The following is a 72,089-nucleotide window of genomic DNA, read 5'->3' as shown; positions in this document are numbered from 1 at the left end:
AACATGGACTGTTTTGCCAGATACAGAGTCGCCACCTAAATATTTTATTTTGGGGAAAATTTAGGAAACCCTGACTCGTTTGCCTAAGGCCACGTGTCCGTCATCACCAAAGTTACCTCGGCTCGGGAACTTGGGTACGATTGGGGAAGGTCACTTCGTGAGCACCCCCGCTCGCCCGATCAAAGATCGGCCTCTACTAACCATGATATCTATTTTTGAAAACCTTGTGTGTTCTTATTCCGGTTATTAGCCTAGATTACTATGTGATGCGCACAGTATACAAGTATAGACTGGGTCGCCTGAATTGGAACAAAACATTTCATGTTTGTTTTTGAAAGATGGTTTGCTACTCGCAAGTAGGCTTGAAATGCAGATTTTGCCACCCTCAGGTGGGCTTAAGAAAAGATGGTTTTGCCACTATCTAGTGGGCTTAAAACTCACAGTCAATGATTTGTTCCAATTTAAACAACCCAACCTTCACCCACAGGCATTCAGGCAGTTATATCACATAAGCACATAGCCTCATGGTAAGCATGCTATTCATGGCAGTCACTCACACGCATGCAAGGATGCTAAAGCATAAAACTTACCGAGTACTCCAAGCCAAAAAAGAAGCTAATTAGAAATCTATGCATGATCCTAATTATACAGAAGTGCCTAATGCAACACATGCAAAAATGCAACTATAGCAGGCTCGGCTATTCTAAACATGGCATATGAAATGCTACAACTAACATGTATTCAATTTGGAATTGAAATACGAATGCAGTTAGTATGATGCGCCGAGCCCGGTGCGTGCAAGACAGATGAATGAATGCAAACATGCTATCATACTGTATGCTAATTGAAACATGCCCTAATCTAACCATCATAAGCAGGTAAATAAAAGGGAAGAAAGACGTGGGGTTGGAAGACATACATCACACTCACCCACACTTATTACAGTTGTGCCCTCGCGCAGAGGGTCCGAATGAATAGTACAGTCCAAATAATACAGTCCAAATTATACAGATTCCTAATTAATTTACAAATTAACTAAGAAAAATAATAAACTGGCATGCAAGCCAGGGACTGCCTTGACTCTTCTTCAGATGATGGATGATGCATGTCTGGGCTGCCTTGCGCGGAAATCCACTGGGATGCCCCAATTAGCCTCTGTTTCACAGTTATTCTTGGAAAACGTGCCAAGCTCAGGAAGGTTGCTGATTCTTGATTTGCTGCAATCAGAGAGCAGGAGAGGGGCATAGCAATGTATTCTCACAGATGTATGCATGCCTCGATCCTCGTGCCACCAATCACGCATCTCGATGCATGATGGCCGAGGGGTCGAATTGTGCAACTCAATATAGAATGAATGCACATATAAACACAACAAGACCTAACTCCATCATGGATAATCCGGAGTGTCGGTGACTTGGAATTGAGACACATTCCGTCACTCGGAGTACGAAACGTACCTCGTTTCCCGTGCCCGGGCTAACTCCTACCCCAAACGCGATGCAATATGCATGATATGCATGAATGCAACTAATATAAAACCTAGCATACATAATGCTATGAAATGGCATACACGATGCGCGAGGTAACATGGCATATACAATACGCTAACATGCAACCTAGCATACACAATACTATAAAATGAAATGGCATACACAATGCACAATGCTATGAAATGAAATGGCATACACAATGCACAATGGACTTACACCAACATGAGTGGACCTCAGCCACACTCACATAAGAGGCCATGAGATGAAAATGAGACACTCGAAATGCGTGCACACATGCACGCAAACCGAGGACCGACCATAAGGCACCGAATGCCACTCTAACAAGACATGGCAAAACATGGAATATGGCATACAAGCATACAAGTTTCAGCAGCAAAACATGACCCAAAACAGCCCCGAATCATGAACACATGGCACCCGATGCAAGAAAATGGTCCCGAAATGCAAGATTAAGCACATGAAATGACTTGTAGCTACCTCAAGCATGCATTATTTGATCATGACATGTGAAGACAGATTCAAGGCAGCCCCAAAAAAAGCATGTTTACAATTCTAAGCGAGGCCAAACAGCAAACACAAATAGGGAAAAACTAGCATGCAAAAATGGCCCTAAATGTGAGATAAAGAAGTGAGTCACAGCTGCAGACCTCAAACAGGTGAGGGCCCTACAACAATGTTGAAGAGGGGCCCAAAATATGATATTTTACAGTTTACAACAAACCCCAAAAACTAGCACAGGTATGGCTAAGATCTCATGCAGGAAATGGGCCAAAAGAGGGTCAAAGAAGCAAATGGTGGTTGCTGGCCTCAAACACAAAGGGACCCTTCAACAATATTGAAGAGAGGCCCAAAATTTGATACTTTACAGTTGATGGCCGGACCCAAAACAATATGCAAGAATGCTCAAAATGCTATGAAAGATAAGGCCAAAAATAGGGATATAACACAAAGTATATAAAAGATGCTCCAAACAGTGAAAGACCCTTAATGAAACATGAATATGGGGTCAAAATAAGGCCATTTGTAGTTCGGACCAGAACCCAAAAACAGAAGCATAGGAGGCTAATCAAATCATGCAAAAATATGGCCAAAATAGAGATATAAAGGCAAGTAGCAAATGAAAGCCTCAAACAGCAATGAGTCCTTCAACAATGTTTAAGAAGGGCTCAAAATAAGCAACTTTACAGTTTATGACATGCCTCAAAACAGTCTACACGTAGGCCAAAAATACTACACAAGGAATAGGCATACAAGAGGGATAATGAAGCAAGTGCAACAAGGAGGCCTCAAACAATGTGAGGCCCTTAAACAAACATGAATAATGGCTCAAAATAAGCCTAGTTCCAGTTAGAGTCGGAGCCCAAAACAGCAAGCAAGTATGACTTATATATGAATCAAGATATGGACCAAAGAGAGGGAAATAGAGCTTACCCTTGTAAACTAAACTTTGGCACCCTTTTGGCTTGAGTAGCAACACTCCTAGGCCTTGAAGAACAACCTCCAGCTGCTGGAATGGAGGATGGAAGGGTGGGGGTTGGTGGTGGTATGAAAACGGGTATAGGACTTGGAAGGTTTTGAGCTTGGAATAGAGAGGGAGAGAGATATAATGCCAAGGGCTTGAGGCAAAATTTTCCAACCCTAATATCAGAGCTGGAGCTTCTGTTATATAGGCAAAAAGAGGGGGAAAATGGGGGAAAAAAATGGAGGGAAAACCAACCAAGTTTCCCTCCAAAAAGCAGCCCCCCGGATACAGAATCTGGGGGGAAAACAGATGCATATTTGCACTGTAGATGATGTAAGGATTCTGGCCGGCTGCTTATCCAGGTTGCAGGTGGCCGGCCGGCTACTTCCCATGGCCGGCCGGCCAAGGGTCAAAAGGGTCAAGTGTGATTAGTGGCCGGCCACCACAGAAAGAGATCCTCTGATGTGTGCACAACACGCCCCTGTGGTTAAACGCTGGAAAAAGTGAACCAGGAGAGAGAACAACCCACTTTTCAAAGGGGTTCAAAAGGGTCAACAACAATTACTGGCCAGCCACCAAATATTGGTGGCCTCCCAGATGTGTACATCACAAATATGGGGTTTTGGGTGCAAGAAAATGGCCCAAGGGTGTTTAACATTGGCTTTGAAGTGAAGAAAATCGGGCGACGGAGGGCGATGAAGGGATAAAGTTGGCTGACAGAACAATTACTGGCCTCCCACCCTTCTACGGCCTTCTTACCAATGAAACAGAGGTCCTTGCCAAAAATGAACCAAAACCGATGCAGAACGAAGGTTCGGGGGCTAAAACGCGCAGTTCGGGGCCCCGAAAATGGGCTGTTAGGCACCGGGAGTAATGTTCGACCACGAAGTCGGTTTCCCGGGCCACAGTGTCCCTTAAAAGGGAGAAAATAAGAAGTATGCCAAAAACCGGAGCAAACGGAGATGGTTAAGCGGTCCCGAACCGAGGCACACGGCCAACGGCTCCGAAAAACCGGAAACCGGACTCCAAACGGGCAAAATGGCCTACGACCACGAAACGTAGCCTACGGCCACTGAGAGATGATCTACGAGACCTCTCCCTCCCTTCGCGAAGAGAAAACGAAGAAAACAGAGCCTGGTTCGCAAACCGAGGTAAAGCACAAAAGAGTCCGGAAGTCCGGAGGCAAGGCTCGTAGCTAAGACTCTGAAACTTCCAAACGAGCACAATATGCAACATCACCAAGCGCTCAATCGGTGATGTCTGAGTCTTAAGGTCGGTCAAAATGGGGTGTCTACAGTTATATGTACTAATTAGTATACTAACTAGTGTATTAATTGATATGTGACGTAATTTAAAAAGTTTTTGGTATTTGTAATGTGATTAATAAATGAAGTCAATGATAATGTCATAATTAGTGTTGGTACACTAATTGGTGCATGTAGCACCCCCGAAAAAATAAACAATGGTGCTACATATATTAATTAATGTACTAATTAGTGTATAAATATTATTTATGACATTATTATTAACTCTATTTATTATATAAATTGTAAATATTAAAAATCTTTTAAATTATACTACATCATTGATATATTAATTAAGAAAAATGATTCGTAGCTCGAATTTCATCCGGGTTGAATGGCCTGGCAGTGTTTTTTTTTTTTTTTTTTTCTTTCTTTCTTTCCTTTTCATTCTTTCGAACACAGACAGAGAGGGAAGAGAAGATGAGAGAGAGAGAAAAGAGAGGAGAGAAGAGAAGCGGCGATCGACGGTGATGGTCGGTGATGGTGGCGGTGATCGACGGCCTAATCTCCTCTTTCAAACTTTTTTTTTTTTTTTTCTAAGTAGATCTGGATCTAAAAAAAAAAATTATTGATGATGATAATGTTGATTCGGATCTGCAGACCCAGGGAATTTTTTTTTTATTAATGTTTTTGATGTTGATGATGTTGATCCGGATCTCCTGACCCAAGGAATTTTTTATTTTTTGTTGTTGATGAAGATGATGATGATGTTGTTGCAATTTGTTGATGTTAATGAAGATGATGAACAAGATCTGCAGACCTAGCGCAGCAGACCCTTCTTCTTCTTCGTCTTTAGAAAAACAACGAAAAAAAAAAAAAAAATCATTTTGGTGTCGGGCCATTCAAACCACGCATTTTTTGAGCTACCAATCGGAGTTGTAATTAATACTAATTGATACATATATTATTATTCAAAAAAAAAAATTCATATATTATTATTCAAAAAAATAAAACTTCAATTACAGGTTGCAGATGTTGAGAAAGCGACGAAAACTCGTCAAAGATTCAAGAGAGAAAAAAGGGACACAGACTCACACCAGCCAATACTCATCACTCTCCAATCTCACCCAAGAAAGAGAGAGAGAGCTTAAACCTTGTTTGGATTGGAATGGCATGGGGGCTTTTTCCATATTAAGCCTCTTTTGCATCTTATTTCTCAAACTAGGCCTAGTTTAGACGGATTTTTCAAACTAGGCTAAAGCGCTATTACAAATCGCGGTTTCACTGTTTGGAGCCCAAAATTTGATGAATAGTGAAAGCGCTATTGTAAAACGTGCTTTTAATTAAGAAATTGTTGTTTCAAATCGCGCTTTTAATATAAAAAATTTTTGTGAAGAAAACGCTATTTGAAATTCTGCTTTCACTGTGCATATAATTTTTTTTTTTTTTAGAAAACATTATTGCAAATAGCGTTTCTACTGTTGAAACACAAACCAAAACCAACCCACACTCTGACACACCCACACCCACACACACGCACAACACTGAAGCATTGAAATAATATAATTTTTATATATAATAATAATTTATAATAATCAATTATATAATTTTTATAATTTTCGTAAATATAAATCATTTTTAGGTAATAGATGGTTTGATTTATAATACGTATGTAAGGGTAAAAATTTTTATAATCAAAAATAATTTTTGCAATTTTTATAATAAAAAATAATTTATAAATTATCAAAAATAACTTATAAATTATCAAAAAAAATTTATAATACGTATGTATTATAAAATTTTTTATAATAATTTATAATACGTATGTATTTACTTTAAATAAATTATATATAATACGTATGTATTATATATATAATTTTTATATATTTACTTTAAATAAATTATTTTTGATACGTATGATGTATATATATAATTTATTTAAAATAATTTATTTAAAGAAAATAATTTATATAAAAATTATTTATTTAAAGTATCAAAAATAATTTATTTAAAGTATTTATGTATCAAAAATAATTTATTTAAAGTAAATATATAAAAATTATATATATCATACATACGTATTATATATAATTTATTTAAAGTAAATACATACATATTATAAATTATTATAAAAAATTTTATAATACATACGTATTATAAATTATTTTTGATAATTTATAAATTATTTTTTATTATAAAAATTGCAAAAATTATTTTTGAATATAAAAATTTTTACTCTTACATACGTATTATAAATCAAACCATCTATAACCTAAAAATGATTTATATTTATGAAAATTATAAAAATTATATAATTGATTATTATAAATTATTATTATATATATAAATTATATTATTTCAATGCTTCGGTGTTGTGGGTGTGTGTGTGTCAGAGTGTGGGTTGGTTTTGGTTTGTGTTTCAACAGTAGAAACGCTATTTGCAATAATGTTTTCTAAAAAAAAAAAAATTATATGCATAGTGAGAGCGCGATTTCAAATAGCATTTTTGTCACAAAAAAATTTTTATGTTATAAACGCGATTTGAAACAGCGATTTCTTAATTAAAAGTGCGTTTTACAATAGCGCTTTTACTATTCATCAAATTTTGGGTTCCAACCAGTGAAAGCGTAATTTATAATAGCGCTTTAGCCTAATTTAAAAAATTTGTCCAAACTACGCCTAATTTAAGAAATAAGATGGAAAAGAGATGGAAAAAGCCCCCAATGGCATGGCCTTCTCTCTCTTCCCTTCTTCCCCAAAACCCCAACAATCTTACTCATCCTTCTCTCCACTCTCCTCTTCTGGGAGCTTCTATATACACACACCTAATCCCCTCTTTGCACATCCTTCTCAAAACACACACCAAAAAAATTAATTCCTAATTAATTTCCTCACTACACACACGGTGAGTTCCAAATGTACCCTCATACACACACACACACACACACACACACACACACACAAACACACACCCGACCCCAAATACACACACCAATTGAATCTGAAGCACATCTTCAACCTTGAAGCATTCCATCACCGCTGAAGCACCTATTAAAGCATTGAAGCACATCTGCAAACACATTGAAGCATTCCATCTCCTTACCGTGTGCAACCCAGGTGTGCAAATATATTGAAGCATTTCATCCACGAAGCTGCATCCCATTGAAGCATTCCATCAGATTTTCAATCCTCATTAGGTGAGTTTACTTTTGAATCATCATCCTATTCAATCCTCATTTTCATCTGTAATGTAGAGTTTTTCAGTTAGAATGTAGAGTTTGTGATTTGGAACCGTGGTTCGGAACTGGTTATCCGAAACATAACAATGTATTCGGACGTAGGAATCCGAAAAAATTCAATACTTTCATCAGTAGATTTCCGAAAGTTTTACATTCATTCGATAGTCAACTTCCGAAAAAATTGAATTTGGACAACAGTTAACCTCCGAAATTATGTTTTTATTTCGGACAACAACTTCCGAACAGAATAGGTATTTTCGGTTGTGAACTTCCGAACAAGTTTTTTTTTTTTTTTTTAAAAAAAAAACTTAATTATAACACTTATTATAATTTAAAACACTTATTATTTACACACACACTCATTACACACACACTCATTAATTTTACACACACTCTCTCATTATAATTTAAAACACTTATTATTTACACACACACTCTCATTAATTTTACACACACACTCATTACATACACACTTATAATTTAAAACACTCTCATTAATTTTACACACACTCTCTTTATTTACACACACACTTAGTATTTTTTGCAGATAATATGGATTCTGAATATCAACAACGTGTCCCACCTACTGCTTCAAATAGACGACGTCGTGAATTGGATGTAGACCATGAACGGGGACGAGGGCGTGGGCGAGGACGTGGTCGAGGTCGTGGTCGAGGTCGTGATCTAGTTTCGGTAGAATATGATATTTCCAGTGCCAATCAAAGTGGGGGCCGAAGCCAAAGACGAGTTGAAGGTTATGATATGCCTGACATTGCTATGGAGGATACCTCTTTACCTGATTCTCCTCTTGTCCAGGAAGAGTACCTTACTCATGCTTTTCCAAGTGGACCGACTAATCCGTCAATACTGCAGAGTTTCAATAGTCATGTGGCTGCAGCTATTTGGCACGGGGAGGTAAACATTCCTCAGTAAAATTGAAATTCATTTGTATATGAGTTTTTTTTTTTTTTTTTTTGTGTGTGTGTTGTATGGTAGTTTGTAATGAGATATCATTTGTGTTGTAGGAACGAGGGCCCCTAAAGTGTCATAATCACTCTTCCAAGATCCTTGCATGGCCATGGTGATTAGTCAAGAACAACACCAAATTCAAAGCCATTATTGAGCAGTCTAGACTGTCACAGTTAGCTCGTTGCACTTATCGGTTCATCAACAAGCTTCTAATCTCCAGTTTTGTTGAGAGATGGCAACCTGAGACGAACACATTTCACATGACAGTTGGTGAGATGACCTTGACCCTGGATGATGTTGGAACTATTCTTGGCCTTCCCATTGTAGGCAAATCAATCAGCATACTAGATGTGACAGATCATCATGGAGTTACATTACTTGTTTATGGCTTGGGCATTACTGAACGTGCAGCACATGAAGAGTTTTCTTCTGCTGGTGGCAATTCAGTCAGGCTTGAATTGTCACGCCCTCAAAATTAAACCCATTATATGTATATCATTGACACGCATTATTTAAAGAAAACAATTTATTCATTCATTCATCAGAGTATTACTAAATAAAAACATTACATGTAACATCAAATTAAATGCCCTATGGGCTTACATCTTTCCAAGCCATCACTTGGACACAAAATATGAGTTCTAACTCAAATACAAATAAAGCTCTAGGCTTGATTATTCATCAAATAAAAGCAAACAACTAAAGCTAGTCTTCAAAATCCAAATCCTTCCAAGCTAAGTCCTGGGAGGTAGCTTATCACCTGGACCTGAAAATGATGTTCCCATAAGGGTGAGCCACAGCCCAGTAGAAATATACTAAACCAAATATAAGCATTGAATAAAGCATTAGTATTTAATAGATGGTGAACCAAGATAATCAATTACATTACTATCCAGTCTCATGACACTAATGTCTAAAACACGTTTTACTTTCCAACATTATCAATCTGGCTCAGAACCTGGCCAAACTTACAACAGTGAACTATATATATATATTCACATACTTCCAATGTCAACAAACAATTGAGACTCAGGCTCAAATCAAAACACTTCATACTTCCAGTTTGATACACATTTTAGTGCTGTATCAATTTAACACTTCAATAAAGATAAGCACACGTAAAAGTGATGCTAATGGAGTCCATCCCCTATCTCCTCCCAAACAAAAATCCGGTTTAGAGGTCCATCCCCTATCTTCCCCTAAACCGTGGAGTACATCCCCTATCTCCTCCCACACAAAACAATGTATGCATACACATAACATTCACAACACACAATCAATACACATAATGTCTGTATTAATTCAGCAGCCAATATTGATGACTTAATCAATGATTAGTTTCAGTTATCCCTAATCCACATGCAGTGTCTACAACAAGCATGACTATCCTCCACCGATAGCCCACAACAGTCATTTCTAGATTTGGAAATAAATATACCATCAATTCAATAGGCGAGTGATTTACATTATCCAACTACACCATTTAACCAATAACTTTCCCAATTTCATGAATTTAACCAAATTCCCCAATTCCCTTAAATTAATTATACAAATTAATTAATTAACACAACTAGGGTTTCTCCCAAAATTATCAAAGTAACCCCAACATATCATTATACCAAAACTTAGAACAAAACTTATAAATTGGAGTAGGAAATCCCTACCTCGAAGAAAATAACCCGAATGGAGAAGACGGAGATGAAGACCAAAGACCCACGTGCTCCAAATCCCAAGTTTCTCAGATTAAAACAAAGCTCTCGCGAAGCTCTACCTTTCTTCCAAAGGAACTAGGGTAGAAGACCACCGGAAATAGATCAAATCTTGGAGAGAAGGTAAGAGTAGAGAGAGAAACTCTCAAGGGGCGGTTTTTAAAAGTTAAGAGATGAAAAGTAGGTCAAAAAGTGATCAGAAAAGTGAAATCACGGACTGATGTAGTCGACTCTACGCTCGAGCGTAGAAAGCCCCGCTCGAGCGTAAGACACAGAATCATGCTCGAGCGTGAAGAAAACCGCTCGAGCGTCGTTTGCACCCTTTCAGAAGTTTTGCAGGCGCTGACACCCGCTCGAGCGTCAAACTCCCCGCTCGAGCGGAGGAGCAAAAACAAGGGATCACGCTCGAGCGTAAAAACTACCGCTCGAGCGGAAGAACCGCAGAGCAAAATACTGGGAGATGGAAAATCACGCTCGAGCGTCAAAATTCCTGCTCGAGCGTAGAAGCAACAACGAAGGGACCGCTCGAGCGTTAAAACTTCCGCTCGAGCGTAAAGGCCAAAATCTGGGCATCACCTATTGGCATCTAAAATCAACCAACCTGTAACAGACCCGCCCAACACAACCTATACTTCAAATACAAAGAGATTAAAGGACAACAACAACCAATAAGTAATGACAGGATCCTCAGAACCTAAGTCCGGATACAATAATTTAAAGAGAAAAGACCAGGGTCGCTATAACCTCCCCTCCTTAAAAGAATTTCGCCCCCGAAATTTAGCACAAGGTTTCGAAAACAAGTTTTTCTCAAATTCCAACAATATGATAACTCACTAATAAACAACTTGACCCCACACCGGCCATTCCATCTCTTAACAAAGAGGCATGCCACAATATGCAAAACAACCATATATTTCAACCTGCATTAACACTATGCAATTTTCTTTCAATTTCAAGGATTTTCAATATATTCAACATATACAATGTTCCATTAAACTTCCATTTCGAGACAAGTTCCAAAATATTTCCATTAACCAAAACATTCACAATGTTTTACAGCTTAAGACATATATATAAAGCTCTAAAGTTCGACAATATTACAAAATCTACATACAAGATTACAAATCGATAAGCATGTCCGGATATTTTTCGCGGACTTCCAACTCACGTTCCCAAGTGGCTTCCTCCACACCATGATGTTTCCACAAAACTTTCACCAAAGGAATGGTCTTGCCTCGCAAGACTTGATCCCGTCTATCCAAGACCCGAACCGGTCTCTCCTCATACGAAACATCCTCATCAACCACTAAATCGGTCCAATCTAGCACATGTGATGGATCCGGCTCATACTTCCGAAGCATACTCACATGAAACACGTCATGTACTCCGGACAACTGTGGTGGCAAAGCTAAACGATAAGCAGCCTCGCCAATCCTCTCAAGGATCTCAAACGGACCAATGAACCGAGGGGACAACTTCCCACTCTTCCCAAACCTCATCGAACCCCGTCTAGGTGATATCTTCAGAAAGACATGATCACCCACCTCAAACACCAAAGGTCTCCTCCTACGGTCGGCATACGATTTCTGACGACTCTGTGCTGTAACAAGCCTCTTACGGATAAGCTCAACTTTCTCCGTCGTTTCCCTCACCAACTCTGGACCCAACAGAGGTGCATCACCCACCTCGGCCCAACACACAGGAGATCTACACGGTCGGCCATACAAGGCCTCAAAAGGTGCCATACCGATACTAGACTGGAAGCTGTTGTTGTAGGCAAATTCCACTAATGGCAAGTGCCTCTCCCACGACCCACTAAAGTCAAGAACACAACTCCGAAGCATATCTTCGAGGATCTGAATAGTACGCTCGGACTGCCCGTCAGTCTGAGGATGATAAGCTGTGCTAAAGGTCAACTTAGTGCCTAAGGCACTCTGCAAGCTCTGCCACAACCTGGCAGTAAAACGAGGATCTCTATCTGAAACGATCGTCACTGGAACCCCGTGTAACCTCACTATGTTCCGAATATATAAATCGGCCAGATGATCAACTGAATCTCTAACACGCATAGGAATAAAATGCGCCGACTTAGTCAACCGGTCCACAACTACCCAAATAGCATCACTACCCCGTTGAGTCCTCGGAAGACCCACAACGAAGTCCATAGTGACATGTTCCCACTTCCACTCGGCAATAGGCAAGGGTTGCAACAAACCCGCTGGCCTCTGATGTTCGGCCTTCACTTGCTGACAAGTAAGGCACTTAGATACGAAAACTGCCACATCTCTCTTCATACCCCGCCACCAGAATTGGCGACCCAAATCCCGATACATCTTAGTGCCTCCCGGATGCACCGCAAGGCGTGAATGATGGAACTCTCGGAGTACCTCCTCTCGACAAGACTCCGGCACAAACAGACGGTCTCGGTATCTCACACTCAGGTCGGGATACACCGTCAAACCTTTCTCAACCTTCCCACCAGAAATCTTCTCACGGAGGGATTCTACCTCAAGGTCGCCCCTCTGAGCCTCTAACACTCGAGTCACAAGTGTAGGCTGTGCAACAACAGAAAACAAGGCCGCAGCCTCAACAGATTCGCCCAGAAGGAAATTAAACTCTCCAAGTGCACCCAACATCTCCCATTCCCGGATGGCTATACTAGCTATGTCACCAACAGGTTTCCTGCTAAGGGCGTCGGCCACCACATTGGCCTTTCCCGGATGATAATGCAATTCAAAGTCATAATCCTCAATAAATTCCATCCACCTCCTCTGCCTCAAGTTCAAGTCTTTCTGTGTGAACAGATATTTCAGACTCTTATGATCCGAGAATACCTCGAACCTCTCACCGTAAAGATAATGTCTCCAAATCTTCAAGGCAAATATCACAGCTGCTAACTCTAAATCATGCGTAGGGTAATTCTTCTCGTGAACTTTCAACTGACGTGAGCCATAGGCAACCACTTTCCCCTCTTGCATCAACACACAACCAAGACCCTCTCGTGAGGCGTCACAATAGACTGCATAACCCAACCCTCTCTCCGGAATAATCAAGACTGGAGCAGTGGTCAGTCTAACTTTCAACTCCTGGAACGACTTTTCACAAGTCTCACTCCAAGCAAATTTGACTCCCTTCCGAGTCAATCTAGTCAAAGGCGAAGCTAATCTGGAGAAATCTCTTACAAACCGGCGATAATACCCAGCTAATCCCAGAAAACTGCGGATCTCAAACACACTCTTAGGCTGTACCCAATCTTGCACTGCCTTTGTCTTGGATGTATCAACAGACACCCCTTCCCTAGAAACTACATGGCCTAAGAACTTCACCTCCTCTAGCCAGAACTCACACTTCCCAAACTTAGCATAAAGCTGATGGGTTCTAAGTAAATCAAGCACCACCCTCAAGTGTTCCTCGTGCTCTTCCTCTGAAGGTGAATAGATAAGGATGTCGTCCACGAAAACGACTACAAAACGATCTAAAAATTCCCGGAATATCCGGTTCATCAAATCCATAAATACTGCCGGTGCATTGGTGAGCCCAAATGGCATCACCAAAAACTCATAGTGGCCATACCGCGTACGGAATGCCGTCTTCGGAATATCCTCGTCCCTGACTCTCAACTGATGATAACCCGATCTCAAGTCTATCTTCGAGAAACAACGGGAACCCTTTAATTGATCGAACAGATCATCTATACGAGGCATAGGGTACTTATTCTTAACTGTAGCTCGATTCAATTTCCGATAATCTATACAAAGTCTCAAAGCACCACCTTTCTTTTTAACAAAGAGAGCCGGTGCCCCCCACGGTGAAACACTAGGACGTATAAAGCCCTTATCTAGCAACTCCTGGAGCTGAATCTTCAACTCAACTAACTCGGCTGGGGCAAAACGATAAGGTGACATAGAAATCGGCGCCGTGCCGGGCATTAGGTCAATAGAGAATTCAATCTCTCGATGCGGTGGCAAACCAACAAGATCCTCGGGAAAGACGTCCGAGTACTCACAAACCACCCTTGGCAACACAACCTGGGTCTCATCATCCTCACTAATCGAAAGGTTGGCAAGTAGACCACTAAGCTCACTCCGTCCTCGCGGAACATACCCTGATGGCAACACATTACCAACCCGGTCCCCCAGAAAATGAAAATACTCTCCGCTCACGGTACAACAAGTGACCCTCTGGCGGTAGCAATCAATAACTGCCCGGTATGACGATAGCCAGTCCATACCCAAAATAACATCGAAACCTCTCATAGGCATAACTACAAAGGAAAATGGGATTCTATGGTAATCAACTTCTATATCACAACCCCTAACACCGTGTTTCAAAATCAATTCACCCCCAAGAGGCGACACTACACAAATAGGAGATGCTAACTGTGCTAACTCCAACTCCAAAACAGATGCAAATGCAGCAGACACAAAGGAATGAGATGCACCCGTATCAATCAAAACATTAGCAACCGAGTTGCAAAACAAGAAAGTACCTCTCACAACAGATGGAGCCGGTACAAGATCCTGCGCGGTAACAGCATACACGCGCCCAGATGACCTCTGATCAACCTGCTCACCCCTAGGAGCATAAGATTGCTGCACCGACTGAGACGATGAAGCCCCCTGATTGGCCCTCGAGGCCTGACCCGACTGAGCTGGCTGCTGACCCTGAATCGGCCTCAAACCAGATGCACCAGGTGTGCCACCCAACTGTGGGCAATACCTCTTCATATGCCCTGGCTGACCACACTGATAACATAAGAGTGGCTGGCCTCTACCCTGACTCTGGCTCTGAGATCGAGCCGAAGATGATGCTGCTCTCTGCACTCCTCCCCTCTGAGGACAAACTGGAGACTTGTGGCCCAGCTGGCCACACTTAAAGCAGGTAATGCCTCCTTGACTGCCTTTCCCCGAACTAACACTCGGCACAGGAAAAGTCGATCTAGAAAAGCTACTCTGAGACTGTTGGGGATTAAAACCCTTCTGTCTCCTACCATCACTCTGACCATCCTGACTCCTCTTGGAGCCTTTCTGTCCTTCCTCCTCCTCCTGCATCATGATTTCCATGTGGGCTGCAGCATCAACCAAACGCCCATAATCCCGAATCATAGTTCCCCCAACTCTCAGCTTGAGGCCACGCCTCAACTTCCTCTCAAACTCAATACAACGGCGTTCCTCAGACGCCACCAATTCAGGTGCAAACCTGGATAAGCTAGTAAATGCAGCCTCAAACTCGGCCACTGAAGAACTCGACTGCTTAAGCTGGCAGAACTGGTCTCTCAGCTTCTCCCTAACTGCTGGAGATAAGAACTTCTCCTGGAAAGCATTCACAAAAGCCTCCCATGTACCTCCTATACGCCCCTTAGTGAACTTCCACCACTGACCCGCGTCCCCCTTCAACTGAAATGATGCCAAGGTCACCTTCAACCCCTCGTCTTCGATGCCAAGCATCTCAAACGTCTTCGTTGTCTGTTCGAGCCATTCATCTGCCTTAAGCGGCTCTTTAGGATCACCCACAAATTCATCCGGATTAGACCGGAAGAACTCCCTCTTCAGAAAGGAGGGTCCTGCATCTGCAACGACATCCCGAGCTTGATTCTCAGCTCTGAGAATGCCTACTGACTCCCTGAATGCCCCTGCTATCTCTCGGGCTAGAGCGCCCATAGCCTGCTGGCCTACTGGCTCGGCCACATTGGCCTGGCCAACTCCCTCCTGAACTGCTGGAATCTCCTCTGGCACAGGCACCTCCTGCCTACCCGGCCTACCACGCCTACCGCGTCCTCGTCCTCGTCCTGACATACTAATAAAGGAAACAAAGACGTTAGCACATTATCAAATGTGCCGAAACTAAACACTCGCGTCCTAATGCATGGGACAGCAATAATTCATTCCACGTAAGCACATAATCACATAAGCACCTACGAATTTCATTCCTGGATAATGATAGTCCCAATGCGTTGCTATAGTTCCGGTTGGAAGCAGCAGTGATCAGGTGCCTTTCCAACAAGACTACTAGAAACTCAAGGGTCAAATCACCATCCTAGAAACTACATTCCATACCCACATAGTCACATAAACATGTTATCACGTAAGCATATAATATTACACTAAGTCTCTATCAAACGAGACGAACCCATTGTGATACTAATCACTTCCCACGTACCCAAAGTATTCAAACCCGGTACGCTCTGATACCAAGTTGTCACGCCCTCAAAATTAAACCCATTATATGTATATCATTGACACGCATTATTTAAAGAAAACAATTTATTCATTCATTCATCAGAGTATTACTAAATAAAAACATTACATGTAACATCAAATTAAATGCCCTATGGGCTTACATCTTTCCAAGCCATCACTTGGACACAAAATATGAGTTCTAACTCAAATACAAATAAAGCTCTAGGCTTGATTATTCATCAAATAAAAGCAAACAACTAAAGCTAGTCTTCAAAATCCAAATCCTTCCAAGCTAAGTCCTGGGAGGTAGCTTATCACCTGGACCTGAAAATGATGTTCCCATAAGGGTGAGCCACAGCCCAGTAGAAATATACTAAACCAAATATAAGCATTGAATAAAGCATTAGTATTTAATAGATGGTGAACCAAGATAATCAATTACATTACTATCCAGTCTCGTGACACTAATGTCTAAAACACGTTTTACTTTCCAACATTATCAATCTGGCTCAGAACCTGGCCAAACTTACAACAGTGAACTATATATATATATTCACATACTTCCAATGTCAACAAACAATTGAGACTCAGGCTCAAATCAAAACACTTCATACTTCCAGTTTGATACACATTTTAGTGCTGTATCAATTTAACACTTCAATAAAGATAAGCACACATAAAAGTGATGCTAATGGAGTCCATCCCCTATCTCCTCCCAAACAAAAATCCGGTTTAGAGGTCCATCCCCTATCTTCCCCTAAACCGTGGAGTACATCCCCTATCTCCTCCCACACAAAACAATGTATGCATACACATAACATTCACAACACACAATCAATACACATAATGTCTGTATTAATTCAGCAGCCAATATTGATGACTTAATCAATGATTAGTTTCAGTTATCCCTAATCCACATGCAGTGTCTACAACAAGCATGACTATCCTCCACCGATAGCCCACAACAGTCATTTCTAGATTTGGAAATAAATATACCATCAATTCAATAGGCGAGTGATTTACATTATCCAACTACACCATTTAACCAATAACTTTCCCAATTTCATGAATTTAACCAAATTCCCCAATTCCCTTAAATTAATTATACAAATTAATTAATTAACACAACTAGGGTTTCTCCCAAAATTATCAAAGTAACCCCAACATATCATTATACCAAAACTTAGAACAAAACTTATAAATTGGAGTAGGAAATCCCTACCTCGAAGAAAATAACCCGAATGGAGAAGACGGAGATGAAGACCAAAGACCCACGTGCTCCAAATCCCAAGTTTCTCAGATTAAAACAAAGCTCTCGCGAAGCTCTACCTTTCTTCCAAAGGAACTAGGGTAGAAGACCACCGGAAATAGATCAAATCTTGGAGAGAAGGTAAGAGTAGAGAGAGAAACTCTCAAGGGGCGGTTTTTAAAAGTTAAGAGATGAAAAGTAGGTCAAAAAGTGATCAGAAAAGTGAAATCACGGACTGATGTAGTCGACTCTACGCTCGAGCGTAGAAAGCCCCGCTCGAGCGTAAGACACAGAATCATGCTCGAGCGTGAAGAAAACCGCTCGAGCGTCGTTTGCACCCTTTCAGAAGTTTTGCAGGCGCTGACACCCGCTCGAGCGTCAAACTCCCCGCTCGAGCGGAGGAGCAAAAACAAGGGATCACGCTCGAGCGTAAAAACTACCGCTCGAGCGGAAGAACCGCAGAGCAAAATACTGGGAGATGGAAAATCACGCTCGAGCGTCAAAATTCCTGCTCGAGCGTAGAAGCAACAACGAAGGGACCGCTCGAGCGTTAAAACTTCCGCTCGAGCGTAAAGGCCAAAATCTGGGCATCACCTATTGGCATCTAAAATCAACCAACCTGTAACAGACCCGCCCAACACAACCTATACTTCAAATACAAAGAGATTAAAGGACAACAACAACCAATAAGTAATGACAGGATCCTCAGAACCTAAGTCCGGATACAATAATTTAAAGAGAAAAGACCAGGGTCGCTATATGAATGGTTGTGAAGTCAGTTTGGTGGTGTCACAGATTCAGACCCCGAGGAGGCTATACAGTGCGCTGCAAGAGCTTATTTGTTGTTTCTGTTGGGATGTACACTCTTCAGTGACAAAAGTGGCGGCAAGGTTCCCGTTGTTTACCTCGGCTTGTTGATGGATTTGGGATCCATACATACTTATGCCTGGGGTGCTGCTGCATTAGCATTTTTATATAGACAGTTGGGGTTTGCTAGCCGGTCTGGGGTTAAGCAGATGGGTGGTTATATGACTCTTTTGGAGGCGTGGATTTATGAGCACTTCCAAGCATTCTGACCTCATTAGAACATGGGCTACAATGAAGACATGCCACACGTGCACCATTGGGCATCTAGGAGAGAGGCGGGTTCCTCCATTGACCATTTCAAATCTTTTCGAGCCGAGCTTGACAGTTTAGTAGCTACTGATGTAAGTTTACTCATCCTGCGATAATTTTAACACTTCCATTTATCTTACCCTTTATGTACTTTAATGCAAAAACACTTTACGTTTACAGGTTATTTGGGATCTATACCACAACTGCAGAGACCGGCATCCATGTAACCCGGTTATGTTCTACCATGGATGCTTAAAGTGCTTAGACATTGTCGAACGCTATCATCCAGATAGAGTTTTGAGGCAGTTTGGCAGGGCTCAAACCATCCCAGATGCACCGCTAGCTCCCAGTCGTGGTGCGCGAGGCAACATATCTGCACGATATACAGTCATGTACAGATACTTGGATAGGATCTGGAAGGCTTGGGATAACCACGTGTTATCTGAGCAACGGAGGAGCACACCAGTTCGTCAGCCTTGGCAATGTGTACCGGGTTACATGGATTGGTATAAGAATATCACGCACCTATATGTCGAGCACACTGATGAACCGCGTGTCTATGGCCATCAGGATTTCAGCGAACATGCGGATGTAATCTATTATCCTCTCTTATGCATATGTAACTTACTTTTTTTTTTCTAATATGTTCCCTAAAATGTGATATTCTTTTCAAATGCAGCGTATCGCACATGCACTGCAGATTTCACATCCTATTATTGACGCTGGTTATCAAGAGGGGATTCGACATCCTTATCGACTTTACCAGGCTATCGAGACTATGACGCATGTCCTTGAAGGTCAGCACATTGACGAAGCTGGACCTAGTTCTGCTGGAGGTCGCTTTCCATCTTCGACATTGACATACAGTCGTAGGCATACAGCTGATTCGTGACATGTTATTTTGTTACATGTTATTTTGTTAGTTGATGAATTTTTTTTGGTGTTTTTTGTAAGATGACATTGTTGTAATGGTAACAGTGGTTAATATTTTCTTATTAGAATGGAATGGCAACAATGGTATTGTAATGACATTGTAATGACATTTTATTATTAGAATGGAATGGTAACAATGGTTGTTGATTTTCTAAATGATATTTTCTTATTACAATGGAATGGTAACAATGGTCGATAACATTCAATCCACATTGCAAAACATAACACATCAACATGAAAAACACATCCATTAATTTCTTCCATAATTCTAACATTGTCAAATGCATACATGTGTCATGCGACATCAACAACATCAAAAGTCTCTCGAGTAGCTACATTATCATGAATAATGTCCTTGAAATGTTGAATGCGACACACATATGCATCATCCCAGTCGACAGCGCAAGGGTGACGGTATTTTCTCCAATTAGTGTGGCAGTAGGAGGAACTAGATGGCCTGGTTGCAACAAAACCTGCACCAAATATCAATTGACTTAGTGGTCATACCTCATAACTTCTTGTACATGCACAAACCCAATTGATAAGTTTCTGTTATACCTGGACGAAATGATTTCCGTTGACAAACCCAATGGCAATCTCACGTCTACCAAGTTGAGGTACTGGCACTATTCTAAGAGGTAAAAAGGTGAGACATTATTGTAAAGACAAGTGGTATAACACAAGATTGTAGCATGATGCAACAAGATGCCCTATGTCTAGCATAGTCATCCAATGTGAGTATCCAGGACTGTCTTCAAAGTATGACAATATGCTTGTCAATTCTTCAAACCTTTCATAGGACCCATAAAGTGTAATGTATTCCTGTTTGTGTGTGTGCAGCTCACCCAATAGGTCACGCCTAACCTGAGCCCAATCATCTTCTGTATGACCAATTGAAGCAGCTATAGCCCTAAAACCATAATTCCCATCTGCAGCTACATCCTTGACAAACTTAATGTATGGTTTCAACCCAGCAGGGAAAGCATCAACATATGCACCAGGTTTCACTGTTCTAGTAATGTATGCCTTCCCTTTCGGATTCACCTTCTCCTTTCCCTTAATAGGTCGCTTCTTCTTGGTTTGCAGAGTAGAAGCTAATGTAGTGATTTGAGTGTCCCTAGGTGAGAAGGAATCATGTCCAGATTGCACTAACTCAAATGCACACGGGTTACGACGAGTAGAAACATTGATCTTCTTATGATCCCGAGGACGTGTTTTGGGCTTCACCTCCGGCTCAACAAGAAAAGTGCTTCCCGGATATACAATCTCTTTCAACTTCTTCAAAAACTCCAACCGCATGGTTCTATCACTTTCATTAAACTTGTTCACAAACAACTCTACTTCTGCATGACAAGTCACCTCCGTTTCCTCTTCTTTCTGGCATATGGAGATATGAAGTTGCCTCCACTATGAGTGTATGGTAGCAAGTGGTATAGGACGATCTTGTCTGATGTAGTCAGCAATCTCATGGGCGCAAGGTAAACCATGAGTGTGGCGAAGGACGCATCCACAAGCTTCAACATCAATACCAATAGAATTGGCTCTCTTACTCTCGACAAGCAAATACTCCAATGCAGAGATAGACACATTACCCCGTAGCTCCCTGAATTGAGAATGTTTAAATTGATGTTGCACAACAGTTAGACTTTTCTCAAATGAAGCCTTGATATCAGTGTGTTGCAACTCAAGCAGACTGTGTATTTTCTCAAATGATGCCTGAAATGAGACTTGACATGAACCCAATTGTCTTTTAAGTTTTGCATGTGCACTCTCAGCCCTGTTCAATTCAATGTAAGTCAAGTTAAAATCAAGTACATGACACTTATTAATAACATATTGAAGAAAAGTAATCTTACCGGTTCGTTGTGACATTGCCACAATGCATACACGTGTCTGTCCATGCCGCCACAAATTTGTCCCTGTAAGGAACCAACCAAGTATCCATGACATATTTGACTGCATCAGGATAACTACCGAATTCCTTAAGTAATGATTTAAGACGCTCCTCGTATTGAATTTCAGAAGATGAATACACTACAGAATTCCACTCATGGTTGAACTTCTCCCATTTTTGCTGTGTCTCAAACATTTTCTTGCATTTGGTCAACACATTCTTACTGATATGCCAACGACATAATAAATGTCTGGCACTCGGAAATATCTTCTGTATGGCATTCATCAAGGCTAGCTCTCTATCAGTAACAATAACTGTTGGCACAACAAACCCATCAATGACATCACGCAATGTAGCTAACACCCACGCATAGTTATCGACCCTCTTATACTGTAAGTATGCGAAAGCTACAGAGAATGTCATTTCAGTTGATGTCACTCCCACAATTTCAAGAAGAGGAAGTCGATATCTGTTGGTTTTATATGTGCAATCCATAATTAATATACGTGGGAAAGATCGAAATAAGTCCAAACTGGTAGGATGTGCCCAAAACAAGTCTGTCACAGTCATCATGGACTCTTCAGACCGATGGCGCTCAATGTAATTATACTTGGCCAATTCACCCAATAAGTGTTGCATCTGTGATCTTCCAGCTCGCTGTACCACCCTGTTTCGATGGCGTACATTGTAAATGGTTTTAAGTGTACTAACATTGAGGGCATCTCGCTGTTTCAAGGTTACTAGGATTTCTTTTGGCCGAACCATGCTCTTTAACATATCCATTAACAATGCTTTCTCATCCTTTGATAGCCTCTCCTCATATGAATGTCCCTCGAGGTGCTTCGCAGGTGGATGATTATGCAATCCGCATACTACGGTTAATGTCCATTCATCATGTGTGGTAAACCTGTGAGCCCTCATATCAAAAGGACAACCACACTTCTTCGTACCAGTTATTCTTGATGTATTGTTGCCATCACGTTTTAACTTGTTTGTTGCTCTATATTGGCCACTCCTCTCACAAGCAAGATACATCCTGGGCCTTTTTTTCCCTCCACCATAGTCTGATGTTTTGATTACAATGATCAAACCATTTCTCTTTCCAACTTCACGTACCCAGTTGAGCAATTCATCCTTACTTTTGAATACCTACAAAGTTAAATAAATATTATCAAACATTTACATTTGGTGAGCAATTCGAAACATAATCGTTATAATTTCGTAGACTGAACTTGTTCAGTTGTGAATTGAGTGGTATAATCTAACACAAAATCTGCGCAAACCTGACTTCCTTGAGTTGACACATATTCTTGCATGTTTTGTATAATATTACAAATTTTTAATGGCATTATAAAGATTAATTTGCAATTTGAAACTGTAAATTTGGTATGTAGTTTGCAAATTTGGAATATAAAATGGAAAAAAAAAAATTACTTCATTCGGAAGTAGTTGTCCGAATTTTTTTTTCAAATTTCGGAAGTTGAATGTTGTAAAAGTTAACTTTGTTCGGACAACAACTTTCGAATTTAAATACATTGTTCGGACAACAACTTCTGAAATTTATTACTTTATTCGGACATCAACTTCCGAAAATAAATAATTATTTCGGTAGTAGATTTCCGAACCAAATAACACAATTCGGCTCTGGTTATCCGAACGACGCTGGGAAAATAAATAAATTAAACTCACATTTCCTTCGCTCTGCTTCACATGAACACTTATTTGCTGATTTTCAGAAGGCAAATCCTCCATAACAATGATGTTTTCCCTACGAATGACGAAGGTTGATGAATGAGTGCATTAAGAAGCTGCAGTGCATGTGCAATACGGAAATGCCAAAGCCCTTTGGTTTCACTTCTAGCTCAATGAACTTAGAAGAAGCTATGAATGACACTACATCCAGAAGCTACACATACGATGCAACAGATGTGAACTCTGAGGTGTGCATTGAACAGATGTGAACTCTGAGGTGTGCATTGAGATGTTTTCAATTAACAATGGTGTCTAAAATAGTAATTTTATTTAGAGATAAAATTGTAATAAAATTAAATATCATTAAGTGTTTGTATTGAGGGAATTAGGTGTGTCTATATAAGCTCCCCTCCTCTTCTTCCTCTTCCTCACCCCCTCCCCAAACTACCCCTCCACAAACCCATTAATCCCCCACAGGTCCCTCCTCAACACCACCACCACCACCACCACCACCACTACTTCCCTCTCCTGCTCCTCCATCCTTCAAACCCCACCTCACAATCGCTGCTCTTTCTCTCTCCTCCACTGCACTGGCGACTCTAACAGCCTCATCAACTACTTCTCTCTCCATTTCTGCCTCTTCCACCAAAACCCATTTGCCTCTGTGCCCTTTCTCTTCCTCACTATCCTCTTCCAGTTCTATGTCCTCGTCAAGACCGCTCAGGATCAATTCTCTGTTGTGGTCACCAAGCTCGTTGCCCACCTCAATTTGTCACCCAGTATTGGGGCTGTGACTCTTCTTGCACTCGGCAATGGTGCCCCCGATGTGTTCGCATCGGTCGCTGCGGTCCGCGGAGGCCATCCGAGGACTGGGTTTGGCGCGATTTTGTCGGCCGGGACGTTTGTTTCGGCATTGGTTGTTGGGTTTGTGGCGATTTATGCAGCACCCTTTTCGATCGACCCTGTGCCTTTTGTGCGGGACGTGTTGTTTTACTTGACTGCAGCTTTGTTCTTGTTCTATGTGTATCTTAGTGCTGAGATTTTTCTATGGCAGGCTATTGGGTTTGTTGGGTTTTAGCTTTTCTTTGTTGGGTTTGTGTTTTGGATGGATTTGGGGAGGGATGGTGGGAAAAGAAAAGGTGGGGTTGGTGTGGGTGGTGGTTTTGTTGGGGATGTTGACGTTCAGAAAGATTTGATTGCGCTGTATTATGAAAATGAAGAATTGTTGGGGAAAGTAGAGGGAGGGAAGCCGGGATTTCATTTTTGACAAGTTGGTAGGCAGGTATGTTTTGGGTTACAAGTTTACAATTCTGATATCTTGCATTGTTTATGATCTATCTGTGTATTATCTCATGGTATTAATAGTGTGAAAGTTGTGATTGCCTGGTTAGTATTGCAATTGGTTGAACTAAGTACAGCTATCATGTATCAATAATAATGTGTGATTGAAACTTAGATCTAGTTCTGCAGTCTGAGTAGGGATCTAATACTTGAAATGTTGATTACTGGACCAGTAGGGACTATTAGAGATAGTAAAAATTTGCTTGACATGAAATGACTAAGAATGTAATGGATGCCTTCTTTCCCAATGTAATATCTTGTTACAAGCTACAGTTCCGATGATATGTTTGGATTCTCTATGGCACTACTACTCACCTCTGCACCTTAACTATTTGTTGGAGCATCATCATGCTTAGTTTTTTCGACTAATGCAGTTGCATAAGTCACTGAATATTCATTTATACTCAATTGAATGTGCACACTATGAGAATGAATAGGAAACCATTATAGAAATATATATACTACTATCATTCCTCTTTTGCGCATCCTAGACATGACACCATACATGCTTGCCTAATACTTCAGTTTTGGGATCACCATGTGTTTGCTATCATGGGACACTTGTTCGGTCTCATTGAGCTGTCTCAAGACGATAGAACTTAGTACATGCCTCAATCTCACTCTATGAAAGAGATGCAACGAGTCACCTTCCTAGCATTCTGTGTGAGCTAAGTAAGAGTCTAGGTGATATCTTCTGTCTCTTCACCAAGGCCAAGAGGTGAGGCCTACACATGCTGAACAACTTAGCATGCACTACGACACTTTGGGGTCTATTGGCTGGAGATGAAGGTTCACTGCAACGTGTTACTTTGCGTGGGTCTAGCTACCTTAGGTAGGTCAATTAAGAGAGAGACTTCTCCACACCCAGGCTTCTCCTAAAATCTTCTAGATGCTTGGTTTATCTGCCTCAAAGATATGGTTTCTTGCAAAAAGTAAGCACATGGAGTCTAATTTATTTCCTTAGTAAACTCCTAAATTCATGTGTGACGTATTGTGCAAACAAACACTCTACCCTTGGGTACAGGTATAAGATATTTGTCTGTCATGTCTAGTTGAGCATGTGCCAGTAGTAACCATGTCTAGTAATTGAGTTTACTGTTTGATGGTACATAAAACTCTCACTCTATGCATAAAATGCTGTGTGTTACTTTTAGGAAACCATTTAACCCCAGAAAATTGAAGAAGAATATTATGAAATATGAATGTCTAGTTGTATATTCGTGCTTTTAGACACAAGAATTTGAAGAATCTGGCTTAGACTCATGTTCGCACTTGAAACCCATACACTAGTCCATGAAACATAGCTTATTACATGATGTTATTCAATATAAAACTCTCACTTTATGCATAAAATGCTCTATGTTACTTTTGAGAAACCATTTTACCCCAGAAAACTGAATATTATGAAATATGAATGTCTAGCCATGTCTTTGTACTTTTAGACGTAGGAATTTGAAGAATCTGGCTTAGATTCTAAATCGCACCTGACACCCATACATGAGTCCGTGAAACATAGCTTATGACCTGATGCAATTCAACAATGGATTTGCAACATATAGCTGATTTATAATTTTGTACACAACTTAGGTTTCAGCACTGGACTCAGCACTGACCACTTGCATGAGTGTGGAGCAAAAAACATAATTATTAACATGGGCAGAATTGAAGAAACTAAATTTTTTAGCTAAAAACTGGCTTGAGGAATAGTCAGTTGTTAGCAAATTGGAAGGCACCTAAAGAAAATGATAATAAATTTCAGCTCAATTTGTTTTAAAGTTATTGAGTATCAGGAGCCAACTAAATAAGGGGCACAACCCTATACGCATAATTATACAACAATAACAGAACTATGAATCTCATACACTTTTCCAACATGTCGACGTGGATATACATTTCCTTCAAAAAGTCAACAAAAGAAAGGAAGAAAAAAAATTTCTTTCCAAGCCAGAATTTTATAGAGATAAGCATGGTTCTTTTTAAACAAATAATCAATCTGTACGCTTCCAAAAGTTCCCATATTTCTCTCTCTATATGCACCATTTACTTTTTATATTTTCCCCTATGACATCCCATTCCCAATAATTTTTATATTTTCCCCTACGACATCCCTTTCCCCTCCTTAACTGACTTTGACATCATGCACTCGACTCCAAACACAGAGTACAATTGAAGATAAATCATACTCTTCCTCGTGTTCCAGAGCACATGGAAGACCAATGTAACACAAATTGGCACCTCTTCCTCAGATTATTCGTCATTAGGATAACTTCTTGGCTTGCCATCTAAGGAGCTTTTGAGTGTTGAATCACTTTCTAAGGAAAGCCTTCATCCCCTACCCCAACCAACTTTCGATAAAAAGGAAACCACTTAAAAAATTGTTGTTCTTGGACTCTCTTCATACCAAAGGATCTTCCATTCGTGCTTGCACCCTCTTGACCCGAAACATCCATCCTGAGAAGGTCTCTAGAAGATCGGATTCTGTAGCACTCCCATGGTAGATAAGGTCCAACAATCCTTCATTCAGATTTAAGAATTAACCACAATTTCATAAAGGTCTAGAAAACCTTATTTAACAGCCTTTTGACCACACTAGGGATCCTACCACAATTGCACTCTACGACCTTCCCCAACACTGAAGCCCTTCAAAAGAAAAAATATTCCTTTTACGATTTTTCAAGTTCCCACATCACATGACCCCTTATATTAAGTGTACCAATCCCCCAACCATGACCATATTTTCCACTAATCATTGTTCACATCTCTTCCTCTCCTGTGTAAAGCTCCACATCCATTTCCTCTAACCAGGCTTTGTTGAACACCTCTAACCTACAAATCCTCAAGCCTCCCTCTTTCAAAGGTAAACAACCTTGTCCTAGTGTACAAGATGATACTTCAACTTCGCTTCAATCCCTTTCCCCATCCCCCCAAGAAAGTTCCTCATCAATTTCTCCAACCTTTTCACAACTTTGATAGGGATAGTGAAAATAGACCACAAACATAGAAAGGCTGGAAATGGTGCTTTTGATGAGAGTAGAGGGGCATTGTCTCTTCAATTTAGCTAACCACTTCTCAAATCTTTCCACCACTACATCCTTAGAAGCTTTGTTTTTGAAGGACAAGTCAATGGAAACTCCAGGTTGGTTGAAGACAGAGATACAACCTAAGTTCCAAATCAGTTGCCAAAATATCCACATCATCTACCTCACCTATCATAATGATGTCACTCCTTTTCATGTGAGCCCTAGGGCCCAACACTATTTCAAAACAAAGTAATACACATCTCAAAGTTCTCATTTCTTTTTTTTTTTTTTTCTTTTCTTTTTTGTCGCAAAACAAAATAGTATCATTAGCAAATAGAAAATGAAACTCTAATACGATCTCATCACCTCCATTACCCACCTTGTGTCCGCATATCTCACTATCAAAACCACCTTCTGAATCATACGATTAAGCACCTCTAAAAGGATGAAAAAGAGTAGCAGTTGAGCGTCACAACCCCTGGAGCTCTAGAATAGCTCTTATCTTCCCCATTTACTATCAGAAAAAAACTTTACAGAAGAGATGCGAAGCTTATCTACCTACAACACCTCACCCCAAAGCCCATCCTCTCTGGTAAATGGATTAAGAAATCTCAGCATACATGATCATATGCCTTCTCAGTATCTAGCTTGCAAAAAATGTTTCTCTATATTCTAGAGCTCACACACTTTTTAGCCACCAATAGTACATCAAGGAGTTGTCTTCCTTCCACATAGGCATTATAGACTTTATAAACACTGCTAGTCAAGCTAGTCGACTTATAATCTTTGATATCATCCATAGCACAATCCGTTGGCACTGGAACAATAAAGGAGGCATTTAGGTTCCTCTCAAACTCTTTAGTCTCATAGGAGTGTATGTGATGGCTTGACCTTTGACTGAATGGAAGCTCATTATCATCTTTGGAAGTTCGGGGCGAAGCCTGTGGGTCCATTACATGGACCAAAGATGTTTTGATCCCACAAATGTAATTGATAAATTATTATTATTAGTTATACTTAAATCCATAAATTTAGTAAGATATTTTTGATTTAATTAGGATTATTAGCCTATAAATAATGCATTTCTCAGTGTATTAGGGAGTTTCTGGTTTAATAATATTGTGAGTGTGTTAGGGATGTAGCCTTTTCAGTGATTCTGTCTTCTTTCCCTTTTGTACATCAATATGACTGCTATCATAACACTACAATGGGTTCAGTTGTTAGCGTAACTAGTTTGCAATTTCAGGCCTCCTCTTGCTATTGAAAAGTCGTTGCTTGCTTTTGAAAGCCTACCATAAACAAGTGAAGTATTCTCATGTACTCGCAATTGCAGTCCTCCTTTTGCCATTGAAAAACCGTTGCTTGCATTTGAAAGCTTACCATAAACAACTGAAGTCTTGTCCTGTACTTGCTCAAGGAAGGGGTCCATATAGCTACATGCCCAAACAAATGAAACCTACCTACAATGTCTCACATTCAGATGTGGCATTGAGTTTTTCAACCTTTAAACTTATGATTAGTTAAACCTATTTCTGATGGAGAGTTAGAAAAGGGATAAAACTTAGCAGTAGAGTGTGACCTTGACATGGTGGTATTTTATGTTTTTCTTTAAATTTAACAAAACTGTTGGAAGAAAATTATAGAGGATCCACAAGTCCATAAGCCTTATCTCCATTGAGACTATTCGAGGCCCTAATCACTTCCTCCATAGAGCATTGTCTCTAGCCAAGTTCTTTCCTCATCTTGAATAGAATTCAACTCCAAGACATCAATAAATGTCTTCTCAAATCTGACTCAAAGTATAATCTGTCACACCCTAACTCCAGGCATGACTGGCCGTGGCCCATAGAGACTTAGCCCAAGGCACACGTAAACCTAAACATGAACCCAAAATCACAAAGAATATATGTGACAATAGCCCAAAAATAAATAAATCAAACCCCAAACCAGTGACAAGTCACAAGTCACAAGTATAAATGGTAAAACCAACCATAACCAATTTCCAAAAATATATACTAAATAGAACACAAATCGCTCATAAAATAAAATAATTCTAAATAAAATCCAACCACAATTATGTACAAAACCGACTTAACAAGCTAAAACAAAATAATGAATGTCCTAGAGGTCCATACAATTGAGTCCCCGTTACGCCATGAGTCCACTCTAAGTCCTAACATTTGGAAGTGATAAACAACTAAGTCAGCTGATAGCTTAGTGTGTAGCAACATGGATAGTAAATACAGTTTTGACAATAGGGTTTAATTCCAAAATAAGATATATATCATAAAAACTAGATTGGCATACAGTTTTGATAAAGATAATTTGTTTCAAAAAGAAAGTTTCACAGTTCAACAGTTAAAATATTCATGTCTCTAAGAACATGATAAATGACATTTTTCACTTAAAACAGATTACAATATGAACACCAATAATTTTCTCAGTACCAAGAATAACAAGTAACATGCCACAAAGTTCTCAATGCAATAAGCCTGTTGCATCTAATATCGAACCAAAAGTCATTCTCGGGATGGCAACCCGGGCCTTTTCTCTAAGACGATCTGATGGAAGGTCACCTAGCCTAGCCTAGCCTAGGTCTTTTTCTTACAATCGTTGAGCACTAGAGTCATCACGGCCCAACCCGGATCTGTTCCTTAGTGGCTGGAGTTACTACACAATGGAATAATTTCTCTGGACTAAAATATACAGATGGTCCTGATAATCAATACAACCCAATTTCGCAAAATATGGTAGTTCACTATTATAAACATGAGACCATAATAAATAGTTTACAGTATGCCAAGTTTACACATATTTCAGAAATAATTTAATTTTATTGATAATATAATAATTTATCAAAACAGTTTAGTTCTGAAACAACAATTAAATTTTCCAACAGTTCAGGATAGGGGAACAATTATAAAAATATGTAACACGCAACTACTCACCTGAAAACGAAATAATATAATCCTCGAATAGAGTATAAAAGTCCAATTAGTGTCCTGAACCAAGTATGGAAACTACACGTCACTGTTAATTCAAAAATACTAAAAAGAATAATAAACTAAGTATCCCATACTAAGGTGCAATAACACAGGTCAACCCCACTCACTGTTACTCGTAAATAATACCTAAGTTCATGTTCTTCAAGGTCTAAAATTATCCAAGACATGGGTTCAGATCGAAACTTAATTAAAAGCAACTTTAAGATAAAACCGAGTTTTAAACAAGTTTCTCCAATCTATTCGCTAACTTTGAAAATTAAAAACTCATTCCACGCTATTAGAAAAATTTCAAAACCCTCTAGATATCAATTAATATATCCTAAGTTTCAAACCGAATTGGTTTTACTTAATTTGCTTATCAAAATAATTATTTACAATTAATTATGTCCAAACAGATTGTTTTCTGCAGCACTTAAAAGAAATTAATGGTTCTCTTAGTATACACGAGCAATCAACGCAATGCCAAAAATTTAAGAAATTAGACGCGTAACCGGTTCTAATGACGCTGATTTGATAATTTTTGGATTTATACCCAAAGAGAACGACACTTTTGAAGTTACTATTTTACACCAGTTTTTTAGATAGATTTGAACGCACCAGTTAATATAGATTTTGACTCCAAAAAATTATGAGAAAATTCTGATATGCAATTCAATATGTAATTAACCTACTGTAAAAATCTCAGTTCAAAATTCATCCGTTTGATATGATTCCTTGATTTTTAAAGTTTGTGGTTCTGTACAGAATTTTGAAACTAAGAATTACACCAATTTTTTACACAATTTATTTCCTCAGGTTTCTTAACAGTGTATATATATATGCAAAATACATAAACCTACAACCTCTCTATCAATGAACTAAATAATAATAGAATAAGGATAAAGAAGAAAGAAAGAAGAAAACTTAGGAGAGCTATCATTTGATGATCACACACAGCTCAACACACCCAATCCTTGCTTTGTTGCAACCTCTTTTTTTTTTTTTTTTTTTTTCTTTGTCCCCAATCTCTCTCTCCCGTGGCTGCTGCTGTTGCTAGGAACACTAGGGTTATTTTTTATATATCTAAACAAAAGGTTTTAAATTATTATCTCTTTATATTATTTTATTTTCTATCTCCATTAATTTAAATAAAATATAACTGTTATTATATCAAAATATACTTACTAACTTGCCCCCTATTTTTTTTTTTAAATAATAAATCTTGCCTCTAAATTAAAGACTTTTACCATAAATTTATTTTAGATTTTAATATTAATTAAAAGACTCTCCAATAATATTTAATTTGCACTTAAAGATTCACAAGCAAAATATTTGAGATTGTAAAATAATTATTACTTAATTATTTATTTGAGTATATTCGGGTTCTCACATAATCTCTTGTAGAAGTCCACAATGTCCATGGAAGTAGCCTCCAGTTGCGTCAAATCCTCACCATTAATCTTCATCTAGCCTATATGATTAACTCTGTTATGAGCAGTGGCCATCCTAAGCAAGAATCTGTTGTTCTCTCTCTCTCTCTCTCTCTCTCTCTCTCTCTCTCTTCTAAGGCCAATTTACTTCTTTAGAAATCATGAGCCCTCCCACCTTACCTTTTGATGGGTCATTAAGCACACCAAAAATAAAGAGTAAACTATACCTAATTTTCGTAGAATAATGGCAAGTCTAGGTATCGATCCATAGGGACTAATGTGAAATTTAGCTATTTTAAATGCGAGATTCCTAAGTTAATTTGATGAGAATGGTTGATGGATAAAATATTGAAATGAGAATTAAACTAAAAATGAGTAATTAAATTAACAATAAATAATAGGGTTTGAGAAATTGAGTTGGGAAAAATCCTAGGGCGATGAATTCACCACTAGATACATAAAGAGGGTTTAAAGTTGAAAATTGATTGCGTTACAGTTTGAACTACCCAATGCTTCACAACTACAAGCTTGAAGCATTGATCAAGAGACTTGTCGCGTTTAACGTATAGGCATGAATCATCCCAAGTAGTACGAGTCGTTTGCTTAACACTAAGGTAGCAACATGACTTGTGTTTTGTAGCATGACTCGTCTCTTGTAGCATGACTCGTCTCATACTTTGAGGTCTCGTTTGGGAACCCTCATTTTTAGCTAAAAAGTCAAAAAGTTACTAAATTAGCCAAAAAGCCAACAACCCATACCCAAAAGTCAAAGATTCTCTTCTCTCTATTTTTTGCACATCTTTTCGTAAAAAGTCAAAAAGTCATCCCAAACATACTAGTTTTTTTTAGCTCATATTTTAGCCAAATAGCCAAAAAGTTACTAAATTAGCCTGTTCCCAAATGAGGCCTCAATGAAATGATAACAGTTGTATGTAAAGTATTCAACAATCACAGAAAGAAGAACACTTTAAGAAAATAATAAAATATGTATTGAAAAACTTCTAAACAACCATACAATACAACTCATTCAAACCAGTACACAAGTCAAAAACCCAAGAAAACCTATTTACATGGCTAGGGTTTCATCAAAACCCTAGAAATTGGAGAACTGGCCACTCATGGAGGAGTGGGAAGATGAAGAGGATGAAGCCACCATGAAAGAGCACCGTCAACCTTGAAGTCCCAAGCTTTATATCTTCCAAAACCCTAGCCTCTCTTTTTCTTTACAAAAATAATCGAACCCTTCTTTAGCCTTTCTTCCCCTTTTTATACTTTTCCAACAAAACAGGTGACTTTCAGAATTTTGGCATGCATCTTGAGTCGCACTGCACGTGCGGGAATGGTGCCACACGTGCAGGAAATACCCTCTGCACGTGCGGATTACTGCAGCTATTTTTTCCCTTGAGAAAGGGGACTGCACATGCGGGAATGGCCCTCCGCATGTATGGCACATGCTGCTTGGTTAATGTTCCACTTTTTGACTCGTTTTGCACTTTAGGCGCATCCAACCTAATTTGTATTAGACATTTGTGAAATATACCAAGTTATGCTTCTACTAGCTAGTGTAGTTGCAAGTGGAGAGGATCACTTTACATTGTGCCATGTGTGCCTTGATGTTGTAACCTTAAACCGCGTCTTCTTGCCCAAGTTGGAATGATGAATTGCCTTGATGAGCTTGTTGGATATAAGATTATATTGTTAAAGATTTCAGAAGATATGGAAGATATCGGAATATATGGAGATCTCATGATTCCATATATTCTGATGTGTTTAACAATAATCTTATCTTCAAAAGAGCTAACCATGAGATTGGGCTAGGTTTGGAATGGGTTTTCCTGACCAACTTAGTGCTCTCCCAATCAGCTTGCCAAGATGAGCCCTCTAACCCCCAAGGTGGGTCACTAAGCCTGACATAGATCATTGGGCTTGACCATTGACCTTACCTACCATCGATTGGGCTTCCTGAGTCATGGGCTTGGGTCCAACAGGCTAATAAATGGTTCTAATTTGATGCATTGATTTTTATAGCAACAAATGAGTGCACTGAAACAACAAAACAATTATTGAGATTTCATAATCAATTTATTGATTTTGTGTACTTAACATGACATGAAATATAGGTAATCACCATTATTATCCATTAATGACAGTGTGATATGAGTTAGAAGATACCATGATATGAGATAGAAGATACCTGTGTCTAGCAGTGTGGAGGACTATGAAGCACATATACTTTTAAAAAGTCAACGTATTCATATCGTATCTATATTGGATGTCGATACTCCTTGGATACTCGCAAATACGTATCGGATGCTTATTAAAAGTATCGGATACTTCTTAATTAATTTTTCATTAATTTTGAAGTATCGGATACTCCAATTCACATATTACCTTTACAAAATTAGAATTGCAGCATTTATTGTATAGCATTATAATATAATATAGGGTAAATTACAAACGCACCTCTTGAGTTTTACTTAAATTACAAATTACTCCCTGTGGTTCTTGAAATTACATTATGCCTTTTAAGGTTTCTAATTTCATAACAAATAGGTCATTTTATTAATAAATCATCAAGTTAATTAACAATTTTTAATAATGTTAAAATTTTATTTCAATTAATAATTCAGATAATTTTATGATTGTATAGGTGAACAGTTAGAAATTTTAAATAAATTTTTTTGATAGGGAGGTATTTGTAATTTTTTAAACAAAGGGGGCAATTCGTATTTTAGCAAACCTCAGAGGATATATTTGTAATTTATCCTATAATATAATATAATTGTGAGGATAAATACAAGAATATTTTTTCAATACTTTGCGTAGTTTTTTGATAAGAAGAACATAGCGAGTTAAAGTGATATAATTTGTTAAATTAAATATTGTTGGTTATATTGAAATGAAATATTTATAAGACCTATTAAAAATTAAAGAAGTAAACTAGCTACCAACTTAAATCAATACCTAATTATTAAAGATTAGTATTTTGCATTATAAAATAACAATATGGTTTCTCAACATTCTTGAGCTCATATGTACCTGACTAATAATTTTTAAAAATATCTTTTTTACAAACTGCATCCTAGCTGTATCCGTATTATATTTTTTTAGATTTTGTCGTATTGCCGTATTTGTATCGTATCGTCTCCGTATCTCGTATCCATATCCTTGCTTCCTAGGTCGAGAATAAAATGTCTTTAAGTTGTATAAATAAATTTATGTATGTAGAAAGTACATTTCTTATGAAAATATATAAAATGCCTTCCAACTATATAGAAGCATTTATAAATGTCTTGAACTGGTGAAGTGGCAAGGAGATATAGTATATCAAAATGTGCAGTACATAAGTACATAATGTGGTTAATTTTCAATGCTCTATGACATGATCAAATTTCCAATTACTATGAATAGAATTGTAACCCATCTTGTTCATAACATGGTAATATCTTGGGGTAAGGGGAATGGTGAACTCAGGTCATCCACTTCCTGAGGGAGATTCCTCCGGATGTCATATGGTCTTTGGGGTTTGGTAAGGTTATTCAAATTGGGAACTTTTTAGATTTTTATACGCCTCCCTTCCAACTTGACCTTTACAACTTTTCTTTGGATTTCTTGCTAAACCTATTAATGTTTCTGTTGTCTTTACCTGCCCAGAACAAGAACAGGAAATTGTAGTTCTAAAATCACTAATTTGAATCATAAAGTTTTCCCTTAGTTCATTTCTGAAAATGATGTTCCTCATTTTGGGTAGAGTAATTGGATTTTTATAATGTGAAATATCAGAGGTATATAGCAGAAAGATATGATGAACGATATTGTTGTCTTCACTTTTAGGCAGTTGATTAGGACAATTGCAAATGAAAATGCTTCCAGATGTCCCTAAGTTGCTTTAAAGGGAAGCACTAAGGAATTCGTGCTTGGAAATTTTTCTGGCAGCCACTGTGCAGAAGGGGACTGAATCCGGATGTAGTCAAATTTTATGAAATGAAGCATTTGATTTTTTGAGTGTTAATTGGATATAAAAAATGCCATTTTTGATATTTTATTATTATTATTATTTTTTTTAAGGGTTATTGATGTAGTCAAAATCTTAAGAAAATTATATTTATATTTTATTATTTTAAAATAATATTTAATTAGAAATATTCTACTATAGAATAGATTTGAATTATTTATTTTCCTGATTTGGGATTATTTAGTTTTCCGATTCTATTAGTTTTTATTTTATTTCTTATTTTATTAGTTTCTTGTTCTATATGAATTAGGCGTATTATAACTAAAGATGCAAGTCTCGGGGCAACACAGTTTTGATGATTAATATAATTCAAGTTCATACTCTTTTGTTATAACCTTGGGTATATTTTTTAGAATCAACCATTATTGAGCCTTTTACTCCCAATATTCTATGTGAATCAACATGTTTAGAGAAGGATCTTAGGATCTTGTTTGCAGGTATTCATTTTTGAATCAATGGACCCTAAAATCATCACTATCACACGTTTCCACTACATCAAGTATGAATGTGTGAAATTGAGTATATTGCTTATATTTGGGCTACACATGCTTTAAGGTATAGAATGCTGGGATAAATAGGGGTTAGGTTGTATTTTTTGATAACTGGGTGTCCGGGCCAGCTTACACACATCTTTACTAATCCAAGGGCCTTGAAATTACCTCCAGTGACCCCTTGGAGTGCCTTGAACCCGACATCTTGTATTTTGTCCTTAAATATTTACTACTTGGCCAACCCCTTGGAGTTGGGGTTAGGTTGTATTTGATCTTAACTTGTAGCAGTGAACAAAAACTCGATGCATATAAGTGAAGAAGCTATGATCATCAATAGAGCTTAATGGTGAATGTTTTTGTGTCCTTGCAAAACTAGTGTGTTAGGTTATGTTGAGTTCACTTTGTTTCTCAGTAATACATAAATACGTTTTCAGTGATTCCATATATAGAGTCCAAATCACCCATTAGCATTAAATCTCACATAGTTGTGTCTTACATTGTATATGATAATGGGCATATTATGATTTCATGAAGTGACATTTTTCCTGTTGATGAACCTTTGCTTGTAGCTTGAGTGTTCCATTTACTGGAATGGCTCTAAGGGATGGACTTAGCCTTTAAATGCTATAGAGAACAATATTGCAATCTTTGGGTTCATGTGGCAGCCTCTCTTTATAGAGAGGAACAAAGAGGGACAAATAATGACTCCTTCACACACCCTGATGTATTCTGAGCTAGAGGTTCCTGGCCTTAGTTGCAGGAACCTTCTATTCAAGTGGTGTTTCTTACTAAGAACTGCGATTCCGTGTTTTCAAGTAACCCAATTGAGATAGAAACCTCTCAAACATATAAACCTTATAGAAACAAAAGAAAAACAATTCAAACTTATTCTAGTAGTTTCTATTTATATAGTATTTATTTATACTTAATAAAGATAATCTGTAATAGACATAAATCTCTAATATTTATTAATATTTTAATGCATATATTACAACTAAACAATAAAAATAATTGTTAGAATATTTTTATATATTTAATAAATAAATATATACATGCTCCCATAAGTGCTCCCAACCTAAGAAACTTTTATATGTGCCCTCGCTCCTCAGCTCCCACCCCCATCCCCACCCCGGTTTCTGCAACTGAGTTCCCAGCTGCTAATTCAGGTTTTAGTCAGTTAGGTTCGCCAGGAAACAGCTTGGCAAAGGGGGAATGCCTATTTTTACCATTTTCAGAGGGCTTCCCTGATTATCAATCCAGCATATTGCTCTCATCTTTGGTTTCACTAATGTATATTGTAAAAAGGAAAAAAGTTGCATTAATTTTAATGATGTCATGAAACTTAATGCTGTTGATTAGAAGTAATTTTAGAAGTAGCCCATTTGGAGTTGAACTATATGCATGATGTGACTTTGCTTTGTACTTGCTTCAACTGTAATGTTTCTTTAGAATGTGCATCAGCAGCTCATCTGTCTACTGTAATAGGAAAGATGAGTACTACTCTTACCTAATTCTCTTTTTCTTTGTCTGCAGATCTCAAAAGTGTGGGAGCTTCCAGTCTCAATTATTCTAAAACTCACCATCCCCCAGACTTCTTCTCAATGGAACAGATTCTATCGATCTGCCAACATTGTTCTTTGCCCGCTTGCCCTTCTATACTCTTGTGACTCATTCATGCCACTAAATCATGCCATCAGTTTTCTCCTTCCGAATTCCCTTTTTCCTTTCTGGCTAGTAGTACTCTTTGCATGCTCCTCTCTAGCAGTTCTTCACTACATAGTCCAAAAAGAGCCCCCAAAAACCGAGGAAATGCCCGTAGTGCTCATAGCATTTGTAATGAGCGTATTTTGGATCTCCATCATGGCCGGGGAACTCCTAAACTGCCTTGCAGCTCTCGGAGCACTTCTTAAGTTGCCTCCTGCACTACTTGGGCTGACAGTACTTGCATGGGGAAACTCAGTGGGTGATCTTGTTGCTGATGTGGCAGTCGCTAAAGCGGGCCAGCCAGCGCTGGCCATGGCTGATTGCTTTGCTGGGCCTATGTTTAACATGCTTTTTGGGCTTGGCACGGCTTTGGTAATACAGACTGCCACGTGTATCCAAAAGCTTACGTACTCCATTTCCATGTCAGTATTGTGGTTGCGTTTGTGTTCTTGCTTCTAAGCCTGATGGGTTCTCTATTAGTAATAACTTGGTATAGGTCTCGGGTACCTAGATTTTGGAGATTTTGCCTTGTTGGTCTCTATGTTTCTTTTCTAGCAGTGAGCTTAGTTATTGCCAAGTTTACTCTGATTTTTTCCACATGCCTGGAGAGCATTTTATCTGATAATTGCTGAACCAGCAGTGGTGATCACGAGAAGATTACATGGCAAGTTCAGTGTTTAGGGTTATATCTGCTCATGAAATCATAAGAAGATAGTTTGCTGTATTGACTATGGTTTGTCTGAGAAAGAAAGTGTTGATCTTCCCTTGTCTGCCCAAAGTTGAGGTCATGGATACATCCCATTTTCAGTTTGAACACCTGGAGCATACATCTTGTATCATTTTTTTATTCTTTTAGAAAATATACATCTGTTCAGTTTTCCTGCTTTATTCATACGGGGCAAGATATTTATTATTTAGCTGACAATCACCAAATATTAAGAGTGATTTAATTTGTGATGGACATGTAGTCATGGCAAGAAGATTTAGTATTTTATATTTGACTGGTCTATTTTCAAGATTTTGTTACACTTTGTGGGAATTTTGCTGGTTTCCGTAGGCATTTTGAGTTGATTGCTCGTTAAAATCTGATTTTGATTGAGTGAATGCCTTTCCTAGTTTCTGTGATATAGTGGACCCTCGTTAGACCAAGCTTTTGCGTGCGTCCATAGCGTTGTTTGGGAACATAGTTTTTTGGTTTTTTTTCACTAAAAGACAAATTGATTACAAAACTAAAAAAAAAACAAATCTAAACAAAATATCATATCAAATCTCATAATTATTTTACTTTTTCTTTCATAAGACATCCAATTACAAAAAAATTCAACTATCTTTTCAAACACAATTTTTTTTCTTCATTAATATCTTACAACTAAAAAAACTTACTTTCCAAACACCTACCATGATTCTCCCTCCCCTTCTCCCTGAATCATTGTACTTATGATAACTGGTCCTTGCTCGGGCTGGCATGACAGTGTCATTCTGTTGGGGTTTGTCATGACCAATCTTTGAAGTGTATTTGTATTCTCAGTCAAGCTGGAAGAATGCATGATGTCAATTTATTAAAATTCTTAGTTAATATTATTTTTTTTTTATTGGTTTGGATATTAATTATCGAACAAAAATCAATGATTCAGTTATCAATTATTAAAAAAAAAAAGAAAGAAAGAAAGAAAGAAAAACCAGTTCTATACTAATATCCACACAAATAAAATAGTGTGAACTAAAAAAAAGATTGGTATGCATATAGGTCCCTACTTCTCATTTTAATTGAAGGAAGATAGGTAGATCAAACGTTAAATTAGATAACCAATTGGGTTAGTTCGGTTGATTAGTCAGGTACATTGTCAATTGAATTTTAAGTGATTAATTATTGTCATAGACAAAAATTAATTACTTACTTTCTTTCATAGCACTTTTATTTAGTTGTTTATTTCTTTCTTATTATCGGTTCTTTCTTATATTGGTTATTGGTATTATTATTATAAAAATAATAATATTAAATTAGATAATTAATTTTATAAAAAAATTCAACACGACAAACAGTAAGTCTATATGGTTAAGATTTGTTTGTCGAAGTGAGAAATCTAGTGTTATAAGAGAAGGGGTATTTGGTCAAAATAATAAATGGGTTGAGTTAATGTTGAAATAATTCTGACATAAATCTAAAATAACACAACCCAACATGATATAATGCCCACCCTCAATAGATAAAATGTTTGAATTAGTGATCATGGGCAAATTTTTCAGGGCATTTTCTTATGCTGAAGCACTCCTTATTGCATAGTAAAGGACAACAAAACAGAACATTTTGAATCTACAATCAGTTTAGAGCTGTAATCTAAATTGGAACTTTTACGAGTCTCCTATTTTTCTTTATTCAAACCATGCAAGTGAATTTATCTTTATTAATTTTCAAATTATTTATTTGAGTTTTTGACAAGTTATGTCAAAATTTCAACTTAATCATATTGGGGGAAAATGAACTTTCATCCCCAAATTTGTTTATTATTTTTAAAATTACAAGGTAGAAAGACTTGAGCATCATAGAGAAAATGTATGCTCTTAGAATTACAAGAGGTCACAACCTATATCAACAACAACATCACAAATCCTAGTTGGTTAGGATACCAAATTCAAAACAAGAAAAACAGTCAGACAGAATCTAAAAAATCAGCAGAAAAAGATCATATACTCTCCAAAGGTTCACTGGTATTGCAAAGGAAGCCTTCAATGATGACAAACACACTCAGATTTTGCCTTTACCCATGACGCTACTCACTTTCACTAATTTGATTATATTCTCCCAATCAATTTCCTCATTGTTAAATGTCAGCCTATTCCTGCTTGACCATAGAGACCACATGATTGGGAAAAATATTGTCTCCCAAATTAATTTTTTCAGATCACAATACCTTGAAGTAATCAAGCCAGCTCAACAGTATAGGCAACTTAGCAGTTTGCCCAAGCTGCACCAATAAATTCTTTCTTGCCAAAGGCCCCAACTGTCCAAGGCCATAGAGGGTAAGGCCTCATTTTGATGTTTGGCCTAGGGCTCAAAAAACTTTAGGCAACTACTGTGAAGTAAACCACCAATTCATCAAGCTTTGTAAGTATCCTGGGAAAACTTGCATGACTGATTGCACAGTAATAACAAATGAACTATTGTTTCAACCTCTGCATCACCCAAAAAAAAAAAAAAAAAAATTACTACTAACAGACAATGGTAAGATATCTTAATTAATTAAAAGATCCTTAGTAGATGTGCTTGCCACCAAAAAATTTGGATCCTTGGAGGAGCTAGACTTGTTCTGATTGTCCTAATAGGGTCAAAGCTCAATCCCAAAGCTCTTCTAATAACAAATGCAAAAAGAGTTTACTGAAAATTAATAGCCCATTCTTTTCAGCTTTTCAGTGAATACCATCCTCCTTATGAATGTCTTTTTCACATTGTCTAAAATTCTCTGCGGCTCTTTTAAACAATCCTCCTCCCATACAAATTGCTGTCTCCTAAATTCCAATCTCCACCTCTTACTTTCACAGTCATGAATAAACACTCCAGCTACACTGTCAAGTTTTCCATTGAAAGTGAAAAATAACCTAGGAAAATTCTGCTTTAATGATTTGTCACCAGCCCAAATGTTAGTCCAGAACTTCCAATTTAATCCATCTCCTATCTTCAACAACATATTACTCATATATTCTATGGTAACCATAACTTTCCATCTCTGCTGTACTAATAAATTTTAGTATCTTTAGTACTAATAATGATTTCTTTTCTTTCCCAAACCTCCACCACCATTATGACAGCAAGGCAACATTTTTTATTCTGATGCCACCACTAGCCCCCAAACTCCATTATAGTAGAAATCTTTTTCCAATTCACCAAGTGAACTTTCCTTTTTTCAGAATAAAGGAAAGTTATGGTTTGTTAATCAAATGCTTGGGTTCATTTACTTTTTAATGCACCGGACAGTAAAGATGGATGCGAAGACAATGTATCAAACTTTTGACTCCTTAGAAATAGAAATCTAAATCAACAACACGTTGTACATGCCTTACTAGCTGAGCTATATCAGCTTCATTTAGTTTTCAAACTATAGTGAAACAATTCTTTGTTTATTGTATTGTGACTATAAACTATAATTTTAATAGAATTATGTAATCTATAATTCATAATGATTGTTGCACTGAACTAAAATCCTCCGTGCTGTACTGTACAGGTGACTAAACAAGGGAAAACGACTTATTTTACACTTTTCTATTGAAAAATAAACAAATAAATAAATAAAACTATTCAGTAAGATAAACTGAAAACGATCAACATAAAACAGGCTTATGCATTGGTGGTACTTCCCACTATTCCCTAATCAAATGAATTAAAAAGACAAAAAAGAAAAAAAAGAGAAGAAAACTCTTATTGACAATTGATATGCAGAAGTAATGTGGATGATCAGAGTTAAGCTCTTATCAAGGTTGAAGTAAATGAAGCATTAACGACAAAAACAAAGCCAATTAAATCTGCTGTTGAAACATTATCAACAACATTATCGGTTATAGTAGTAAAGAAAACGACCACATCACTCCACAATAACAAATAAATACTTCTTAATTATGTTATAGAACACCAAATGTTCTTTTTTTCAAAGGCAAAATAAAATATTTTATTGATGAATAATGTAGTACAAGCAGTACAACAAAATTATATCAATAAAAGATGCACATTCCAACTAGAACGGCATACGCATCAAGCAAAACATAAAACCAAACTCAGGCCAAGCCAAACAAACTTGGCAAGACACAACACCAAACAACCCTTTTAAAGACAAGGTGAATCACCAAACAAAATCAACCCCACTCCAACAGCAGGCCACAACACACTGCAAAAAAAACACAACTACAAAGAAGAAAATTCCAGCAATTCCAAACAACACTCGGGCAACTCTGACCATCACTCAAGACAACAATGAAGCACCACCATAAAGCTCAGAAAACTCCGAACCACACGAATTTGACAGCAAATATCCGACACAACTACAAAGAAGAAAATATCAGCAATTCCAAACAACACTCGAGCAACTCTAACCATCACTCAAGACGAACAATGAGGCACCACCATATATAGAGCTCAGAAAACTCCGAACTGCGCGAATTTGACACCAAAAATCCGTCAGCAACACTACAACCACAACACTAAAACCGAAAATCATTCACCACCACAACACTAAATGTTCTGTCTAAACTCTCTGCATATAGCCACAAGCTAATTAAAGTTGCTGGTTGCCTGAAGAAATCTTCATCTCATACACATGAAATTACAAAGCTAAACATTCACCATGTCCTCCTTGATGGAAAGCAAGCAAGCATGTAAGATAGATGACTGGGGCACTTGTCTTTTTGTTAATCAAGTGAACTGGTCACTATGTTTAGTTCTTCATACTCTTTAGCAAGCTAGAAACCTTGAAAGCAACATTGAAAAGCAGAGAAGATCAGAAAAACAAAAATATAGTAAACTAAAATTATAAAACATAAAAACTAGTAGATTTGGGGAAACAAAACTGATGCAAAAAAAAAAAAAAAAAAAAAAAAAATCAGGATTGAAGTAGCAGAAATTTAGGTAAATTACAAATACACCTCTCGAGGTTTACTTAAAACACGAATTGCTCTTTATGGTTCTGAAAATTATATCTCACCCCTTCAAGTTTTAAATACTATAACAAATGACCCCTTTCATTAATAAAACATCAAGCTAATAAACAATTTCTAATGATGTCAGAAATATAGTTCAATTAATAATCAATTAATAATTCAGACAATTTTTTTATTGTATAAAACCGTAATTAGAAATTTTATTTTTTCTATTAATTATGTTAAATAAAAAAAATGATAATAAGAAAAAAATCTATTTTAAGAAAATCTCATAGATGTATTTATAAGTTACCCTAAAAATTTTAACCGCGTGGCTGAAGAGATGCAAAAAGCAATTTTACCTTCACACTAGGGAATCAGAGGCAGATAGTTCCTTACGTTGTATTTGGTTGAGAGATTTAGAGAAGGGTTTTGAAAAAAGAAAAGAAAAATGTATGTGAAATAAGGTGAAATGTGATATATTTTATTAATATTTCATATACATTTTTCTTTTCTTTTTTCAAATCTCTTCTAAGCAAATACAGAATTAGTGAGCAATGAGAACAAATAACAAACTACCCCCAAGGCTTCCGTTTCTTCTTCTATTTTCATTTTCATTTTTTATTTTGAAAATTGGAAGGCATTACTTGTTTGCGAATTGTTTTTGTTTTTACATAAAAATAATGTTAATTCTAAAATTTTCAAAATTTTAAAAAATGTATCCTCCAATAATATACATCTGAAAAAAAAAAAAACTTACATCATATACAAGTTTTGATACTTTGTGATAGTCATTTTGTAGTGTTAATACCATAAAGTGTCGTAACAAAATTACTTTTAGTCATAGCTAAAGAAACCAAAATAAATCATAACCAAACGTCATTTGAGTTATAAGCAAAGACTTTTTTAGTAATAACTAAAATAACAATTATAATAGTTTATAACTAAATCGTAACCAATACCATAATGAGTCATGACCAATCAAGTCACCACCAAAACCACAATAAGTTATAATCAAACACCACTACACTTATACATATACCCAAAGATTTTTTTGATCATAAGCAAAAATAACAACTATAATAAGTCATAATTAATTCATAACTAACCACAAATAGTTAAGCCAATACTAGAATTAGTGTTAAAAGTTTCATAAAAAAATAAAATAAGAAAGTGTGTCGTTGCACCTGTGGAACGAGATAATAGTTCGTATTTCGGTCCATCTGGTGTCTGCTTCCGATGGTATACGCGCGGAATATGCTGAACCTTTTGGTGATCCTTGCTCCCTTCTCCACGTATGCATTCTATGAGCTCATTCGTAACAAACATCAAATCCAATTCTTGGAGATCTTCGAGATACTCGATGCCATGAGGTAGTATCTTCAACTGCATACATCTCCAAATATTAAATTCTTGGAGACCTGGCATCACCCCCCTCTCTATAATAATCTCATTTAACTGAGGGAAATTCCACAAGCACAATATTCTAAGTTTATGGAACCCTTCACTAAAGCATAATTGTCCTCCTCCTTCATATGCATTACAAAGGGCTAACCGTCCCAAATTCGGAAGTGCTTGAATGTATGGAATAGGGTCTTCTGTTAGTCTGGACCATCCCAATGACAAAGCAGTAAGGTTTTGAAGTGAGTGAAACCAACAAGGCACTTTCTCCAATTTTCCAACTAAAGCGAGCTTCTTGAGGTAACGAGGAGGTGAGGAGAGTGCATCCATTCGTAGGTATTCATCCTCATCAATCATCCTCACAGACAAGCGACGAAGGAGACTCATATTTTGGATTGCAGTACACAAGTCCTCCTCGTCTACTTCTCTCATGTTTGTGAATCCAATCCTTTTAAGTTGTGTCATGCTCTTGATTCGCTTCATCAAGTCTGCTGGTGGTTCTACACCTGTCAAAACTTGCAAGCTTTTTAGCTTGCAAATATTAGATGGTGTTGTCGTCCCACGACTAAAATAAAAGCCATCCAAAATTCCATACTCAAAGTGGTTCATCATTAGATGTCGCAAATTTTGCAACTCTGTGATTCCAGCTGGAAGCACTTCTATTTTGGAGTCAGTAATGTCTAGAGTGTTTAGGTTGAAGAGTCTTCCAATGGATTTTGGAAGTTCCTTCACCCTAGTTCGTTTCAAGTTCAAGTATCTTAAATTGAATAGATCCACTAGTTCTTCGGGCAATACTTCGATCGGTGCATTCTCAAGATCCAATACTCTTAACAATCGTAAGCCTAGTGGCAATGCTATCTCCTCAACAACAAATACAAGAAGAGACCGAAGCTTCATCATGCCCTTCCAGTTCCACGATTGTAATTCTCTATCGATTGATTGAATCGACATGCGACGATTTGTTGCACTTTCTTCATCATTTGCCTCTCGTCCATAATATGCAACACAAAACTTCTCTGTTTCAGATGTAGAAATTGCGAGCTCACGCATAAGATCATGCATCTTACATCTTTTTGGCCTTCCAAATTGGTTTCTGACTACAACTTGAAGCATGCTTCGGCAAATAAGCTCCATAAGGTAGCTTTCTGCTACCTCCTCTGGTGTTCTCCCCCTCACCTTTTCTACGAACCCTTCTGCCATCCAAAGTCTAATGAGCCTCTTTCGTTTAATCTTATAATCTTCCGGGAAAAGACAACAATATAAGAAGCAACACTTTAGTCGGTATGGCAAATCATTGAAGCTAAGCAACAATATAGTTTTCACAACTTCTAGCCCAGGGTTGTTGCTCAATTCCCAGCTCAAGCTACTATAAATATTTCTCCATTCCGACTCCAGATATTTAGAAGACATGACACCCCGCAAAGCTACAATTGCAAGAGGAAGCCCTTTACATTTTGCAACTAGGTCTTGAGCTAAGGTTTTGAGATGTTGAGGACAACATCTATTTGGATTGCTTGAAAAAGCTTTCATACAAAAGAGGTTCCACGCATCACTTGCACCCAACAATTTGATATAATGGACATGACTTTTTACCCTAAAAGAAGATGAAGCTACGTCTTCTTTTCGGGTTGTAAGTATGACCCGACTTCCTAGTCCTTCATCAAGAAGTGATACATGTATATCCCTCCAGAGGTTACTACTCCATACATCATCAAAGACAATTACGTACCTTTTCAACCGTAAGAAGTTCGTAATCATCTCTATGAGCTCTCTATAGCTCAGACTGCTTAAATCCACTGGAATTGCTTCCTTGGCACCACCGTAGAATTCTTTAATCATGCTTCTAAGTAAGTCGTCAACTACAAATTTTTGGGATACAGTTATCCATGCATAGCAATCGAATTGTCTCTTGACAATTCGGCTGTTGTAGGCCTGGGCAACCAGAGTAGTCTTACCTGAACCACCTATCCCCACCACTGAAATAACCGTGCGTTGTGATTCTTCTTTGTCCACCAACCAGTCCAATAGTTGTTTCTTTCCATCTTCGATCCCCACTAGATCATCATCTTTAAAAAATAAAGGGTCCTCAGCGTTGTTTAGCTTCCGTACCTGTACCTGATGATCATGGGAGCCGGAGCTGGAGCCTGGGCCTGCTACTCCTACACGATCGAGCTTGAACCACTCATTTCGAGAACACAAAAAACAGCGCGTTGTAGTTCTTTGTCCATCAACCAGCCCAGTAGTTGTCGCTTTGCATCTTTGATCATCATCTTTAAAAAATAGAGAAGACTCGCTGAGGTTTGACAGCCGACTCTGATGGTCTTGGGAGCTTGAGCTTGCTTCTCCTACACGATCGACCCCATAACGTCGGTTTCTTTCTGGGATGGCTTTGATCATGCTGTTGATCTTCTGTAACTTTGTGGCTATTCGATGCCTCACCCATAGATTCTTTGGGGCGTAGACTATCTGACGGAGGAACCTTGTGAATTTACCACATACTTTTTGCTTGTTCATGTAATACATGTATTCGTCTATGATATCTTCAACCTCGTAGGCCAAGTCTCTAACATTGGCCACCCAAGTCTTCTCTCCTTCAGTTTGGATTGTTGTTTTATCGGCATCCTCCAGAAAAGCTCTCATGCTTGTTAATTCATGGTTGTAGGCCAAGTCTCTAACATTGGCCTCCCAAGTCTTCTCTCCTTCAGTTTGGATTGTTGTTTTATCGGCATCCTCCAGAAAAGCTCTCATGCTTGTTAATTCATGGTTGAGTTGGATGAGTTCATCTTGTACTCCTCCAATCAACGATGCTTCGTTCTCAAGGGCGGAAACTATCCTGCCAATCAAAAGTCCCACGGCAGCCAAGGCCATGTTAGCTTTCTACCTCCCTCCCCTCTTACTTCTTAGCACCCTGCTCTCTCTTGTCTTGAAGAGGAATAGTTTGTAATATGTACCTTGGTTCACTTTGTTTCTTACATTTTTTTTGGCCTTGGTTCATTTGTCACATCATTACATATGGGGACCTACGCAACATTATATGGACCAAACCTGCCAAACATTGTTGACAATTGTGTATATATCACTTAGTTTTATATTATCATATTACTTTATAGGGTAAGATATTATTTACTTTTTTTTAATTGCTTATTAATTATTTTAATACAAGAAACTCAATTATACATAAAAAGTGATATAAAACAGTAATAATAATAATAAATAAATAAAAGCTGAAATGCACCATTTTTCTACATTATTTTGGTGTCATATATTAAGCCCTGAATGGCTAATTCACTTTAAATTGAAACTCTGGGGGCTGCCTAGACTTAAATCAAATCATTGCCCGCTCTTACTGATGGAAGATGAAAGAGATTGGGGCCCCAAACCCTTCAGGTTTATCGATGTGTGGACTTTGCATCCCAAATTTGCTCAACTATTTACTACCAGCTGGGCGAATGCTAGTTTCGTAGGTTGGGCTGGGTTTATCCTCCAACAAAAACTAAAACACTTAAAGTTGGAACTAAGGAAATGAAATACTGAAGTGTTTGGAAATGTTTCAATCAAACTTAAGGCTACAGAGGATGAATTGCATGACCTTGACATCTTTGCGGAGGAAAAAGAATTGCTACACTCTGAAAAGGCTAGAAGAAGAGAAGTCAGAGGTGAAGTGTGGAAGCTCTACAGAAGGGTGGAGTGGCTATGGCATCAACAGTCCATACTGAATTGGTCTCTTAAAGGGGATAAAAATACTAGATTTTTTCAAGCTATTGCAAGCTCTCGCCAAAGTAGAAACATGATTAATACTATCTCAGCCAATGGTGTTTCTTATGAGGACCCTAGTAGGATTAAGCATGAGGTTTTCAACCATTTCAAGAACCACTTCCAGGAACATTGGATTAACAGGCTTGCTTTGAGTGGGGAGTTCAAAGTAATTGAGGATAGTCTTGTCTCTCACTGCTTGATACCTAATTTCACTGAAGAAGAAGTTCGGGCAGCCATTAAAGACTGTAATGGTAACAAAGCTCCAGGCCCAGATGGGTATAACCTGCTGTGCTATCAGAAATTCTGGAAAGTCATGAAACTGGAGATCATGCAATTCTTTAATGACTTTCACAAACATAGCAAGCTTACCTATGGTATCAACAGCTCTTTCATTACCCTCATTCCCAAGCTTGATAGTCCCATTAATCTGTCTGATTATAGACCCATTAGCTTGGTGGGCTCTCTATATAAAATTTTGGCTAAAGTCTTACTGCAGAGGCTAAAGCCTGTGATGCCTTCAATCATAGGTGAGACCCAGACAGCTTTCATAGGAGGCAGGAATATCCTAGATGGGGTGTTTATTGCTAACGAGGTTGTGGATGGATGGAAGAAGGCCAAGAGGCAAGGGTTAATAATCATGCTGGACTTCGAGAAAGCCTTTGATTCAGTCAACTGGGAATTCTTGTTTTCTATGATGGCTAGCTTTGGCTTTGGTTCTAAGTGGATCTCTTGGATAAAAACTTGTGTGTCTTCAGCCCATATTTCCATCCTTGTGAATGGACCTCCAACTAATGAGTTCTCTCCGTAAAGTGGCCTTAGGCAAGGCAACCCATTATCACCTTTTCTTTTCAACATAGTGGTTGAAGGGCTCAATATCCTCCTCACTAGAGCTATTAATCTTGGTCTCCTTAAAGGTGTCTTGGTTGGGGCTAATGAGGTCCTTGTATCACATCTCCAGTTTGCGGATGACTCTATTATCTTCTGTGCAGCAGATATGGATCAAGTGGTTGTCATCAAAAGAGTGCTTTGATGCTTTGAAGTTCTATTCGGACTCAGAATTAATTACCTCAAAAGTGTGGTATGTGGAGTGGGTGTGGTTGAAGAGTCACTGTAGAATTTTGCAAGTTACTTGAATTGCAAGGTGCTTAGATTGCCTTTGAAATTTCTGGGGCTGCCATTAGGTTCCAACCCATGGAGTAAATCTACTTGGAAACCTGTGCTAGACACTATCAGAGCTAGACTTTCAGGTTGGATGAGGAAAATGTTGTCCTTTGCTGGTAGACTAACCCTCATCAAATCTATCCTTTCTTGTCTACCCGTGTACTACCTCTCTCTCTTTAAGATGCCTGATGGTGTAGCCCGTGAAGTGGAGAAGATTGAAGCTGCCTTTCTGTGGGGTGGAAATGGGCTTAAAAGGAAAATTCATTTGGTGAAATGGCTAGATGTAACAAAAAGTGTTGCCCAAGGGGGCGTCGGCATCAGGAGACTCAGGGATGTTAACGCTTGTTTGATTCTCAAATGGTGGTGGAAATTTGGCACTCAAACAAATGCATTGTGGAGGAGAATCATTTGTAGTAAATACAAGGTAGAGGTTAATTGTTGGCATCCTCTTGTGGTATCTTCGTACAAACTCTCTAGGATGTGGAGGGACATTCTCTTCATTGGGAATCACAGTGCCAATATCTTTAACTTTTTTATACTAAGCTGCTAAATCAAGGTGGGGGATGGCTGTAGAACCAGATTTTGGTATGATAGGTGGTGTGGAGCCACTTGCCTCAAGATTGAGTTTCCCTCCATTTTCAACCTTTCTGTTGATAAGGAAGGTTCTCTTCAGCAATACCTTGCAAGGAAAACCAGCGAAACTGATTGGAATCTCAACTTCAGAAGAGTCTTGTATGCTTGGAAATTGCCGGATGAATCTAGACTGCTTAGATTGTTGGCCTCTGCTCCTTCATCAAGCACTGGGTGTATGGATAGATTGGTCTGGACCTCTACTACTACTAGTCCCTTCTCTGCCTCTTCTCTTTATTCCTATAGCACCTCTCTCTTGGGGCCTGATCTTCCCATAACCAAATTTATTTGGTGCAACTTATTACCTCCCAAAGTCCATTTCTTTGGATGGCTAGCCTGGAGAAATAGAGTTAAAACCGCAGATTTTCTTCACAACCGCGGCATCCTTGGTTCCAATGCATCAATCTCCTGCACTTTCTGCAATTCTGCTGTTGAATCTACCGGTCATGCTTTGCTTTATTGTCCTTTCTCTTGGTTCATTTGGTCTACTGTGTGATCTGACTGGGGGATCCAATGGTGCATCCCATACTTTGTAGCAGAGTTACTTAACTGGTGGATGAGTAAGAAGTTTAGGGGCTTAATTTCAAAAGTTTGGAGGTCCATTCCTTTTGTTGTTCTTTGGTCTCTTTGGAAGCATAGAAATGAGTGTGTATTCTCTAATGCTCATCCTAATTCAGTGGAACTATGGGATTTAATCAAAGTCAGGTTAGCTTATTGGCTTAAGGCCTCTATCAAGGACTTTCCCTTTTCAGTCTCGGATTTTGTTTGCAACTGGAAGAATATTAGGAGCTTCACCTGAATATTAGGTTTTTGAGCTGCTGCATGCTCTGCATTAAGCCCTCTGCTGCTGCTGTCTGGTCTGTTCTGCCTCGAACTGTCTCTGTTCTATTAGTGGTTATGCAGTGTGCTATAGTTTGGGTGCTATAATTGAGTTTCATAGTAGTGGTTATGCAGTGTGCTGTGGTTGGCTTGCCATGGTTGGTTGGTTTGGCTGAGTTGTGAGACCCATCTATGGTTTTCTGCTGATTCCTTCAGAACACCTTCTTCCGATTCCTACAATGATGCTCTGCTGATTTTGGTTGTGTTCTGGTTGCTTTGCTAGCTTTTAGCAGTGGTTGTAATGATACTTTAGTGGGATTGTTGCTTGTTATGTTACTTCTATTCTGGGGGGGTTGTTGTAGTTGGTTCCTCTCCAACTTCTGACTCCCCTTTCCCCTTCTTTATTGATGTAATCCTTCTGTTTCATCAATAAAGCTCTTTTCTTTGCTGATAATATATATATATATATATATATATGTGGAGAAATCATAAAAAATCATCACCTTTATTCTTTTCTTTTCCTTTTCTAGTTTTCTGTATACCTGGGCCACTTGTTCAAATCTATGCCTCTGAAGCTTTTGCTTTAACGTGTGGAAGATATGTATAAAGTACCTGGGCCACTTGTTTGTTTGGTTTTTTTGAACATAGTCCTTGGACTTACACAATGTTATTTGGAAAAATTCTACTAATACTGAAAAATTGTTAAAGAAAATTATCCTGATAGGTTAATTGTGGTTGAATTGAATTTAAACTATACATTGATATTTTTAAAAAAATTAAATACATTATTAGAGCTGAAATATTTACAAGCCTAGCAACGGATCCACGTGACGCACATTGTTTTTTTTTTTAAACTTTATTTCAGGTGATAAAAAGTTAAAAAAAAAAATGAGAATTAAAAAATTGCATATAGCGATCCCCGGTTTACCCTTGTTGTACAGAGATCCGGACATGTGTCCGTGGATGTTAGTAGTTGTTATTATCTTGTTTACATCCTTTTTACTTCGTATTTGAGTTATAGGATGTGTTGGGCGGATTTGTTTCAGGTTGGTTGAGTTTAGAAACCAAAACTAGTTGCCCAGATTTTTGGCCTGTCCGCTCGAGCGGAGGTGTTGGCGCTCGAGCGGGGAATACACCCATCCAGTATTTCTTGTGCAGTGTTGTACGCTCGAGCGTGGGTTTGGCCGCTCGAGCGGGGTTGTGTGAGTTCCGCTCGAGCGTAGAGTTGGGAGCTCGAGCGGAGGCCTGGTTCTGCAAAAGTGCTGGGCGAGTGCATTCTGCGCTCGAGCGGGAGGTTGGCCGCTCGAGCGGAAGTCTGTGAGTGGCCGCTCGAGCGGGGTGTTTTACGCTCGAGCGGAGACCTGGGTTAAAGTCCCGAAATTGTGACTTTTTAAATCACTTTTTGCTTTCTATTCTCTCTCTTACTTTTCCAAAATCACCATTGTTGAGCCTCTCACTCTAGACTCTACCTTCTCTCTAGGTTTTGATCTAGTAGGAGTGATTTGCTCACCTTTGGCCTTTACAAAAAAGTTGTTGATCGTCGAGGCCTACATTTTAATCTGAAAATCACGGGTTTTGGAGCACGTTGGGTTTTGTCGTCTTCTCCTTTGGGACTCCGAATTTGATGTAGGGATATCCTACTCCTCTCTATGGATTTTGTCTTTAAATTTTGGTATTTTGAGATGTTGGGGTTGGTTTGGTAATTTTGTGAAAGTTTGGGACTTTTGTGTGATTTTACAAAAGTCGGGGTTTTATTCATAATAAACCTAGATGCATGTTTGGCATAGAAAAATGGAATGAATGTTAAATCATTGATGAAAATGGGACCTAAGGGTTGAAATGTTAATTATGGGAATTGACCTAATTACATTGTTTAATTAATTGAGATAATTAATTGAGAAGAATGAGGAAATGAAATGTTGATTGAATATCCGTTGTGCATTTATTTTCTGTTTAGAAATAACTGCTTTGGGCTATCGGTGGAGGATAGTCGTGATTGTTGTAGACAATGCATGTTGATTAGGCAAACTGAAACTAATCAAGTGAATGTGTCATGGAACTTGACGGTTGATTGAATACATTAACAATATGTATTGAGTGATTGTATATAGAACCAATGTGTTTATATACGTTATGTGTAGAGGAGAAGATAGGGGATGTACTCCGCGGTTTAGGGGAAGATAGGGGATGCACCTCTAAACCGGATAGTGTTGGGAGAAGATAGGGGATGAACTCCGTAGATACAGCTCATATGCTTGTCTAGAAGTGAAGATAGAGCTTATATGCTTATCTTTGTGATGTGTGGATATAGCTTATATGCTTATCTGTGGATATTGTGATTATACATATCTGTTGTAGAATGTGGATATAGCTTATATGCTTATCTGTGAATGTGGATATTGTTGTTATACATATCTGTTGAGTATGTGGATAGAGTTTATATGCCTATCTGTTGAAAAGGGGAAAACGAAAGGTAACTTGGACTTATAAGTCGTATGGCATAAATGTGTGATTTATGTGATTGTATCAGTGTTGGCCATCTATCAATTGCTAATATTTTAGTCATTGTTCATGGTTGGTTTAGTGTATTTCTACTGGGCTGTGGCTCACCCTATATGGGAACATCATTTTCAGGTACAGGAAGCATGCCACCTCCAAGGACGTAGCTTGGGAGGCTAGAGGCGGACATAGTGTAGTTGTTTTACTTTTGATGTATTACATGTAACTTCAAGCCAAGGGCTTAATGTGTATGAGTTAGTACTCTTTTGTTGAAACCAAGTGTTAACTTGGAAAGCTGTAAGCCCGTAGGGCATTTTGTTTTGATGTTAACATGTAATATTTATATAATGGAACTCTAATGTATAAAAGAATGTGGTTAGTTTGTATATAAATGCATGTCTTATCGGATGGGTTTAATGTTATTATTTTGAGGGCGCTACATTGCATATATAATTTTCATAGTAAAAATCATATTAAATGATGTTTGTGTGACATTGTTGCCAATCTAAGACACAACGATAGTTGTTTTGTCTTAAACTGAAAAGGATCACAAAAAATCACATTATTCTTTATTTTTTTTATCAACAGGATTTGACTTTTTCGAGACTCAAAATGAACTTTTAACATAGGCGTTTCATACATATATTTTTTTAAATAATTGTGTCTAATTTTTTTTTGGTATTTGATAGTACTAGTAAAAAAGTTACTTTTAATATATATATATATATATATTAAAATTTGAGCAAAATATACATTAAAGTTTACAATAAGGAAAATGACCAAAATAATTTAAATTGAAATATTAAACAAAAAAAGAAACAAATTGTAAAAAAATTACTTAAATAGCATTCTCCTAGCATTTTTAACTATAAAATTACTAATCTAGTTTGCATAATTCAACTTATAAGCTAAATTATTTTTTATGATAAAATTACTAATTCATTTAATCTTTTATTTGACATAGTAGAGTAAATGTAAGATTCACCCTCGCCAATCTTTTATTTTCTGTTGTCCAGATGCACCGTCGGGCATCACCCAAGCACCCATCATCTCTACAATCCAACATGATACCGGTCGCCACCCATCATACCTCTCACTCCATCTCCCTCAGCTTCATTTCTCTTCCTTTGCTTCATTTATATTCTCTCTTCCCGGTCAGTCCCTAATTTGAAACAGAAACATTTTAATTTTGAGATCTCAAATTATATATACATAGATTTGATTGTGAAACTAATATTGGGTATTTAATTGTAACATTCCAGACATCCAATAAAGACGTTGATTTTTGACTAATAGTTGATCGGAGTGCAAGACAAAAAGTGTGTAGGTGTGTATGTGTGACCATCGAGACAAAAAGTGTGTAGGTGCGTATGTGCGACAATCGGTGAGCCAACTTTGCTCTATGGCATGTGTGTCTCGAGAGTATATAGAACTTTAAAATCAAGAAGAAAGGAAGAAGAAGGTAGGTGCTATGCTATGGTGAACCAAACAGACAGTTTAACCGTGAGCGACCCTAGTTAAGTTGCTTTAGGATGTAAAATAATTGAATTAATTTTTTTTACAATTTTTTTTTATAAAAAGTTAAAAAGATACAATATGCTAAAATAGTTAATAAGATAAAATATCATTTCAAATTTATAATTATTTCATTTTTTTCTCACAAATATCACATCTAATTGTAAAAAAATTTTAATCTTCTTTCTAAATACAACTATTTTAACCTACTAAAATAATCAAAAATTAAAAAACTTACAAAAAAAATCAACTTTTTAGATGAGGCCCATGTGTCAGTGAATCACTGGTTGTCTGTAAAAGACTACCTTCACGGTAGAAAAATACTTGGGACCCTCTTTTTTTTTAAGACTCCCACAATTTCTTTTGGATCTCAACTATTAATATATGTGTGAGACTCATTCATGTATGTGTGGAACCCACACCATCAATGATTAAGATCCAAAAGAGATTGTAGGGGTCTTCAAAAAAAGGAGTCTCAATCATTGTTGCTTCACGGTAGGTATGACTGTGTAAAATTTAATCCCCTATATATAATCCACATATTTGGATTATAATCATTTACTCCCTCCGTCCCATAATATTAGTCACTTATTCCATTTTTTATTGTCCTAAAATATTAGTCCCTCTTCAAAAATCAAGTGCAAAAATAATATAAATTTCCTATTTTGCCCTTCTTTTAAATTCATAAATAATATAAAAAGTACAATTATGACATTGATATTCTCAAAAAAATGTACTATCAAAGGGTAATTTTGGAAAATTAACTTTTTTAAAGTACAATAATTGTACTACCAAAAAAGTTAGATTCTCCAAAAGGGACCATTATTTTGGGACGGAGGGAGTAATAATTTTAAATAATTGGCCACATTAATAAATTTTTTAATTTCTTTTGATAAATAACATCTATTAGTTTTAAATAATTTATCATATAAATTATCTATTAATTTTAAATTATAACTGAATTTTAAGAACTTTTAAATTTTACTGAGATTTTTTTTCATAAGTTAATATAATAATTAACAAAAATTTAGATCCTTTTTTTTGGGTCAATTTTTCGAAGCCAAAGCGATGGCTTTGCTAACTTATATCCAAAGTCGGCCTTGAGCAAGACTCATATTATTCTGTATAAATTTTCTGTATACAATTTTTTTTTTTGTTTTTGTTTTGTAGAACGTTGCCATAAAAAAATCTTTGTTAGTGGCTTAGCTAATTTAAATGGTAAATTATTATTTCCTTGTTGAACAAAAATGAGGTAGTGAGATTATAGGATGAGAAATGATGTATCAATTATTTTTGAGCCAGGCTTGTTTCAGTCTATTTTGTAGATTAAACGGTGTTGTTAGGTCTGTGAGGTTTATCACAGGTTCTGTTTTGATAATCTGAACCGTTAATGTATAGAGTTCGTTGAGTACTTTATCCCTGTAAAAAAAACGTTAATCGGATATCGATAGCTACTGGATCAAATCATATTTTTATTAATAATTTATTTTAAAATTATATTTACTGTTGACAGAAATCTGATCCGATCAAGTAGCTATTGATATCTGATCAATGTAATTTTTTTACAGAGATAAAGTACTCGATGAATTCTACATATTGAACGATTCAAATTATTGAAACAGGATCCATAATGAGCTCTCATGAATCTAACAATACACTCCAATTTGATCTCAAACTGAAAAAAGGCCTATCACTTTATTTTTATCAACATTTTTGTATCAGTATCAGGTAGATACTCATGATCAATACTTTGTTTGAAAATAATCATTAAGAAAGTAATCAAGACAAATAATATAATATTGTATAAGCGGTGATATAAAACATTAAAAATGAAAAAAAAAATAAAAAGCATATAGCAGCCCTCTTGAAGGAAATGACTGACTTTGGGAGATGAAGGCAGTGTTTGGCATACTATAAAGTAATATAAAAAGTCAAAAAAATTATTAAAAAAAAAGTTCAAAAGCATGGGGCGGTGTTTATATTCCAAAAATAAAGACAGTTAGTATATATAAAACTTTTTATGACTTTTAAGAAATATAATAGATTTGAAAGGATAAAATTAAAATTTTAAAAAGTAAAAAATATGATAAGTTCTTCACACTTTTATAAAAGTAATAGATAATAGATAGTAGATTTACAACCACCCTCTTTTGAATACTACATATAAAACAATATTGAATGACTTATTGCATTTGTGCCCTAATTTCTAAATCAACCACTTGTTACCATGTCCATTTTTGTACTTTATTTACAACTACTCACTCTTGAATATTATGCATAAAATAATATTGAAAGACTTATAGTATTTGTGTTCTGATTTCTAAATCAACTACTTATTACTAGATCTATCTTTATACTTTATTTACAACTATTCTGTTTTGAATAGTTTAATGATTTTATTTTTTTAAACACATTGGCCCATTGTCTCATACAGTAAACCTTTCATCATCCATGTCCTGAACCTATTGGTTCATACAATAAGTATTTTATTATTGTTTTACCCTTTGTTTGGTTCTAAGATTTATTGATGAAAAAAAGAAAAACCAAAATGAAGTCAGCAAAACCCTTCCAAACACAGCCTAAAATTTTCTTTATTTTATTTCGTTGGTCTAGGAAAATGAGAACAAATTGAATAGGCATTTTTTGAAAAATCCATTTTCTTGCTGGTTACCCATTAAGAAGAAGAAGAATAAAAATAGAAACAAGTGATTTATTTTTTCTTTCATTTTTGTTTCCCCCATCAAATCTATATCAAACATAGTAACAATGTTTATGGAAAATGTTTGAGGTAAACTAAATGTATAATTTTCATTTGAAATGCCTTTGGCAATGTTGGGTCTAGGGTGTTGAATTTCCATGTGTATCGAATTATGTTAGTATTGAAAGTATTTTGTGTATGTGTGTTAACAAAAGTATTTTCTTTCCCAAATCTCCACCCACCATTTTGACAGGCAACATTTTTTTTTTCTGATGCCTCTGGCCCCCAAAACTCCTTTCTAGTAGAAATCATCGTCCATACACACACAAACTTTCTCTACATCTTCTTGAGATCCTTGCCAACTTTTAACATGGATAAATAACAAACTGGTAGGTTTGAGAGAATGGCTTTAATTAGAGTAAACTTCCAGCGATGTGGATATGTATTTCCTTTTTTAATTTGACAATTTCTTTTTGAATCTATCCAAAACATGCTCCCAAGTCTGTACACTACTTGGATAAGCACCGAAAGGGAGAGACCTAACTACTTTAAAGGCAACTTCTCTACTCTGCATTTTAGCTTTTTAGAAGTTGCACTCATCCGCATTCACCCACAAATCATACTTTTATAGAAGTTAACATTCAGCCCAGATAACAACTCAAAGCTCTTTTCACATTCAACAATTCCTCTGTATTTTCTTTATAATAAATGATTGTATCATCTGCACAACTGCAGATGGGTGATATTCAAACCATTAGATCTAATATTAACCCATTCGATTAGATTTAATTGTTGAAATACTTTCCTATGCTTTTAAGCATGTGAAGTAGATACACCCAATTAATGTGTCGTCGTTTTATTGAAAGTCAATCTTAAATATCACTCCTCTCTTTTTGGTTCTCTTCATCAATAATTTCATTTGCTATAACCACTCAATCCAATATTCGTCTCCCTTGAATAAATGCTGTTAGGATTTTTATCCTAAAGAAATTAATGATTTATGTTTTGGCAATTCCTCTTTTGACAAAACTCATTTTTATTAATTGATTTCAGTTGTTTTGATTTTATTATTTTATTTTTTCTTATCTTACTCCTAATTTTCTAAATCAATTGTGTTTACTTTATTTTATTGTGATTAATTTGTTTTTATAATTATTTTAGTTTGTATCGTTTGGTAAATGTTGTAAGTTTTAAAGGATGCAATATTCGGTGGCTCAAAAGATGTTGGGTGGCAAAATTGTCAAAGAGAGTAGGCTACAATTTTGATTCATTTTTTAAGTCTAAAGTGGACAGACTTTGTGGATGTTTTTGCGCGTGGGGGACAAGCCCAAAGAAAGGGCTCCTTGATTTGAGGGAAAAGCTGGCTAAAAGAATGGAGAAATTCTGGGCAATGACCGCACCCGCGATTTGGCAAAGTCCAAAAATTCAACTCTCAAAAGTTTTGAAGTCTAAAATGGACAAACTTTGTGGATGCTTTTGCGTGTGGGAGACATGCCCAAAGAAAGGGCTCCTTAATTTTTTTTTGAAGGAAATAAAAAATACACAAATTCAATCTGTCCATCTTTCCAAAACTCCTCTGTATTTGCACGTATGCACAGATTGAATTTGTGTGTTTTTTATTTTCTTTTAAAAAAATTATTTTCATATAATTTTTTTTTGAATGAAGATTGTTTTTGAGAATTTCAAATATATATGATTTTTGTGTGTTTATTTCATCAAATTAATTTTTATATTTAAAAAATAATAATTTCAAAACATAACTAAACATAGTAATTACTTTTTATTTATTTTAATTTTTTTTATTAAATATATTTAATATTAGTCTCATTTTAAAGCTATATTTTCAATGATATTTTAATTTTATAAAATTAAATTTTTATATTAAAAATTATATATATTATGAAAACAAAATGAAAAAGACTAAAATAGTTTTTTAATTTTTTTTATAGGGGGGAGAGAGAGAGAGAGAACATGTGAGGGTAAATTACACTTTGCACCCTATACTTTACACAAAATTTCACTTTAGTTCCTATACATAAAAATTGTGACACTTAACCCCCTAAAGGGTAACTTCTGTTAGCCTCACTGTTAACAGAAGGGCCAATGTGACACTTGACCAAAAGTACAGGGGGTTAAGTGTCACAATTTGATGTGTAGGGACTAAAGTGAGATTTTGTGTAAAATGCAGCGGTGCAAAGTGTGATTTATCCTAAAAAAACATAAAATGATGTTTTTGGTGACTAAACAATTGGTAGCTAAAAAATGGAGTTAAATATTTTTTAGCGATTAAATAGTTAGTAGCTAAAAAAGAATTAAATGGAAACAAATCTTTTGGCGAGTAAATATTTAGTAGACATTTAAAAAAGAGTTTAGGTGACTAATGGTTTAGTAGCCAAAAAAGAAAAACACTTTTGGTGACTAAATATTTAGTGGCCAAAACATAAAAATTATATGATAGGCGACTTTAGTAGCTAAACAGAAAAAGTAGACTTTAGGCGACTAAACTATTTAGTAGCTAAACAACAAATTGGACTTTAGGTGACTAAACATTTAGTAACTAAAAAAAGTTAAATGAACAAAAAAACAATATTCGCGACTAAAACTTTGGTCGCCCTAGATAATTCAAGTTTTGGCAACAAAATTTTAGTAGTTGAAAATGTGATGTTAAATTAAATTGTAAGCTTTTGGCAACTAAAAAATTAATAGCCAATTTAGCTTATCAACGACTAAAGATTTTTTTTTGTCTCCAATACCTTTACTTTTGGCGACTAAAAAATTAGTTGCCAATTTAGGACTTTCGGCAACTAAATATATTTAGTCGCCAATACCTTCTTCGACAATCTTCCCGCGACAAAGCCGATGACCAAAATATTTAGTCGGGAAAACTTTTCGGCGACTAAAAACTGACTTTTGGCAACAAAAAATTTAGTCGCCAAAAGTGAAATTTCTTGTCGTGTTTGTATGTATTGGTTAACAGAAATATGATTGTTGTTATTTATTTTGTATGTTTTTTTAGTTTACTCTCTCTTTACCATCTCTCATCTCTGTGAAATTTCTCTGCATAAAATCAATGGAACAACTATAACTAGTGAGATTTTACTGACTTAAACTAGAAAACAATAACATTTCTCTGACCAAAGTCCTGTTCATTGGTTTTGGTTAATGAAGTTTCGCAAACTTTATTTTGTCGGCTAATTTTGTGTATTTTGACTGTATTTAATTAGTGAAGTTTTAGTAATTTTGTGAAATTTGTTTTGGCTTAATGAAATTTCACTGACTTTTCTAAGATAGTGAAAATTCAAATGACTTTTGATTTTGTAATTTTTAGCAATTAACTAATTTTATTATTATTATTATTATTATTATTATTATTATTTTGGTTTTGAATAATAAAATTTCATTATATGATATTTTAGTTTGCCGGAGAGTCGTCAGAGAATATCAGTGTACAAAGTTAGTAAAATTTCACTTTGGTAGAAAGTCACCAAAAAATGATCGCTGACAACCGATGGTGGTTATTGAAAAGTTATCGTCGGTGGCCAGAGATGTGGCAATAGCAATCGAAGGTGATATAATAATATAACTAGACTAAGGGAGTATTATCCGAGAAAAATAATATGTCCTTAAACTAACAAGCACAGTTTAAATATTTTTAAACTAATACAAAAAAATTTCTAAGAAACAGAATAAAAAAAACTCTTACTTTTTCGTAAATTTTTAAAATAGCTTTTACCAGAAATATTAAACAATGCCATCAGACACTAATTAATGGTGGTTTTTAGTTTAAGGTCCTTAATATTAAGATTTTATAAGATAAATGACATGCAATATTTTCATAGTAGTTAGGGTCTCTCAACATTTTCACGGAGAAATTTTGGCACAAAAAAGTTTTAACATAGAGAAATTTAATAATATTATCAAAGGACCTTAACTTATATAAAAAAAAAAATATCAAATCTCTTTTACTACCAAAAGTTGAATAGGGATGTCTCACTAATTTTCCCTAATTAATATGTGGAAATATCAAATTAGTGGGACTAGGACTATGCAAAATATTGCCCAATCCACTAAAATTGCACCGATTTGCATCAATCTGCACTGCTCTATCCACTATTCGCGATTTAAATTTTGAAATTTATAATCAGCCTTCGAAACCGCTTCTCTCTGCTATATATAGTTAATACATATATATTTTTTAACCTATAATGAAATATTAAAATAAAAATGAGCGTGAGAGAGATTTAATATGTGAAATTTATTACAAATTAGTAGTTATATATATGAAAAATATTATGTAAAATTAGTTTGTGTTATATATATGAAAAATATTATGCAAATTAGTGTTATATTTTATGCAAAGACTTGATAATCTGTTAGAATATTCTTCAATTTGTCAATCCGTCCAAAACCACTCAAATCGCAATTTGCCAATCCGCTGATCCGCCATTTGGTTTATAATTTTACTCTCAAATCGCCCGAACCGCACCGCGAACACCCTTAAGTGGGACAGTGAAGGATTATTTGCATTTTCATAGTGGTGCAATTTTACTGTGTGCATAGTTGTAGACATCCTATTTTGACTTATCCTAAGATTTTGGGCGCTTGCAAACCTCCCGATGATGAAACGGTGATTACTTCATCTTTAGAATATTTGAGATTGTTTAGAGTTGCCGTATGAACCTATTTTGGACAAAAATTAACTTTTTACAAAAATGACCATTTTACCCTTGGACCCGTTTTTAGCTGAAAACTAGCCGTCTGACCCCAAGAGAGACAGAGAGAGAGGGAGAGAGAGATAGGAAAGCCCAATTGTGCTTTGATCGATGACATTTCAAAAATTAGTAGCTGGTTGTATTAAAAACATTGATCGGAAGCAATTAGGGCTTACTTGGGCCATAAGCAAGCAAAGGTATGGGACCCCACACTTAGAGCGATCCTGGTTCTTCCTCCTTTGGTTGTTGTATCCAGACTTGGTTCCGTGGATGTCGGTTGTGGTTTATATCTTGTTTCCGTCCTTTAATACTTTGTATTGGAGTTATAGGATGTGTTGTGCAGGTTTGATACAGATTGGTTGTGTTTGGGAACAAATGGTTGCTGCCCAGATTTTGGTGTCTTCGCTCGAGCGAGACATTTGTCGCTCGAGTGAGCTCCTTGTTTTAGTTTCTTCACTCGAGCCAGGGTTCCTTCGCTCGAGCAAGAGTTGAGTTTTGTGTTTGGTGGCTCGAGCAAGAAGTCCTTCGCTCGAGCTTGCGTCTGCGTCTGCGTCTGGGTTTAGACCTGAGAGTTGCATTTCTTGGCTCGAGCGAGCTTTCCTTCGCTCGAGCTAGCGAGGACTATGTTTTGGAGTTCTTCGCTCGAGCGAGCTTTTCTTCGCTCGAGCGTGCTTCTGGGTTGCAGACATGAAGCTTCGAATTGTTGGCTCGAGCGAGGCTTTCTACACTCGAGCGAGGGTTCTTTGTGTCTGGTCGCTTGAGCGACCAATCCTTCGCTCGAGCGAGCCTGTGTTATATCAGTAGACAGCAGCGGGATTACACTTCGCTTTTTCATCTCCTCTTTTGTTCAAACCCTAGATCTGACCCTCTCTCTCTCTCTTTACATATCTTCTCTCTAGGGTTTCATCTATGTTTAGTGTGTTTCTACCCTAAGTTCTTTGTAAGAAAGATAGAGGGTTGTGTGGGCTTCGTTTTAATCTGAAAATTTATGAATTTGGAGCACTTTGGATTTTCACCATCTTCTCCTTTGGGCTTCTAATTTCGAGGTAGGGATACCCTACTCCATCTTATGAGTTTTGTCATAAACTTTGGTCATTTTGATTAGTTGGTATTGTTGGGTAATATTGGGAAAGTTGGGGTTTGTTGTGTAATTTATAAAAGAGGGGTTTTCAAATATTAAAACCCATGTGTATGTGAGACATTGGAAAATAGAATTATTGTTGCTAAATTGGTGAAATCGAACCTTAGGGTTGATACTGAGAAAGGGGGAAAAATGCCCTAATTATGGTAATAAATTAATTTGTATGATTGATTTGGGAAAAATGTGGAAATGTGAAATTGAGTGGAGAATAATGAAATTGGGAAATTATGGGATTGAATGGTGTAGTTGGATAAATTAATCGCTCACCTATGGAAAATGTTGATATTATATCTGTTTGATGCATTTATTTTCTATTTAGAAATAACTGATTTGGGCTATCGGTGGAGGATAGTCTTGATTGTTGTAGACACTATATGTTGATTAGGAAAAACTGAAACTAATCACATTGAATATGTTGTTGAAATAACTGATTTGGGCTATCGGTGGAGGATAGTCTTGATTGTTGTAGACACTGTATGTTGATTAGGAAAAACTGAAACTAATCACATTGAATATGTTGTTGAATATGACGGTTGGAATAATACATAAAATATGTGTATTGAATTGTCCTTGTATATGATAATTGTTTATATACTTGGAATATGTTTATTGTGTGGGAGGAGGTAAGGGATGTACTCCATGGTTTGAGGGAAGATAGGGGATAGACTCTCAAACCTGTTTGGGAGGAAATAGGGAATGGACTCCATTAATACAGCAAATATGTGTATCATTTGTGAAGTATGGAAGTGTTTTAATATGATAATGATGCATCAAATATGTGTATCTATCGTGAAATATGGAAGTGTTGGTATATGAGTTATAGTCTCATTGAATTGTTTGGCCAGGTTCTGAGCCATGTATATGAAATGATTTGAATAAGTAAAGGAAAGTGGAACGTAACATGGACATAATTGTCATGGAATTGTATTGTGATATAACTGGCTTATAAGTGTTGACCATCTATCAAATGCTATTGTTTTAGTCATTGCTTATATTTGGTTTAGTATATCTCTACTGGGCATTGGCTCACCCTATATGGGATATCATTTTCAGGTGCAGGTGACATGCCACCTCCAAGGACGTAGCTTGGGAGGCTTAGTGGCTGAGAGACCTTTTTGATTACTTTTTGTATTACATGTATATCAAGCCAAGGGCTTATTTTGTGCAGAGTTAGTACTCTATTTTTTGTAACCAAGTGTTGGCTTGGAAAGTTGTATGCCCGTAGGGCATTTACTTTTGTTGTCAACAAGTAATACATTCTGTAAGAATACTCTGATTTATGAAATATGACGTCACTTTCTTGTATTATAAATGTCTGTTTATGGGTTTATTTTGAGGGTGTTACAACACTTGTACATGCATGGATGACACGTGTACCGAGACAAGTGGTGCGTATGCACATGCATTGAGCGTGCTCACAAGCTCTATGCGTGCGCACTTCCAAATGTGGTAGAACCTGTTTTGAAAACACAATCCTGGTGCAATGTTGGAGAGATACAGCTAGAGAAAGTCCTCGAGCTTTCCCTCTGCCTATATAAGGAACCCCTCGTCATTTTCAAAGGGTTAGATTTTTGAGAAGTTTTTGTGAGTTTTTTTGAGAGCTCTCCACCTTCATCTCTTCTCCCCTTGCCTTAGCTTTGAAAATACTACCATTATAGTGACTACAAACACTTAAAAACAATATAAAGCTTGGAACTTAGATTATAATATGAAACCTTTCCTTGAGAGAGGCTTACAAGCAAGAGAACTCGATTTTTCTTGCACATTTTCTTCACGTGGGTTCGGTTTATTCAAACCAGTGGGTAAACTTTTATCTTTTATTTATTTCATACCTATTCTCTACCTATTTTCAATAGTTAATCATAGTTAGGATGCTAGTTTATCATTTCATCATGTGGTTTGTCTATTTTATTAGCTTTCTTGCGTATCCTTGCATGTTTTCATTATTCTCATTAGAGCAGCATGTTTAGGCTTATTCAATCATGTAGAAATCATACATTAAACCCGATTTGATTATTATGTAGTTTTAGCATTTTTACTCTTTTTATTTTTATTTTTTTTCATTTTTGTGCATAATCATCATGCTAGTAGCCTCAAGCTGGGCTTACGATCATTATTTGCATGATTAGTTGTATGTTAGGATCATATTTAATTTTATGAATGCATGTATGGCGCTTGAGTGGATATCTGTGTAAGTCTCCTTGTTCTTCATAGCATATGTGTGTTCTTTGTTGCATTATCTTTTCAATAAATCAAGTTAAATGTTTTTCTATGCAAAATTGGTTGTTTTGAATAATTTTTGTAAATATTGTTAATTTTAGTTTATGTTTAAGGCCATGGATCATTAAAAATCAATTTTTTTAATATTGAAAATAACTTTTTATGAAAAATACGACTTTATTCATTTAATTTAAAATAAATGATATGTTTTTTTTATTATTATTATTCAAATCACTTAGTTTTAGGCTTAAAATGACTTGTATGAATAATTAATTAATAAAATAATAAAATATAGAATTAGTAGAGACCAATCTTCGGATTAGGTAAAAGGGGTTGTGCTTCATTTAATGACTTGCCCCTTTTGTACCTTAGCTTCCAAACCGGTAATATCTTGTTATGACAAATAAGATTTTTAACTTAGTTTTCATCGTTAAAGATTTCTTAATTTCCCATAAAAATTAGGGCAAATTACACCAAAGGTCCTTATAGTTTTTCTCAAGTTTCATTTTGGTTCCTGTTGTTTCAATTTGAATATATTCGCCCTCCAAGTATTGTTTTTGTGTCAAATAAGGACAATTGTGGATGAGAGTTAAGTTTTTCGATGGAAAATGGTCACATGCATTGCACATAACTATCTTTTAGGGGCAAAAAAGAAAATATATATTAGCCTGTTGAGTTCATATATTCACTTTGAGTCACTTATTAAGTTAACTCACTCATCTTGCTTACCTACCAATTCCATATTACCATATTCATCACTTTACATGGCAACACTCAACCAGTACATGTTCCTCCTCTCATTTCCTTCACTTATAACCTCAATTTCCCCTCCATTTCTTTCGTAGATCAAACTATCATCCATCGATTCATTTTCATCTTGCTCAAATCACCTTTTCTATCCTCCTTGTGCAAACCATTCCATAACTCCTCTTTGTACAAATGTCACGCCCCGTATTTTATTACTCGGATAACATTACCAATATTCATTAATTAAGTCCATTTACAAATGACAATTCATCATTTGATGAAATGATAAATAATTAAATATACATGTTCCCTCTTGTTACATAACAATGACATTTACATACAAATAAAAGAAATGCCCTGAGGCTTACAATAAATAAGAGAGCGTTGTCCTTTACAAAGCATAAAACTCAGCCAAAGAAACAATTAAAAAGCACTGCGGATCATCACCACTTATAACCATGTCAAGGTAAAACCTATTGTTTGATCCTCAAGTTCGAAAACAATCCTTGTATACATGTACAGGTAGGGGGTGAGCAAACCACTAGCTCACCAAACAATCTCATATTATAACATTAAAACACCTGCAGGTCCAGCGATACAGTGATACCAAACAGATATATATGTATATAAAGTCATATCATGCCATAACCTTATGATTTTATTGCCTAATTCCTTAAATCCAAATTTAATTAATTAACCACACTTGTTAACATAAATAAATTAACATACTTCAATGTCAACAAGATATTCTTTTCAAAATGAATGTGATGCCAAGCATTATATCTTAATTCGTTTTATCTCAATTCAAGATTCATTTTCGTTTCATTCAGACAACCAACCTGAGTGTACAACTCAGTTGGGTCATTAACTAACATAGCCATTATACAAACACTTCCATTTTCCATTTTACGAAAATTTCGGCACCCATGTATACGCGCAGTTTTTGGGACTTTTACCCTAGACACACAAGCCAACTTAATTTAATGGAGTCCATCCTCTCTCTTCTCCCAAACATGGAGTACATCCCCTTTTTTCTCCCAAACATCATACATTTACAATGTATTAAAGACATAGCCATTTTCAATGACATTGGATAAGAGATTAGTTTCAATTAACCTAATCCTCATGCAATTTCTACAACAATCATAGCTATCCTCCACCGATAGCCAAAACAATTATCTCTAATGTAAGAATTAAAAGGATAACAACATGGGTATATATAATCCAACATGCAACCATTGTGACGCCCCAGTTCTACACCATTGGTTGCAGTCAAGGGAGAGTCACTAATGAGTCTATGGTCAATAACCAGTAAGATCCCAGATCACCGGAGGAGTTAGATTAGCCTCCCTTCTAAGTCCAGCTTTCTTAGGCAGCGCACTACCCTTTTGACAATTCTTAAAAGGTATTGACACAAGGTCTCATAAGCAACGATAAGGTTCATACATGTAAATATTAAAGTATAAGTGCATAACAACCACGAATGTCCTTAATTTCAAAAGCTTGTTCTATTACATTACATCCCAAAAGAAGCTTAAATCTTCACACGAGTCTTACAAAATAACAAAAGGAAATTTCTAGCCTTCCTAAGATAGCCAAAAGTCTTCGAAGGTTTCCGGCTCGTCGTCTCTCGCTATAAGTTCCGCTTCGTCACCTGGCATGATACGCCGTGAGCTTTGAATGCCCAGTAAACACATACACACCCCACCCCTTTTTCCCAGTCCAATACACAATCACAATTATAACATCAAGTAGTAAAGCATGATACTCAAATAAATAAATAAAGGGTTGAGTTAGATTGTTAGCAACTAGAAATCCCCCAAAGAGATTTCGTTCTCCCAACCACAAGAATCGGACGCGGATTATTCGGTATGCCCTCTCTTTTGCTGCTTTGTTGCAGAACTAACCTCGGATGCCTACCAACGGTTATATACTGCGTAGCGCCAACCGCAGGGCCTCAAAAGAGACGGTAAAATAGGGCCTTACCCGAATCCCTCCTTACACCAAGCTACCTAGGGTTCGAATACAACCGCTCCGTTCAAGGGTTCCGAAAACCACTTGCGCAAGACTTCTAACTTTCGAATAGGGAACGCATCCCAACAATCCATATATCACATATTCTCATCTTTTCATGACTCAAGTGCTCAAAAACCCTATACCCTCCCAATTAGGTTTCCCGTTGAATTAAATGTTTTAAAACAAGGTTAGTTCAACTTATAAGACAATAATACCCATATAAGCATGCATTCTTAAGATGAGAAAGGTAAATAACATAACCACAACACATATAATATCATGTCAAGATATGATCATAAGCTAATAAGCAATCTCATGAACTCAAGGGTATAAAATATCCACACATAATAAAATTTCCAGATTTAGTATCGCATAAAGATTAAAATGAAAGGTCTATTTTAGATCCTTTTACCGGACTTGGTCTTCCTATGGTTCGTAGAGAATTTGATCTAGTTTCTAGGACATTTTTCCAAAATGGGATTACTTTTCCAGATTTTAGGTTATTTAGAAAATAGTCCAGCGCTGTCTAGAATCTGTCCAGATCCGTCGACCGTTACGAAAACTTGATTTTCTTGCAAACCGCTTAATGTTTTTCGATGAAACCAATTTTAGTTGAAAGCTAACTCCTTAAGGAAGGTTTTGACATAAAATATAGGTCCAGAATATTTTTGTACATGTTTCTAAAATTTTTAAAAGTGGGCTGCAAAAACAGATTCTAAGATGGACTGTCCAAAACAAGAAGATTTATGAGAAAAGGGTTCCACCAAGGGAAAGTTTTCATTTATTTTGTGAAGAAAACATGCTAACTAACATATATTTACTCAGAAAGTTTGCTTGAAAGCGTGCCCTTGGAAACTTGAGAGATTGGTAATAAAAGAAGATGGTTTTGTGCCAAAATGGGAAAAATACAAGAGAGATGGAATCAATACTCAAATCTTAGCATTTTTAACATAAGAACTCCTTAATAACAGATCTGAAAAACATTATTTAGAAACATGTATTGAAAGAAGGAAAATGAAAGAGAAGGTTGTGTTGTGGCTTACCTACTAAGTTTGCACAAGAAAGCTCTCTTCTTCTTCCCTCTCCTTCTCTAGACTTCTCTCACTTGCTCTCCTCCCTCTCTCTAATAGAATATGTGTGTGGATGAGTGTGTTATGTGTGTTTGAAAGCTAGGGGGTGTGTTGATATTTACAGGCAAACTTTTGAGGCAAAAAGTCCTAAAAGCCCCTTAGTTGGAAATGGATGGAAAGGGTGGGTTTTGTTTGGATTCTAAGGAAATGGAAGGGATTTGGGAGGCTTGGTCAATGATTTAGGCAACACTTAGTTAAAAGGGAACTAGTTTTGAAACTTGCACCCTAGGTCTAGGTCATAGGTTGGTGGTTTTTCCTAGAAGTTTATGATGATGTTTCTTGGAAATTGGTTTCTCACTTTCTTCTAGGAAGGCTAGCCATAGGAAGGGTGAAGGGAAATTTCTTTATTATTTTATGTCCTAGGCACATTCCTCAAGGTGTATATATATATATATATCTATCTCTTGATGATGGTTTTTATGGTACAAGGTACAAGTACTAGTTTTGGGGTAAATTTAGAATTTAAATAAAGTGTGAGGGCTTGGAGTTAATTTCTTGTGTTGGGACCCTACTTAGGTAGAATTAATTAAATTTAGGTTAGGGAACCTAATCTGGCTAGGAAAATTCCTGTTTTGAAGAAAAGAAATAAAATAAATAAAAATGCTAACCGACAATATTTGAATTAATTCAAGTAATCGAGGGCTTTAAGAAAATAATTCAACATTAGGGTCTTTAAAGAGAATACATTTTTCAGGGGCCTCACAACCATAACTTGGAATCCCTTATGATTCCCGACATTTTGAAACAATCCATATTCTACATTTATTAAAAACAAATTTTCAAGACTTATATAATTTTCCATTAAACTCAACATTTTAAAGGAGTAACCAATACTTGATATTCTAAAAGTTTCATAAGTGTTTTCCAATCAAATTCTCAAATTACAATTCAAATATCTCATATATGAATTTGATGTTCAAAAACAACATATTAGCATACACCAATTATTAAAACTATTTCCCAATTGTTTTGTCTCACATAAAACCTATAGCGATCCCGATTTTTCTTCGACCTTCATTGTGTCCCGGACTTGGGTTCCATGGTTGAATATTGCATCCGTGTCTTGTTTTTCCCCTTTCACTCTTTGTAATTGAGTTTTGGAACTTGTTGGGCGTGTTTGGAATAGGTTGGTTGTTGATTGGTTTAGATTGTTGTTGCTTAGATTTTGGCCTCTTCGCTCGAGCGAAGTTTCTTGCGCTTGAGCAAGCCTTATGTAATTTACTTATTCGCTCGAGCGAGGTTTCTTGCGCTCAAGCGAGGTTTGAGGGTCTTCAGGTTTCTCTCCCAGACGTAGTTTTTCTGGGAAGGGATAAGTTCTTCGCTCGAGCGAAGCTTCTTGCGCTCGAGCGAGCCTGGTGAAATTGGTTCTACGCTCGAGCGAGACTTCTTGTGCTCGAGTGTGTGTGTGTGTCTATGGTAGACTTGAAGCTTTGTATTCTGTGCTCGAGTGGCGCTTCTTGCGCTCGAGCGAGGTCACTGTTGTGTCCGGTCGCTCGAGCGACGACTCCTTCGCTCGAGCGAGGATTGCGTATATTCGTTCGCAGCAGACCATTTTTGTATCACATTTTGCATCTCTTTTCACTCAAAACCCTAGATCGGCTATCTCTCTCTCCAAAAGTGTACTTCTCTCGACAAATCCCCTAGAATCTAAGGGTTTCTACTCTACTCCCTTTGAGAAAAAGGTAGTGCAACTTGTGAGCTTCCATTTGATCCAAGAAAGTTTGAGTTTTGGGCATCTTTAAAGTTTCTCCTTCTCTCCTTTGAGCTTCTACACTTGTGGTAGGGATGTTCTACTCTTTAATATGGGTTTTAACCTAGGTATTTTGTCATTTTGTAT

General features: G+C 36.9%; 2 protein-coding genes and 1 pseudogene across 2 annotated transcripts; 1 reads left to right on the top strand and 2 right to left on the bottom strand.

The window, feature by feature from the left end:
• Nucleotides 1–21,018: 21,018 nt before the first annotated feature.
• LOC145815375 (protein FAR-RED IMPAIRED RESPONSE 1-like) lies at nt 21,019–22,540 on the bottom strand. The gene is made up of 2 exons (XM_082912002.1): nt 21,468–22,540; nt 21,019–21,388 (listed from the first exon to the last, which is right to left on the bottom strand). Exons 1-2 carry the CDS (start codon nt 22,538–22,540, stop codon nt 21,019–21,021), a joined length of 1,443 nt encoding a protein of 480 aa, XP_082768128.1.
• A 797-nt stretch (nt 22,541–23,337) lies between these two features.
• On the top strand, nt 23,338–38,878 carry LOC145815370 (cation/calcium exchanger 5-like; annotated as a pseudogene).
• A 3,938-nt stretch (nt 38,879–42,816) lies between these two features.
• Nucleotides 42,817–48,110, bottom strand: LOC114291383 (disease resistance protein RPM1). Its single transcript, XM_082915041.1, has 4 exons — nt 47,885–48,110; nt 47,558–47,791; nt 44,995–47,323; nt 42,817–43,638 (listed from the first exon to the last, which is right to left on the bottom strand). The coding sequence occupies exons 1-4, from the start codon at nt 48,074–48,076 to the stop codon at nt 43,631–43,633; spliced, it is 2,763 nt and encodes a 920-aa protein (XP_082771167.1). The 5' UTR covers nt 48,077–48,110; the 3' UTR covers nt 42,817–43,630.
• Between the last annotated feature and the right edge of the window lie 23,979 nt (nt 48,111–72,089).

The sequence above is a fragment of the Camellia sinensis genome, chromosome 2 (assembly GCF_055761805.1).
Source record: "Camellia sinensis isolate YWXY chromosome 2, ASM5576180v1, whole genome shotgun sequence".
Classification (NCBI taxonomy): domain Eukaryota; kingdom Viridiplantae; phylum Streptophyta; class Magnoliopsida; order Ericales; family Theaceae; genus Camellia; species Camellia sinensis.
Note: the sequence above shows the minus strand (reverse complement) of the source record. Positions and strands in the feature narration are given on the sequence as shown.

Bases quoted from the DNA above. Each gene is read 5' to 3' on its own strand.
- LOC145815375 (XM_082912002.1), bottom strand. From the start codon at position 22,540: ATGTATCTTGCTTGTGAGAGGAGTGGCCAATATAGAGCAACAAACAAG. The intron at 21,389-21,467 runs GTAAGATTACTT...TGAATTGAACAG, and splicing joins GGCAATGTCACAACGAACCG to GGCTGAGAGTGCACATGCAA.
- LOC114291383 (XM_082915041.1), bottom strand. From the start codon at position 48,076: ATGGCCTTGGCTGCCGTGGGACTTTTGATTGGCAGGATAGTTTCCGCC. The intron at 47,792-47,884 runs GTTAGAGACTTG...GAAGGAGAGAAG, and splicing joins AGAAGACTTGGGAGGCCAAT to ACTTGGGTGGCCAATGTTAG. The intron at 47,324-47,557 runs GTAGGAGAAGCA...CATGATCATCAG, and splicing joins GACGTTATGGGGTCGATCGT to GTACAGGTACGGAAGCTAAA.